General features: G+C 41.6%; 3 protein-coding genes across 3 annotated transcripts in view; all 3 read left to right on the forward strand.

The window, feature by feature from the left end:
• The first annotated feature begins 1,071 nt into the window (after positions 1-1,071).
• LANCL3 (LanC like family member 3) lies at positions 1,072-37,796 on the forward strand. Its single transcript, XM_082766758.1, has 5 exons — positions 1,072-1,607; positions 25,876-25,999; positions 27,419-27,616; positions 29,286-29,493; positions 30,530-37,796. Exons 1-5 carry the CDS (start codon positions 1,077-1,079, stop codon positions 30,687-30,689), a joined length of 1,221 nt encoding a protein of 406 aa, XP_082622884.1. The 5' UTR covers positions 1,072-1,076; the 3' UTR covers positions 30,690-37,796.
• A 1,185-nt stretch (positions 37,797-38,981) lies between these two features.
• On the forward strand, positions 38,982-58,790 carry XK (X-linked Kx blood group antigen, Kell and VPS13A binding protein). The gene is made up of 3 exons (XM_082784468.1): positions 38,982-39,258; positions 47,530-47,792; positions 54,791-58,790. The coding sequence occupies exons 1-3, from the start codon at positions 39,014-39,016 to the stop codon at positions 55,615-55,617; spliced, it is 1,335 nt and encodes a 444-aa protein (XP_082640594.1). The 5' UTR covers positions 38,982-39,013; the 3' UTR covers positions 55,618-58,790.
• Positions 58,791-66,147: 7,357 nt separating this feature from the next.
• The window catches only part of CYBB (cytochrome b-245 beta chain), a 20,494-nt gene continuing 14,939 nt past the window's right edge, over positions 66,148-71,702 (forward strand). Inside the window, exons 1-3 of the mRNA XM_082775376.1 lie at positions 66,148-66,279; positions 68,415-68,510; positions 70,080-70,190. Of these exons, the coding sequence (XP_082631502.1) occupies positions 66,235-66,279; positions 68,415-68,510; positions 70,080-70,190 (252 nt within the window). The 5' untranslated portion in view covers positions 66,148-66,234. The remainder of the gene's footprint in view (positions 66,280-68,414; positions 68,511-70,079; positions 70,191-71,702) is intronic.

Genomic DNA, 71,702 nt, shown 5'->3' on the forward strand with positions numbered 1-71,702 from the left:
ACTTACATTTCTATGCCAATGGTGTCATCTTTTGTTATGACTCAGCACACCACAGTTTCCAAAAATGGATGTAAAAGAGATGATTTTATAAGATACATTTTGATTTGTATCAACTCTTATTTGGTTTATTAAGCTTAAATGTATAGCATTTGCTGATAAGCCACTGAAATATCTCTTTGAGAAATGTAGGGAACTGTTAGGGAAATGTAGGAAAAAACTAATCTGAGGAGAAAACGTTGACCATAACACGGTGAATTCAAAGGAATCCAACAGCAACAGCATGGTGCTTGAAATATTTGCTGATGTGGTTTAGTGGAGGACTTGTTAGTGTTAGGTCAGAGGTTGGACTAGATGATCCTGGAGGTCTCTTCCAACCTAGACGATTCTGTGATTCTGCTAAGTGTCTTAACCCAAAGCCTACCAGAGGCAACGGGATTCTTTGAGCTAAGCCACGTTATTTGTTCTGCTGTTGTGTACGGGGAACTGGAAGAAAGGTGTTATGTGCAAAGGAGCTATGGAGCCACAGCTCTAGGAAAATATTCTGGCGTCTAGAGGACTGTGGTTTTGGTCTTGCTAAAAGCTGTGCCAGCCCTGGCTGGAGCCTCTGGCAAGATGCTTTTTCCAGCATCTATGGGGAGGCCCTGAATCACTGAAGCTGCACCTACCAGAAGAAGTGCCAGGGGCTGCCAGCTGACCAGAAGTCACGGATTTTTTGACGATAAATTCACTCCTGCTTGCACCAGCTCACGTACCCAGGGGAAGACGTGACAACCGTGTATTCGCCTCACACAGGAGTGGCCCTGAGCACCCGCCTCGAGCTTTTCCTTTGCTGGTGGTGGCTTTGTTCGCTTGCTTGTGTTAACCAGCAATCCACCCAGCGCCCAGTCCCCTCATCCCGGGGGGTTGTCCCCCGAAGGACCGCGGGCAGGGGCCCCGCGGGCGATGCCTCCCCAGCGCCCCTGACGGCGGCCGCGTCCCGCCCGCCCCGGCGGCCCCTCGCCGCCTCCCTCGCTCCTCCCTGCCGCGCCGCCGCCTCCCCGCCCGCCGCCTCCCCGCCCGCTGTGCAGAGCCGGGGCATGGCGAGCCAGCGCTGCTTCGCCAACCGCTTCGATGACTACCAGGGGGCGGCGGCGGGGCCGGATGCGGAGGCGGCCGTGCCGCTGGTGACCGCCACCATCGAGCGCATCCTTCGGGAGCTGCCCCCCCTCGGGAGCTGCCAGGGCGGGCTGTACGGCGGGGTGGCCGGCGTGGCCTACATGCTGTACCACGTCGCGCAGTGCCCGCTCTTCGCCCCGTCGCGGGACGCCTACCTGCGGGCGGCTCGCCGCCTGGTGGACGCCTGCCTGCGCGCCCAGGAGCGGGGCGGCGGCGAGGCCGATACCCGCGCCGCCTTCTTGCTGGGCGGCGCCGGTGTCTACGCGGTGGCCGCGCTGGTCTACCGAGCCCTGGGGCTGCCCGACTTCGCCCGGCCGCTGGGCAAGTTTCGGGAGCTGAGCGAGGTGTGCGCCCCGCTCTCCTTCCTCGAGTGCGGCTCCGACGAGCTCTTCGTCGGCCGCGCCGGGTACCTGTGCGCCGCCCTGGTGCTGAAGCAGCGGCTGGGCATGGAGGTAAGGGCCCGGGGAGCGAGCACTGGGGTTCACAGCACCGGGGCTGGGGTCGTCATTGAGAGCGGCGGGGCTGGAGGCTGCCGGGGCGGTGGTTAGCGCGGTGTCTGCGCTGTATTCGTCAGGTTTGGGTCCCTCGCCCCGCGTTAGGTCCGGTCTGTGCTCCCTCTGTCAGTCCCCGGTTGGCGAGTTCGTGTGCTGCTGGCTCTGCTTCCTCCCGGGAGAGCGAGCCGCTGCTAGGAGTAAATACATGCTGCCAGGAGAAGCAGCGCCTGCCCCATCCAGTGCCGGTCATCGCAGCCTGAGCCCGAGGAAATCCATTCAATGGAGGACCGAGGAGGCATGAAGAAAGCTCAGTTGGTTGAATTTTTTGGTTACCTTGAACAGAAATCATTACGGCACTGAGCAATTAACATAGCATGCCAAGCAGATTCTGTCCGAAGAGCCGTAAACGTAGAAATGGTTGTGTTATCCATCAACATATCCAAACTTTTCATTCCAACACCATTTTCGATGAAAGTTTTGTAGGTGTGGCAGGACTGGTCTAAGGGGATGATGGCTCCTCACAGAGCTATAAGCCACCTTTGTAGCTCAGCTTGCACTGGGGGACCGTGTCCCGGTACCTATATATCTGGTGTTACTGTGACATACCAGCTCTATGCGGTCACACCCTGGACCCCACTACTTCATTTATTTCCCCCTTTTCTTTGTTTTGCACCCTTGAGAGCAATCACTGAACAGTCCTTGCACTTGGGAGAGCAGGTGCAACCTCCTGAAGCCTTCTAGCGGGTAAAGCAAAGAAGGGGAAAAGCTCTCCCTCTTTGCTTGCTTGCTGAAAAATTATACTTTGCAGCTGGAAAGAGTTAAATTTCCCCACAGGTGTGCACATATGGTGGAATCCCTCTGGCAGGTGAGTTAAGGACAACCGTAGGGGCTCTATTTTGCCATGGTTGCAGTAAGACGTAGTCTGTGTCCCCTTGCGGATGTTTTAATCAGTTACTTAAACATCCTTCCGTAGTATTATTTATTCTGTCACCACACTGTAATTTTAAATGTTCAGTGAAAGAAATAAATCAAAATGTTTTAAACTGTTAAGTATTAATAAAAGTTTCATTTTTTACTTTTAAATAAAATACTGTGCTCCTTAAGTGAGCAAGATGATAATGATCAGTAGCCTGTGTACCCGTGCTTTAGCAAAATTTGGGTGCGCTGATAAAAATGCCCTTCCTAATACAGGGTTATTTTAATTAGTGCATTGCCAAACCGGATCCTGCATCTTTTAACAAATGAGGAGAGGGATGCCCAGAGAGAGTGCATGCTTTTTTTTTTTTTTTTTTTTTTTTTATCCAAGGTCAAACAGAAGGCCAGGTACATCCCAGAATAGAAGCGACGCCTTGTGATTCTAACTGCTGGAAAATGCTACCTCCTGTAATTTGATTGTGCACAGTCTCACATGGCTCATTGCAGCATGTTTTCTTGTGGCCCACGTTCTTCTTCTGATGCTGCTGCGCAAATATTTCTAACACAAAGTGAAATCCATTCACATTGAAATTTGGCCATTGCTGCCCATATGGGTATTTATTCCTCTGAATAAGTCAAATTGTAACCTACATATGAGAAATCGATTGCCCTTGAAGAAAGGCTTTTTGAGCAAATTTTACAATTACTGTTGTGGGTTTGGTTTTTATCTTTTCCGGGCAGGGCAGGAAGGGGACTGCTTTATTTCAGTCAATACTAATTTAGCTCAGCTGCTGTGCTGTGATGTTTTGGTCCTTGCTAAACTGTTTCAGTGTTTTAAGGCTTCACATATTCTTAAGAAAGTTGACCGACTGTCCTGAAAGGAGCTGTCAGTTGAATAACATTGCCCTCCCGTGAAGAAGGCATTTGCATTCTGCTGGTTTTCAGACTTCTAGGCTAATACAGCATTTTTCCCCAATGAATTAATTGTGAGATTCTGCATGAGTAAGGATTACTCAGGCAAGAATTAAGAGGAACTGACTTTCTTGATGCAGAAGACATCGTGCGTTAGGAAGGATGGTTGTTTTCATCCTTTCTTTAATCTCTATTATGTTGTAATCAGTACTTTGCAGAGAGAGAGAGGTGAAATGTTGTTCCTGCAGAAACAACGTATCATTTGTACAAGCTAGGCATAGATAAGGTGCATGTACTTGAGCAGTCCTTAGCCCCTGTGTTTTCACTGTTAAGGGGAAGTTTTGTTTCTGCTCTGTCTTCGCCAGGTGCCTCTTTTTCTGATGTTTCTAGTGCTGCTTCATTATGTATTCTTTGGGAAATCCGTCAGTTCTTCTTTCAATTCAGCTCACTCGGTCTCTGTTTGCTCGTGCAAACAGCAGTAAGAGACCATTAAAATGGTGGTCTTGCCCCCCTGTTCAGACAGTATTTTATCCTCTCCTCATGGTTTCTCAGCGATGTTTCTGTCCCATTTCACGGCCGATGGAGCATGGTGTGCCTCAGCAGTTGCAGTGCCTCCGGCAATGTCACTGTCAGATGACGGAGGAGAAGGTACAGAAGTTCAAGCGGCTTCTTGCATCACCATCTGCTAGGATGTTACGGCCTTTTAGCGCAGCTCAGGGTTTCTTTCAGTAACTGGCTGGACCGATGGGCCTGACTGACGTTCACTAACTGTGTTGCAGCAACAAAGGCAGTGACCAACAGCACTACATACCACTGCGGAGGCAAAACTGCATCACCGCCTGATGGTGTGGTTTCAGTCGAGAAGCAGGAGCAGCAGTTTTGAAAGACATCGTGAGCATCATAAGAGTTTACCCACCACGTGTGGGTAACCTTTCTATCTCTGTAGCAGAGAGGTGCCTCAGGTTCTTTTTCAGACAAATGAGATGCTATGACATACAGCGCCTGGGAACTGACAGGTCCAGCAAGTGTATTTCTGGGGGAGAATGAAAATTATTTTTCATTCATATCCTCATATTTTTCATTCATATCCTCAGATGTCTCTGGATGCCATTACTTGTTCCTCAGCGTCTTCCTTCTACCTAGTGTTTCAACGCTATTGTATGTTACTTCTCTATTAGAAAAAGAGAAATTATGAGAGGAAGGAGCTTCCTGAATCCTGCCTAGAACATGTTCCTTTAGGACTTTTTAAAGTGCAATGTAAGATTATTCATGCTGAACATGTTGTTTATGAAAGACACTCGATGGATTGGTCTTACACAGGGGGGATCTGCAAAATACCCACTGAAGAGGTGCACCCCCGAGTTCAAGGTACCTATGTTGGGCTTTTTATCCGACCCATGCCTGAAATGGAAGGGTTGTCCTTTGAGGTGAGATTTTATTCCCTTTCTATACCCATTAAAGTCATCTATGAAAGAATTTGCCTGTTTATCTGAAACGTGGTGTTTGTAATGTTAAACACTGTGATGCTAGCTGGAGCTCTACTGATTTCATTATGTCATTTTACACAGGCCACTACACAGCCAGGATGTCAGATTTTGCCACAGAGGATTTAAATGAGATACCAATAAAGATTTTTTTTAAAAAAGCTTTTGATCCTAGCCAGCTTCTTAAAAATGTACATTTTTCTGTCCATGCTTTCCCAAGCCTCACTGGACGGATTTTGCATTAATTTGCTTAAATTGATGAATTTCAACCGTCAGTTGAAAATGGGAGTTTTCTAAAGTAAAAAGTGAAACAAAAGGAATTATTTAAACCTGGATTTGTTTAGAAAGCATTCTGAAATGGTTTGGGTCTACATTTCAGAACCACTCTGTTTCTCTTCAGCAAGGCAACACAAATCTTTATTTTAAGCAGCCTTCAAATCCAGAGATCGGGGCACCTCGATAATGGCCACCAGAAATCAGCTCAACATGGTGGGAGACGAATATCGAATTGTAGAGGTAAAGCAGGAAATTTAGGTTTTAAAATGTTGAATTTCAAGCACGTTGTTTAACTGCCAGTAAATAGTGCTGTAGTAAAGAGGTTTTGGTGGGGATCCTGCCAGGACAGGAGATTTGATTGATGCAGGTTTGACAGTGCACATACATTTTATGTTCTGTTGCAGAAATACGGATTTCAAAAGCTTATGGCTAAAGAGTGGAAGTAATCTCCCATTGTCTGCTAAAAATAATTTTATACAAAGGCAGTGTCAGATATCTCTGCACTTTTTTGTGCTGTTGGAAAATTGCTTCCCAGTGTAGCATCATCTTTTTTGCTGAAATAGCAACCCAAGCTGTAATACTGACATTACAATATTTGTGTTTAATAAAAAAAAAAACACATATCCAGAGAAGTTTCTTATATCCAAAATAGATCCTTACTTTGCCATCTTCCTTCAAACTCCTTTAAATTTCAAAGTTAACAAAGTTTAAATTTCAAAGTTAACTTCTAAGCCTTGACAGTTCAGTCATCATGCTCATCATCGCCATGGAGTGCTTTCAGGTCACCCCTTGGAGTCTGTCAGCACCTCTCCTTGGCCTGCAGGAAGCGGAGGTATTGAGTGCACGGTGTCTTTGCCCTCTGCAGAGCTGCCTCTGATGTGCTCCTAGCGTGAGTAATGGGGTCTGAGGAGTGAAATAAAGCAATCAGAATGAGGGCGTTTTTCTAGAAAAGGTGCTGTGTCCATTCTGCTGAGTGCATGCAGTGGCTGAATCTCCCAAAGCACCCAGAGCCACCTAGGGATTTCAATCAGCAAACCAGGGCCAGCAGAGGCACAGGGCTTGGGGTGGAAGCTGGTGATCTTCAAAGTGTGTGTTATGGACAGTTTGCTAGCAGTCTGCAAGAAGTTTCTCGTGCTCGTTGCGTGATATTTTTCAAAATTTTTTTATGTTGTATTTTATGTCTATGTCATATATGCTATTATAATTGTGTTTCCACAGAGAGCTATATTTGACATTTACGTTCTCTGTGACAGAGGCTAATAGTGATTTTTTGCCTTTCTTCTGACAAAAGACCAGGAGACACAGTTAATTGCAAGGGTGAGGTATCAGGCAGCACTGAATGACACAGCAGAAGGAGTGTGTGTGGGTAACGTGTGAGGGGGGGAGTATGGAAAGGCAGAGAAACAGTAGAGGCATGGGAAAAAATGACATTTCACAGAAACTGAATGGAGAGGAGAAAAAAGAGTCAATTAAAAATATTAAAAAGCAAAGGAGATAAAATACTAGCAAAATGTAAAAACGGAAGTCTGAAGAGGAGTAGAACTCAAAGATGAATGGGGTATAAAAAAACAAGAAATAGCTTGGGCCCTGGAGCAGGGGAGATTTAAATCTGAAAGTAAAACAAAACAAAAACAAACAAACAAACAAACAAAACCAGTTTATCTGGTAAACTGTTGTGGTTTTGATGGATAATGTACTCAATTTAGAAGACAAGCATACAACGGAAGAGTATGGACAGGGAGAAAATGGATTATGGAGGGGGTCAATGACTAATCACTGCATTAGGTTGAGGAAACATACTTTTTTTGTCTGCGTGGTTTTTGCTTGTCACTCTTCTGTTACTTCATTCTCTTTGCATAAGCACACACACTTACAGAAATAGCTGTCATCTAATTCAGCACTTGCAAATTCAGAACACAACATTATGTCTTATACCATAATTTCTTTCTGTAACGAATAACTGAGATAACTACCTGATGCCTGGAAGCAAATACGGACATGTTCATGGATATTCCTCTATTTGCTTCTAACACTTAAATTCTCTTACTACATGCACATAGTATAATAAATTACTGTGTAACCTGAAGAGTAATTCTGTTAGGAAACCTTATTTACAAGACTAAAGACATAGAAAAATGAAAGACTGAGCTTCTAGTGAGAGAAGAAAGGAGCTCGAGGCTAACAACACCAATGAAGAAGTATCATCCTGTGCACTTTACAGCACTGAGATTAAGGGATAAAATTAAGCCTTGCATTTCTTGATAGTCATTTAATACACGTTTTTAAAATATTAGGTGTGTGTATAAATCACAGTACAGCTGTGCACCACAACTAGCTGGGCTCAGGTATAGAAACCATCCCTTTCTCTCCTTCCTCCACTAAGTCGATAGACCCTCTTCTTTCTGTTAATTAATTTCTCTCCGTTAATTCAGCTGGACAGTCTTAAAATGGACCCAGCACCCTATTGACAGCCTATGTAAAGATTGCAGAGCAGGTGTCCTGTGGTTGTGGATGCTCAGCCAGTAAGCCACTACCCTCAGCCTTGCCTCCAGGCAGCAGAGGAGCTCTATGTATAAAGGAGCTGGAGGCAATTAAAACATCTGAGTCCCATGGGCCTGCTCTGCTGCTGCAGGAGCATCCTAGCACAGCATCGCGTACGGCATTCGTTAAAAACTGGGGTCTTGTCAGCTAACTTCAATATCCCCTCCCCCCCCCCCCCTCTTTTCTTTTTAATCAAAATTCAATATATGCAGTCAGGTCACCATTTTTGCTCAGGCATTATGTCAAGATGCCTCTGTCTTGTGTCTGTCATGCAGTTCTTTGACTATTGACAAGAATGAGATTAAGCACTGTGTGATGTTGTGTAACCTTCTGTCCACTCCGTTATGGCAGAGCTCAGCTAAATACAGTCAAAACCAATTATTCCTTATCTACGTTGTAGGATTATTTTCAAGTGATAGTGAGCTGCTTAATTTTTTTCAAGGAGTAGGAAGGCAAAATAATTGAAATAGGTATTTCGTTCCAGGCAAACATGATCAGAAGTATCTTAATAGCAGTCCAAGCTGTTGCTGAGTCATTTCGTGTTTCTCAGATCGGTGTATTTTGATGTGTGAGAGCAGAAACATAAATCTATTTTTGCCACAGTTTGGCATTCCTGAATTCTTCATTTTAAAGGCTTAATATCTCTTGTAGAAGACCGGTGTAGCACGAGTGAGATGGAATGGATATCAGCATTGAATGACCCAGGAAAAAAGAATTATGCCAGATAGAGACACCCAGTTGTCCAAGGCATTTGGTTATTTTGTGTGGCTAATTCTTTTCTTCACAGAATACTTCTGTCCTCTCATTGGTGCATTTTTATTTATTTTTTATTTCATGTAGAATAATAAATTGTTAGTAATGTAATTGGGGATGGTGAGTTGGGAGCGTACTCATCCAATTCAGATTTCAGTGTCAGGGAAGTGGAAGCTGCTCTTCCTGACGTGTGTGCCTGGGGCTAGCAGCAGCGTAAGACAGTCTTTTAAGCAGCTCTCCACTGATGAGTCAGTGCATAACTTACTGGAATGTGGTGGGTATTGCAGATTCTGTATGGCAATTTTGCATAATTTGTCTGCTCAGTCCTGACAGTGATAACACAGAACCAAAGAACTGGTGGGGACCTTGAGGGGTGGCTTAGGCTGTCGCCTGGCCCCCAGGCAGGTTTACCTATGCCTGTGTCATTTCTGACAGCCTCTCTCTAACCTGTTCCAAATACCTGATAGTGGTGGAGGTTCTGCAGTCTGCCCTGGCTGTCAGAGGCACTATTTTGTTACCTTGCTTATTGGAAAGTCTAGCCTAAAGCTTAATCTGAGTCTTGCTGTAATTCAAGCCTGATATTCCTTGTCCTCTCCATTGAGAAATACTAAGGACAGTTTATTCTGCTCCTCTTTACAGCAGCCCTTCATATATTTCAAGAGTGCTTCAATTTCTGCCCTTAATCTTTTCTTCTCTAAACAAACCATCCTGTTCCTCCTAATCTTCCCACGTGCATCATGTTTTCTACACCTCTAGTCATTCCCATGTGCTCTGCCAGACTCCCTCCAGCCTTTCCTGAAGAGTGCCAGAAGCTGGACATGTAGTTCTGGCACAGCTCTTTCTAACCGAGCAGAGATTTAACTTTGTGTTTCTTCCAGGTCGTGCTTCTATTTATACAGCTCAGTAAGGTGTTTGCATCTTGCGCCAGCATGACACTGACTCACATCCATCTCATGACCTGCTATAATCCAGCAGACTTTTAATAGGTTGCTGCTACGTGGATGGGTATTCAGTAGGACCACTGAATAAGCGAAGCAGGTAGGAGGTCAAGTAAAGTCAGGGAATCACCAAGACACAGAAGTTGTGCTGTAATAAGCAAAGTGAGAAGTTTCTTCAACTACAGGGGGGACGTTTCATTAATATCAAATAGATAATCTCTTTTCCTTTGTTCTCTGAACAAAAATGAAAATATGTTACTCAATGCTGTAATACTAGAAGTACCATCACCTATTCAGGGGACATCAGGCAGTGATGGGGTTTCCTTCTGCAAGTATAGTTTTGACAGTATATATCAGAGACCCATATTAAGTCATTATTTAGTCCACATTAGAAATCAAGGAATAAATGAAATATGAAGAAGTGTCTGGAGTTTAAACTTACTCTGCTCTCGTGATTTGCTTTTGTTGCTAATGTAGATATAAAGTGCCATATCATCTTGCATCTTTTGTCTTTGGTGAGGACTGTTTTGTATATTCTTGGATTCACCAGCAGCATGAGTTGATGGAAATCTATCCTTTTATTTGGATAAAAGTTTCTTATAGCTTCATCCAGCATCACCAAAGGTGTTTTGGCTCACCAGAAATGTGTTCTAACAAAAGCAGAGATTGTCTTGTAGTAAAATAATACTGTAGTCGGGTTGGAAGCATCACCCTTGCTGCAGATGTTCATAGTATTTTAAGCTTGCCACTTTCTCTAGGTTCTTCATTTCTTTGGAAAGCTGACTTTGGATCTCTCGGTATTTCTATTTGCAAGCTGTGGAAAGGCTAACTTTACACTTTGTTGTTTCAGTTTTCTCAGGCTAAACCAGAGATAGATTAGTCAAAATTGCATTTATAATAGCAATGGCCCCCAAGATACACATTTCACGCGTACCTGTTTAAATGTGATCAGAAATAAGATAGTCAAATATGTACTAGGTGAAAATTCTTTGCACTAGAACAGCAAAACAAACTTCTTCAGACCCTTTAAGTAAATATTGATTTGTTTGTTCTTGGTCTTGCAGAGCTGAATCAATCATGAGCGTGCTTATGCCAGGCTGCTGTTTGCATACATACACGTTTTTGATAATGCCAGCAAAAATGTCTGGGAATAATGCTTATGTACTTCTACAAATCCAGAAGACAAAATGTAGATGGAGTCATAGTAGGAATGCATTCATATTTTGATTTTGTTCTCTGAGAACTACAGAACTGTTAGCTTATTTTGGTAAACAATATTGTGAGGTAAATGTTAACAAAAACCAACACAGGTAAGATGGTTCAAATTCAGAGTTGAATCTGAAAATCTTTGGAGGGGTAAAATCCCCACAAGTGGCTGAGCAGTGTAATGACATGTATTCACTTATATTTGGATTTGGCTCAGAGGCATAGAGTCACAGCATGGCCAGGACTGGAAGGTGCCTCTGAAGATGTTCTGGTCCAACCCCATGCTCAGAGCAGGTTGCTTAGAGCTATGTCCAGCTGGATTTTGAAGATCTCCAGAGATGGGAGACTCCACAGCGTTTCTGGGCAACCTGTTCCTGTGTTTGACCACCCTCACAGCAGAAAAGCTCTCTCTTGTATTTTGGCAGAATTTTTTGCCACTGGGTACCACTGGGAAGAGCCTGGCTCTGCCTTCCCTACTGCCTCCCCTCAGGTGTTTACACCCATTGATAAGATCTCCTTTGAGCCTTCTCTTCTTTAGGCTAAATAATCCCTGAGCTAGTATGTGGAAAGCACCTGTTGAGGGGCAGAAAAATTGAATTTTAAGTACAAATTGCAGTCATTCCTGCCTCTTTCCCCACTACCAGGTTCTCATCACTATTGCACCTACTCTGACTTCCTCTATGGACTTCGATGGGCAAAGCCTTGCAGTTTCTTCAGTCATGTCCAATCCCCTGCAGCTGTCAGCAGGGAAGATCCTGCGTGAAGTCCAAAAAGGTCAAAAAGAGCCATTCAGCACCACAAGCTGCCACGCAGCCTTTAATACCAGTTGCGTCCCTCCTTGTCAATCTCAGCTGTATCAAGGAAAGACAAACTCTTCTGCCAGCAGCTAAATATTAAGGTTGACAAAATTATTATCAGTTCTTCCAGGTAATTGAGCAGAAATAGCTGCCCAGGCCGTCCTCTCTCATGTCACACAGTTACTCTATAGAGCTGCAGAGAATAATCATGTAAAACGGCGAATCTGGTGGCAGAGAAGTGTGGCACTGAGTGCTCCCAGGGCAGCGATCACACAATGTAGCCTGTGGCATGAGTTAATAGTGATTGCCATTAGTTAACTACACAGCGCTTTGAGATCTTCAAATGCAAGGTAACAGCTAAGAGCATGGAGTGCTTGTTAATTTTTGTTGGCGGTGGGATGGTTTGCCTTACGGCTGCTGATCCTCATACTCTTTTCCTGGTGAAGTTTGAACCACATCCATGTCTTGCGGCACAGCAGAGTTGTACTCCCAGAGTGTGCAGTACGTGCAGACACAACAGAGAAGAAGTTGCACAAAGGGAAAATTCGTAGCATTTCCTAATTTTATTACAGCATCAAATGGCAACCTTTTAACAAGGAGAAAAATGCAGATGGTGGTCTCGTTACTTCCCAGCTTAGTTATGTTTTTGAAGAGCATGGTATTCCACACTTCCTCAGAGTAATCCCATGACCCTCACTCTGCCCTTCAAGCGTAGCAGTATTGAATTAGAAGCAATTAGCTGTATCTGATGTATGGCCAGAATTGCATTTGGATTTGTGGGCATATTGCCAGGAAATGCCACTGGAAGCTCTTAGGCTACTGTCTTTTATTTCAGAGCTGTCTTGTCAATGTGCCTGGGAAAATCTGGGAGCCAGCACGGAGATCACCAGGACTTTTACTACCTCAGTCAGCTCCTATGGTCTGAGAGCAGGGCAAAATTCAGATGACTCAGAGGACTTGATCACCTTCATCTGGTTTTCCTCCATTACATTGTCAGCATTCTTCTTGTAGTTTCAGCTGATACTTCTACTCAGCGGCTTACTGGCATGGCACAAATTGCAGATCATCACAGAAAGTAAAAGTGGCGTGAGGCCAGCGTGGAGTTCTCTAGAATTACCTTTGCTTGAAAGCACCGCTGATGCTGCTTTGAAGCGATCCATTTATGCTTCAATTAGCCAGTGAATTATCCTATTGTGTGATTTAACTCATTTAACTAATTTTGCAGGTAGCAGTGTTTTTCCTCAACAGCAAATATTTAGACATACTTCTAGATGTCGCATGCCTCATAAATATCTACATAACTGGACTATGCGTGTAAAGCAGCATGACTCAGAAGAATAAAGAGGTCTTGTGAGACAAACAAGATCTCTTGTTGTAAATAACAGAATTATAAAATTAGTGGCTGATGAAAGAGCAGTAGCCAATACCCTGTTTGCATTTGAATAAAGGTTTTGATACAGTGTCAAATATAATCATCCTTGAAAACTTAATATATGCTGACTTGGATGGGGACATTGAAAATTTAGAGTTGGCTGAAAGACCACAAGCAAAGCTAATCATAAATGCTAATAAAAGGCTGATGTAGGAACCAGCCTTATGTATTATCTTCATTAATGATCCAGAAGAGGCAGCTTACCGGATAAGAATTGCTTTGGCTCCTAAACTGACAGAAGTGCCAAATACTGTATGCAGGAAGAAGGAAGGTATGAAAACAGTTCAAGAGATTTAAAAAATGAGCTAAAAGAAGGTTTATTTTTAGCAGTACAAGTACATGTATCTGGGGAGAATTATCTGTAATACTTATCCTCTCTGCTAGGAAGAAGCTGAGATTGAAGTAAGCTGAACATGACAGGGCTTGAGTTACTCGTGTACTCAGTTGAAGTGGTTGTGTTGGCATACTGTCTGCACGGCTGTCGCATCTCCGTTTGTACATCTGGATGAAACTGTGTAGCACTTTTGTGTAAATCAACATCATGTTGCTTTGCATTTATTCTGCATAGGAATGAACAACTAGTACAAGTGAAAAGTCATAACCAGTCCTAACAGAGGTGAACACAGTAGGGCATCAGGAAGGCCAGTGCAATTTTGGACTGCCCACACAGATTTACCACCCTACAGAGGCATTATGGGTTTGCTCCTTGTGATTCTATGGGCCTTCCCATTGCCTAAAACCCACTCTGGATGCCAAGACCCAAAAGTTTTGTAGTCAGAACTTTCCTCTGCTGCTGACTAAGGTTGGATGTGCCTAAATGTGCAAGGCACCCAGTTTATGTGCTTAAACTCTCCTGGGCATCTTTTGATAGGCATACAAACCCCAAGTGCTGCACTGAGGGGCACTTCAGCCCTGACAGAATTTATCAGCCACTGCATCACTGACAGTCCGTGCAGCTCTAGTACAGATTTACAGTGCTGTCTTTTCTCCATGGTGTTAAAGCATGAGCTTCCAGTTGCCCTCACACAGTAGTGGCATTGTGCATTCAGTCTCACCTGCTGTAACTACATCCTCTCCTCTCCATCCTCCAAAGGAGGCTGTTGGGCTGCTGCCCTGAACAGCAGCTAGGGCACACATCCCACCTAGCTCCTGTCTCCTCATTGCAGCGTATCCCAATGTGCAAGAGGTGCTCTTCTCACAGAAACCCAGGTAGGGTCTGGCCTGGTGTGGGGTAAAAGCAAACTAAGCATCTTACCTTTTCCCACTAGCAAGGGCAGGATGCAATCATCTCTGGTCACCCTTACAGGTTTTAAGACCAAATTGGACTCGGAGGAAATCACAGTCTGAGTGGATGCTCTAGTCTCTTCCTTCCTATACAGAATGACCTTGAGATTTCATCACTAACTTCAAATTCACATCCCTTCTTTTTCTGACATGGTGCACGAATCGAAGCTGACACCTCTAAGCTGAGCGTGCTGATTGCTAGAGCAAGTATCCCTTATTGCAGCTCTGATTGAAATTACTTATCTAAAGTAGTCAGATATTCTTTAGGGCAGTGCTTGGAGGGAAATGCCCTGAACTCCAGCTTCCAAAGTCATTCTGTGTCCCAGTCTCCCAAAGTGTAAGCGCAGAGAGAATCTGTTCCTGCATGGCAGAGGCACACTAATTGCAGAAGAGCTTTGAGCAACAGTTTGCAAACTGTGTTACGTACAGCACAACATGGACATTGTCCAAGCAGTCAAATGCTTCCTCTTGCTTGCAGTGAGGAGCTGGCAACATTTTCATGGGAGTACACAAACGTTTTTTTTTCTCTTCAGGATTTTTTTCTAGTGATCCATCTGGTTTGATGTCTTGTACCAGTACTAGGTGGCTCAGAGTAGATGAACAAATCATTGTGGAAGGCAATTTTGAAATATGTTGCCTGTAACATTACTAACCTGCATTTTGTCAGAACTGGCTTTATGCTCTGAAGCACAAGGATTTACCTTTCTTTTAACATTGTTGTGTTGAGTTCAGAGAGTTGATTCCCTGAAGTAGCCCTGTAACAGCTATCAGGCCTAAATGTTCTTACAGCGTAAGATTTGATTATATGAAATGTGATAAAATGTTTATTTAAACAATATTCCAAAGAACTGTCATTTAATTCAGTCGGAGGGGTGGGGCACTCCTTGCAGGTAACCAAAAAAATCTGTTAAAAAAATTACCCCCTTAGTTACAGAGCAGTTCAGTGAGTTTGTTAAATCCACAGTACATGTGGACTCAGCTAAATTTGGCAGGAATAAATTCCCTAGCTTATTTGAATCTTAGGGGAACAGAGAAATATTTAGTCTTTTAATTTGCTGGTTATCATAAGCTATAATGTTTTTTTTTTCTTATGCTGAAAGATAAAATAACTTCTTGTGTTCTTTATCACATTAATTACATCCTGTCCAGAAAATGAACGACAGCCTTTTGAGCTTCACTTCTTAGAAGAATCTCTTATTTGTCTCTAAAATATGTTTCTGCTTGATATATATACATGTATTTTTGATAGTGAGAGAACAGACGTGGAAAAATACCAGGAGAAAGAACTGAGCAGTGGCTGATAAAGTAGCTTTTTCATAACTATTTCAGTATTTCATGCTTCTTAACAGTTTTTGTTTGCTTTTTACAGTGATGCAGTACACTTAGGAGAGATTTTAACCAAGCAGTTCACAGCACTATGGAAACTGTCACATATAGCTTCAGACCTACTCTTCCGTGACTATAAGAGTTTTTAGGTCAAGGACGCCTCTAAGGTATTAAACTGTTACCACTGTGCAGGTATTATGCAGCCACTATTATGGCGTTTCGTGCATCCATACGTAGCATCTTAATATGTAAAACCAAGCTTTCCTTTGTTGTAAATGAAAAATAAAATAAAATTGAAAGCATTGCACTTGGGAGCCTTTAACTGTGGCTGCAACCGTGTTCTCTTTCTTGAACCTTAATTTGAAACAGATGAAAAAAATAATATTATTGTGCTCTTTTGTGCTTCTGTAGATCACCTCTGTAAATTTAGCACAGTAACAAGCCATAAAGTCTTCTATGGGTAGTTTGCCAAATGCTACCTTCTGTAGCAGAATTCATTAGCAATGAGCACTATTGGTTGTGAGTCGGGAGCAAAATAATTGGTGTTTTGGTTGGGGCAGAAGAGTATGAAATGGAGTGCTCTGCTTTAGTAGCTCTGTCCTCTGAGCTACTAGCCTCTCGCATGACTCTTTTTTTTCTGGGGGGGAGGAATTCTGCCACAAGAAGTTGAGGAGGCCTATCTGTTCTCCACTCCATTCACTAAGCCTGTGCATGAAGTATGTTCACTTGTATAGAAGGAGGGCCCAAACATTTGAATTGGGAATGGATTAGGAGTTGATCCCTGGGGAAGGAAAGAGGACTATATGAAGATGAAAGGTGAGGAATTCAGTGCCTTTAACACAAAGAGAAAAAAACATTAGGCTGAATAATAATTTATAGTATGAAGTCTCCATCTTCCCGTGTTTCAAATGTACACAGCATTTTTTGTGAGTTGCAACCATGTAAACAAAGCTAAACAAAACACCGAGGAAGACAAAAAAGAAACAAGGAGGAACGAGTAATTTTTAATATCCAGCAGCATGCTTCATATTCATAAATAACTGCATGTGCAGTTGCTTACTTGTTATATTCGATTATTTGAAAAGTGATAAAATGTTTTTGACAGGTGTACTCCAGACCCAATCCTATAGTCCTACAGAAAAAAATTCCCCCTGGAAAACAGTGGAAGTTTGACCTTTGCACTATAATCATAGCTGCATCTGCAAACCAAGACCTAACATAATAGTTCAAATGGCAAATAAATTCCTGCTGTTGAACTGCATATTGAATGAGATCAGATAGGTGTAATGTCCAATATAAGTATCCATTTTGATGCTGGGTATAGAAGCTGCAATCTTTCATTTTACTGCTAGGTTTTTAGTTCCTTAAAGTATTTGCAGTAGCTTTACAGCAAGAGTGTAAGGCTCTGTCTGCCTCAGCAGAAAATACAAACTATATATTGGAATTCTAGCTGCAATGGGGTGGTGACTCATGCCTAAGCAGAAGTTATTAAGCTTCTTTCATTTAAGTAAGGGAGAAGGTATAATGTCCTGCCTGTCACAGGAAACAATGTCCTTGAGTATATTTGACACAAAGTAAAGCTTTTCCAGGAGTTCCAGCGAGAACTGCTGTTCGTACATGTATCTTTAGTCAACAGAGGCTTAGCTTGTACACAACCTTGAATTGAAGAAAAAGTGTCGAAAAGATAACTATTTTTTATTGCATATAAGCCACGCACTCTGCATTGGTGTAGAGCAGTGTACAAGAAAGCATCTGCCTAGTAACTTCCCTCCAAACTGCTGAAAAGGAGAGTAGGATCAAATCCTTGAAGCGTTGTGTGTTTGCTCAGCTATATCTGTTGGGATTCTCTATTCACCTTCTGCCAGCAAGGTCAGCGTTTTACTCTGTCAAGTAAGCCGTATTCCTGTAGTCTCAGTCTTTAAAGGCTGCCTCGGGCAAAATTATCATTCTCAACAAACTGAGAGCCTGCCCAGTAGTTTTATTGGTATGACATGGAACAACAATAGTTTAGAAGATTAATTATATGGCATAGAAACTCTAGTGTATTGACCTGGTTGCTAATTGAATTATTGGACTCCATTCCCAGAGTCATGAAATTACTCCATTTTTCAGACTGTTAGATAATAGGTGAACTGGAAAAACCTCCAGCATTTCTTGCCAAGAGCAACGCCCTCCAAGTCAAAACCCATTCAGGTCCATGAGGACTTTGATATTAAAAGCAATATGAATGATCTAATAGGTGAAATGACTTTGGCAAAATGAAAAAAAAATAAATATATATATATATGAGACTGAAAAGCCTCTTTTTCTTTTCCATTACCCTGGGTGATTAAGATGACTGTATTGCCTATGATGAATTGAACTATAAGCATCTTTAGAAAGATTGTCAAGGAACTAACTATCAATCTTTCTGTCCCCATCCTGTAGCTTTTACTTATTTCATTACATAGTTTTTCTCCAGTGTAATATTTTCTGTTTCTTTCCTCTTTTCAGCAATCTCACATGAGCAGTGAAATCACTGTTCTTGAAATTAGCGAAGCTTTAATGATGTGTACAACTGCAGCATGAAAATAGTATTTATGATAACCAGAAATTAGGTCTGAACCATACATGTTCTATACAGTAACTTGGCCACGAAGATACTTTATTGAAGGATGCAGTAGCAAAACATTAAACCATTTAAATAAGCTATATGCAAACTTCTGACCGTGGGCCAATACTGCAATGAATTTGTGTGTAGAGCACCCTCTTCAGGAACAGCTAGTTAACACGGGCTGTGGACGGCAGAGCTTTTCTTTTTCTTTTCTCTCTCTCTGCCTCTCTCTTTACCCCTTTCCCCTCTCTCCCAGAAAAAGTTATGCCAACCTTATGCAAGTCTGAGTTTTGTGGTACCTTTTGCAATGTAGCACCCAGCTGGCCCTTCCCAGCAGAGCCAGGTGTAGGAAGTGATACACAATGCCATTGTCTCTTTGTCTTTTTTAACCAAATACCAGTTTGAAGGAACTTTACACATAACTTACTATTTTCCCATAGAAAACTAGATTTCTGCATTAAATTCATCAGAGTTTAAAATTTGGTGGTGAGCTGGAAGTGTCCTCATTTCCTCTTTCCCCTTGCAAAATGTTTTCCAGTGCCTGATTTAACGTCTAGATTTAGTGGCACCTTCAAAATTAATTATGTCTTCATGTACTTGTCACTGGTCCAATGCATAATCTTAAGAGTTCCTAGCATGAACATTTCTCTTTGCACATTTATATTCCTCAGAAGTAAACAGTTTACATTTTATTAGACCAGTTACCTGCAAGATGCCGAGTGCTCTCCTTTCCAGAGAAATGAAAGAAGGAATGGAAGCCTTCTGCTCTTTCTAGAGACCTTCAGGACATCTTAAAATATGGCCTGTCAACTTTCTTTGGTTTCTGTTGTGCAGAGGTCTACGCTTAGGTCAACTTCCCAGTGAAAAGTATTAACCTTTACTGAGTATGTTGAGATGACATTCTGTCCATCTCATGTTGACATGCAGACGTGCCAACACTAACAAATTATTTTCCAATGAGAGGTCTGCCTGTAACAAATGGGAGCACCTGATTAAACTGGACTTGCATCGTTTCTGAGTGCAGACAAGAGGCACTGCCAAGGTTACTGCGGTGTCTGGGGAGGCTCTCTCATCCGTGTTACAAAGCTGTAATCTTTTGGAAAGGCTGCTCCATGAATCCTGTCTCCTGCTGCTCTGGAGCTGGAAGCGCCGGCAGTGTTCTTGTGTCTCAGCACAGGTTACATGCAGCAGCCAACTCAAGCACCAGGACAGCTCTGCTACTACACAGAGTACCTGTGGAACAGATGAAGGCACGGATTGACTTCCAATGAACTGGAAGACCCACTGCTGAGGGGAAGTAAGCTGATCCAAAATGCATGGGTAGAGCAGATGTTCCTTGCTTAGCTGTGTTAAAAATGGGAAAGGATCCTGGGGCAGCACAGCTACAACACACTGGGCAGCTTGTTCCTCAAACCTGAGTGCAAGGCGCCCAGCTTGGAAGATGTTTATACTCATAATGCATAATTGTCAGGAATACTTACCTTGAGCACAGCATAAACCCCCCTGTCAGGCTATGACAGCTTGGTGCTGTAGTTTTGGCATATGTTAATTACAGGACTCATGTATGGATGTGCTTTCTGACTGAGGCTAAACACAGCACAATTTTACCTGTGTGTTGCCAAAAGTTTGGGCAGGATTGTGTAATGTATAAAGAAGCCTTTCCGAGCAATGCGAAGATTGCTTCTCAGTTAATTTGCAAGTCTTACATTTGTACTGGTTTAAGTATTCTCTTTAATTCATGCTCTGAATTTCAGGTGCAATTCCAGGGACAGGTGCATAAAATGAAGTTGCTGTCTCTCTGTGCTCTCTGGTAACTCTAACCCCACTAGGCAGGACAGGGCATGCATCGGACATGGTGTGTAATCTCTCAGTAGATAGGCTGATACCTGCTCAGTTGCATTGGTTATCTGAACTACTCAGTAATCTTCTTCATGGCATCCTTCCTGCTTCACTTCTGCAGCAACAGAGCTGGATGTTGTGCTTCCCTGGTGCCTTCAGGTAAAGAGTGTGACGGGAACTTTCTGTTTCCTTCCCAGGATCTAGGAGAGCTGCTGTGGTAGGAGCAGCGAGCTGTATCCAGCCAGCCACCAGAGTGAGAGATGTTTGGGGCTGTCATGAATGGAGGAGGAAATAGGAAAGAGGAACAGGGCATAACCAGAGAAACTGACAAAAAAGGCTGGTTGTTCTTTTAACTTGAGTTTCTCAAGTGTTCACCTTGAGACACAATGAGTAACGATGCTCATTGAGTTTGGCCAGCTCTGTAGCAGCACCAGCTGCTCCCAGGCAGCCTGCTAGCTACAATAACAGCAGTGCTTCATCCTGTTTTGCAACACTTCATTTGCAGCCATGTCTGAATTTTTCCTTTTCTGAAGGAGAGGTTTAATTGCAAAAATTTTACAGTTTTATTGCTGTACAGCCCTGACAAGTGAGACCCGTGGAAAATTTTCTATGCTGTTAGCAATAATAAAAATGCTGTGTTGTCTTCTTTGCCAATAATATATAGTTCATCAGGAGTAAATGCACCCTTCTGTTTCTGTTGAAGTCATGATTAGTGACCCACAAAACAGGATAGGACTGACATTGCCATTTCCATGCTGCTAAGAAAAAGAACAGGGCTGAAAGAATTGAAAAATGGCATGTTAAAAATAAGCAGCAATGGGATCTATAGGGGAATCTGTTTAAGTCAAGATAGCACTGGCAGTGAACTGGCATCATAATAGTAGTTTTGCTGAGTCTACACGTACTGTCCTGCAGTTGTGTTAACATGAGAAGTTTGGGAAATTATGCTCTCTAGAAAGTACTTTCGATGATACTACAGCATGAGACATGCTGCATTAGCAACAGGATCATTAGCACATCAGGAACTAATCTCATTCATCAAAAAATGTTTTCAGGAGATTTTTTTTTTTTAAATTGTTTTGTTGTTTAGTGTACTCGACACTGTTTATAGGGAATGCAGCCAGCTGTAGAGCTGGAGCCGGGTTTCCCACATTAGTCAAACTGGAATAACACTACGGAGAGGCAGCCCCCTGTGTCTTTGTGCCCGCTACTCTTTCATGGCTTCAGGTGTTAACATCATCTGAAAGAAAAAAATGCCTGTGACACTGCATGGAAAGGTCCCTGAGCAATCCCAAGCCCTGTCTTTGGTAGAAAAAGATCAAGCTCAGGAAGTGAACTTAGACATCACACAGTGCAGTAAGGTGTCATTGAACTACCAGGATGGCTCCAGCACCTTTCTGCTCGAGTCAGCTGAAAAGAGATGTATCTTTGGACAGCATTTTTCAGTGTCATAAGTAATTCACAAGCTCCCTCTGCTGGGCTTCCAAAATATGAGACTAGTGGCAAAGCTCCTGTTAGGTTTTTTGGCTGACCCAATTCTTTCAGCTTATTTTTGACACTTTTTATGGCATCAGAAGAAGCATATGATCAAATTCACGTACATGGCTTTTTAGAAGTTTGACATAGGTCTGATGGGCTGCATACATGCTCAAAAAATTTTACATGCATAGAAGAATCTAGTGGAGGGTTTCCCTGCCCACTTGGAGGGGAGGCAGGGGAAATTAGATGATCTTTAAGGCCCCTTCCAACCCAAACCATTCTGTGATTCTTTGAATAAGGCTTTTTCCATAATAGTGTAAGGGTACAAGTTACCTTCTAAAAGTACTGGTGCATCTCTAAGCACATAATGATACTTAGTATTCAGTAATGCCTTCTATGGCATACACACAAGAAAGAGCTCAAAGGAAATAAATAGAGATACAAGAATTTAAAGTTTACAGCCATCAAATATATTCAATACCGTGTGCAGTTGTATGCAATAGTTTTTTCAAAGGGCAAATCATGAGCCAAGGGGTTTGTATCAAGCATTCAGAAGAATGATGAGGCGCTGAAAATGTTATTATAATCAGCAGCAAGGAGAAGCTAGTTCTGCTGCTTCTTTCTGCCTACTCCCCAAGGTGAAGATTTCTGTCTGCAGTTTTTGAAGCACATTTGTAGGGCCTAGCACTGTCATAATCAATATATTAATAAATCTCTCTCAGTACTTTAAATGGAGTTGTGAAATTATTTACTTCCAACTAAAGAATCTCAGGTCGAGAAAGACCTCTAACAACAAAAAAGCTTGATGCTCTGTGATTGATCTAGACATAGCCCTTCCTTGCTGACTTGTAACAAGGATTTACTGAATAAAGAACCTGGCTTAAGTAATTCACATATTTGTGGAATGCCTTAATGGAAGAAGGCATATTGTCTGGAGCAACACAGGAGAAAAGCATTTCTGGCTGTAAGTAGGGCTCCAAGGCATTGACAATATAGTGTGAATACTAAGCGTCATAGCACTGCTTAACTATTGTGCTTAAAGTAAAAAGCGTGTGGGAATGCAGCTGTCACCAGTGTGAATGGAACAGGGTTTTTAACAGCACACAGCAGCGCCATGCAATGATGTAAAACAGAAAATAAAGAACTCCACCAACCCATTGATATGGAAATTGCAGAAGAAATGTAGAATACATATGGAAATATATTTCAAATTATGATCTAGTGAGGAAACTGAAATGAGCACTTCTGATGTGACAGGACAGGTTGTGATGTCTTTAAAAATATAAAAAGCGCTGAAACATTAAAGGACTAGCAATATATCTCTTAACATCAGTAGTCTTTTGACGGAGTACTGACGTAATAAAGAATAATTTTACCTACTCCATAGCAAGCTCATATTAAACGGCATCAAAGTTTATGAAAATATAGCTTGAGGTAGCTTGATATGTGTACGGGGTTTTGTTTGTTTGTTTTCTGGGCAACAGATTCTCATATTGGCTTTATTCTTCATTAAAGCACTGTACAGGTTTCTCCAGAGGATGTGATAGCAATATGCAACTTATCCTTTAAAGACCTTGGGACGATCAGTCTATTTCTTTGCTGTCTCTAATTAAACATACTGCTTCAGTAATTCCCAGGGGCAAGTAGGCATTGTGACTACGCTGAAATGAAAATGAACTTCATGGCATCACAGTTAAATCGTCTGTGGTTATGATTAGTGTATTCTTTGATTGCTGTTTTGGTGATATGTTTTTTGCTAGTTTTTAAAGATGCTGAGATGGAGCATACAGATACTGCCCACAGTTTTTATTTCTTGGCAAGATGAAAGATCTCTTGAGGATACAAAAAATATACAAATATATACTTTTAATACAAATTTTTGGTTGAAATAAAATGTAGCATGCCAATGAGGATCTTAAGGGTGGTATCAGATCATTAAACCTTTGGAAGGCCACTAATAATTATTATGAGAGTCTCATCTCAGTGAATCATTTTCTCGAATAAGGAGCAAATACAAATGTCTCATATTTAAGTATTTTGAAAACCAGCAGCCTTATTCGAACATGTGGATTGAGGTGCTTGGCTAGAAGTATTTGGAGTCAGCACAAAATTCTTCTTATTTAGCTCTTAGTACACATCTCCCACCTACCTCATGCGTACAGGCCACTCTGAGTGGCCAAAGAGAAGAAGGTTGCTTTCAAGATATACAGGTCATTTGCTTCTCCATTTTCTCTTCAGTACCGTGGATGTGCCTCAGGATGGGTTGATTTCTAACATCCATTCTAATCATGATTTTAAATATTAAGTTTTCATCTGGCTTTTCATGTTTGTTTGTTTGTTTGTTTCCATTCTCAAGTTGTTAGCTGACATAATTTCATTAACCCAGTCAAAAGGATATACTGTTTGTACACTTAGTGCTTAAGCATTCTGCTTCTTACTCTTAATTTACATTAGAAGATGGTGATGATACACATATTAGTAGCTGATACTTCTTTACACAGTGTCATGTAAGGCTGGATTTGGGTAGAAGTTGAATTCCATTTAAAAAATAAAATCAGCATTTTGAAATTGTCATTAATTCAATTTAAAAACTAAATGTGCCAAATATGAAAATAAGTTGATCAAAACATGGTTTATATTGAAATCCAGTTCATTTATTAAGTAAAGGAACCATTGCACATAGAAAATGAACTGATCTTGAGTTTTCTAATCAGCATGCATCTGCCTTCCAGCATTACAAAGAGGAGATCTTAACCTTTACTTTTATTCTTCAAGGGTTATGTTACTGATCCTGTACAAAGTAAAGGATTTGGAGAATTAGGTCCCAAGCTACAAGACTATAAATCAGAACCCTGGAGAGAGTGCAGTGTGTCTCTCTACGTCTGTGATCTTCTCATTTGCTTAGGATTTAAGCTGTTATTAAATTCAGTGAAGCTGAAACAATTAATCTTAAAATGACTGGAAATGAGTGAAGTCTCCAGATGTTAAGAGCTTATTTACTTCTGCTGCAGTTAAATGAAAGAACACTAATCAAGAGCAGAACTGGGTTGTTCTCCAGGTTGTACAAATTCGTTGGAGTAGCAGTAATAAAAAGCCTGGTTGTCAGGGAGTAAAGTAAGATGGACAAACAAGATTCTTCAGTGAATTTCTAAGTGACATTAACTATCTGTAGCATATCTTACTTGCCAAAGTGTATAGTTTATAACAAATGTTGCCTGCAAAATTACTGCAAATGGTATTTTTTAAACTTAAGTAATTGTAAGACCTCTGGTAATACAAATTACAAGAGCAAATGTGTACAGAAACATTTTAAATACATTATCTTGTTATTCCCGTTAGTTTTAGGATTTTTATCTATCTTGTCGAGGCTATCCTACAGCCTTTTTCTTTTATGTGTCTCACTTTGCTTGTTCTCCCTTTCTTTCCCGGTTCCCTTTTCACAAGTTGAAGTGTATTTTTGCAAAACACAGGTGACATACGGGCTTTCCCCTAAAGCTAAAATGCTGCTGAGCTGAGCTGAATTATTTCAACAACCTAGGTACTTACTGGTCAGTAATGTGCACAAGTGGCTGACGTGGAGAAACCTGCAAATGATTGCAGTGAAATATGTATCATTAGAGCTGCAGTTAAAAGCTGTAAAACAGATTCCTTACTGGATACTTCAGGTCAGCAACTTGAAAAAGTTCATGTCTGGTGGAACAGGATTTGTCAATCCTATTTCCTTTCAACACACCTAAAAGTGAGGTGTTAGTCAGTTCCTAGCACTCCATTAAAACAAAGGCAGCATTGACTCGTTCTTGATGACAAAGTCCTGTAAACATAGCTAGCCTCCCTTCATAGGAATCTCCCGCACTTCATTTTTGTTAGCATTTCTGTAAAGTTACAAGGGGTGATTCTTGAGTAAGATGTTTCTGAACCCACATAGGTAGTGTTGATTTTCAATAAAGTCTAATACCCTCTTCCTTGCTTACTCTTTTTTTTTTAATCTTGTTTGAAGAAAAATCTGCCTTGCTCAGTATGTCCCAATAAAGCCTGTAACATTTACTTCTTCTCTAGGTATGTTGTCTTTTTTCTTCCCATCTTGTCTCTTCCTCCAGTCTCACAGCTGTTGTTCTGCAGCTTGCCTGATACTTGCTGTCTGCTTTCATCAGGTTCAAGTATCTCTGGGAAAGAAAGGCTCTTAGTGGGCCTCTTTTCACCTCTGTGCACCTAAGATTTGACATTCACTTTCCTGAGATGGGATCAAACTCTGTTTTTGAGAAATATTATGTACATTTACTGTATTATGTAAGTAACTCTTAACAGGAATGTACACTACAGCATGTTCATAAGATTAAAGGCAGTACGTTGTCTTGTGCACCAGGAAAATAGCACAGTCCTGAAAAATGTCTGAAATACAAAATTATTATAATAGACTTGTTTGTTTGTTTGTTTTTGATGTGTCTGTTTAGGTGCTGACCCCAGCGCAAATAAAATCAATTTGCCTGGCCATATTGGAATCAGGAAAGCAGTATGCAGTGAAGAAGAGGAAACCATTCCCACTCATGTATTCCTACTATGGAACAGAGTATCTCGGTGAGTAAAACACACCAAATACTTCAAAGCAATGCAGTGTGTAGATACTGAGCCAGTAGATGAGTCAGAAATAAAATAAGTAAAATCTGTGGGATTTCTCCTGACTGAGCTGGGACCTTTTCCTTTCCTAAAAGTAGTGTTTCTAGCTGTGAAATGCTTATTCCTGTGTGTGAAAAAAAAAAAAAAGTTTAATTTTCATTATTCTAAAATAGGATAATTGAACCTTTATACTTTTCAGTCTGGTTCCAGTTTGGGTCTAGCTGTGACTGAGATTATTTCTCTGCGGGTACATTAACTGTTTTAACAAGGCACAATCAGCTCCAGTTAGAAAAAAAAAATGTAGCAGCAGATATTTGAACAGATAGCACAATAAGAGTGTCCTCAAGCCCAGGAGGGTGTCTAGCACTCCTGACCCCCAGCTCCTGTACTCCAGCACCAAATGCAGCTTCAGCCTAGTGTCACGGCTTGTATCAAGCTTCCTAAATCGGCTGTATGGGATTGAGGAGATGGAGGGAAGGACTGATTCTAGAGCTAGAGGGTACAAAAGGTGCCTATACAGCAACAGAACAGTTTCATTCCCTCCTTTCTGCCCTGGTGCGTTTGCCCTTGGCAGGTGGAGGCAGGGAGAGGTGCTGGTCCCCATGCATATGTGGAGAAGAATTCTGGAGAGAAGTGTCAGGGGAGGTACTTTGTAAGCTGATGCTGCCAGGCAGGGACTTGGGGAGCATTTCTGGTAATTGCCATGCAACTCAAGCATATGGTCACCATCATGAGCAGCTTAGCTGGAGCACCTCTGAAGCACTGATGAAAAGTTGTTGAGCATATCACTAGTGGTGTCCTCAAGGCGCTGTGCCGTAGTGCAGAAAACGAGACTGGTTTGCAGATATTAGTGAGTTCTTTGGCAGGGGAGCAGACAGAGGTGTCACAGAACAATACTGCTCCACAGACTCTGGCAGGTACAGACAGTTCTTGCGCTGAACTTCAGGTTTTAGCTGGATGATACTCTCAGTCAGTAACTGGAAATGCCTTTTTTGGCCCAGTTTCAATTTGGGTTCAAGAGAGACTTCAGAACAATGGTTCAGACTCAGCACTGTGTCAAGAAAAATGATATCTTGAAACAGTTTTCAGTTAATGTTCAGTTTAACTTCATGCACAGAATGTCAGTCATGCCAGAGAGAGAGCAGACAAAATCCATGCATATTTTTCCTTAGCTCGGAGAACTGGAAAAGACAGAAGCAGTAACAAATCATTGTGTCATGCACCTGAAATGCTTTAATTTAAAGCACTGTTGTAACGTGCATAAAGAAGACCAAAGAGCCATGCTCTGGACAAGGAAATCAGTCATGAAAGAAAGATCCAGGGGGATGGAGGTGGCACCTAAACCTACCCTCTCCTTTTGACTGTTGCTGTTCCTTGCAGGTGCAGCACATGGGCTTTCATCAATCCTTCAGATGTTACTTTCCTACTACGAGTACTTGCAGCCAGCAGATCAGGAGCTTGTGTGGCAGAGTGTTGATTTCCTCATGGACCAAGAGCAGAACAGCAACTGGCCTCCTGAACTGGGGGAGACGATCGAGAGGGAGAATGAGCTTGTCCACTGGTGTCATGGAGCTCCAGGTTCTTTCCCCATTGATGCTATGCATAGCCAGATTCTGATCACACTGTTTTTCCACATTAGGTGATGCCATGAAGAAGATAATCTCAGGTTAAATGTCACTGATTTTGGCATTTTATGAGATGGAGGTGAACTATTTAATCTTTTTTCTTGCAGTTAATAGTGTTTTAATTATTGCCCAAGCAGCTGGAAGGGTAGGCGTGCATCCTACTTTAGTTTATAAATGTATGTGATCGTAGCTGAAAAAGTTCTAGGGATCTGGTTGTAATGCTGAGCACTGACATGCAGAAAAAGGCCTGATCCATTAAGACTTAGTTTGGGTTCGTGAGTTAAGGCTGATCAGAATCCAGTCTTATACCCTATCAAGTTTGGCAAGTAATGCTGTATGTAGAAATTGCTCTTTTAACCCCAGGCAGAATTTTGTTGCTGACCAGTCCTATTGGTTTTGTAACATGAACATAGGTTACAGAGAAGCTGACTTCTGTTCAAGAATGGCCTTAAGCATTGAGGCACTGCTTTTAAAAGTTTCTGTTTAAATTACAAAAAGTACATCATAATTAATATCCCTCAAATGTGCTTTCTGCTGATGCATTATATTTTTATTGGTATGATTAAGGAACAAGCTTCTTGCTCTTGCACTCTAATGAAAACGTTTTTTTTTTTAAGACGAAAAAAGTGACTTCTATGGTGTGGCTGGCCTAGTGATGAAATCTGAGAGGAAATGCCCTCTTTGTTTCAGTTTCTTGAGACTTTGATGTGGGTTTAACTATTAGTGGAAACGTAGTGAGACTCAGCCAAGGTGACAAAATCCCAAAGGGCATAAAGAAGTTAATTTAGAAAACATTTAGAGACATCTAAATTCATTAATTGCTATTGTTCTTTCCCAGAAATTCCTTCATCCCATCACTCTTCGTGCGTAATAAAGCTCATATAGCTTACAAGTAGCTTTTTAGCTACTTCAGTGTATTTCATATTCAGACCCCAAATGAGCTATTCAAAATATTCCTTCAGGTGCTTGATTTGGTTATATGTCATATGCATTCTTTTAGGGTTACCATGAACTAAACAGTGCAATGCTCTGTTGAAGATTATGATTAAATTATTTGAATCCCTCAAAAAATAAGCTGAACAGCATTTTTTTACAGAAGTTTGTATTCATAACTGTTCATAACCAGAGTAAAGCAACGTGTGCCCTACTGAAGAGAAGACAAGATTATTTTCTCAAGAAAAATGGTATCTGTTGCTAATGCAAGAAACTATATTGCCTGTCCTGCCCATCCTTGTTTTTCTGTCACTGTAAACCGATGAGGTGAATGGGGATTTGAAATGGGTAAAAGGCAGTGGTAAGAGTTTATTGTTTTCAAGACAGAAGTGTGACTACTGTTTTAAACTGCTGAAGGACTGGGAATATTAGAGGGAAACCTGAAATTAAGTACAGCATTGAAAAGACTGAAAGCGGTGTTTTCACACAGAGTGCGAAAGTGCATCTTACCTTGTGCTTTTTAGTGTAGCAGATACTCTCCCCTCCACATGTAGACATGTAACATTGACGTGTGTAGAGCATGAGACTGCAGGTGTATTGCATGTCAATCTACTACGTATTCATGCGTTATCTTTGTTTTATTACATGTACTATTCATAACAAGACTATTTTCATTGCTGTTTCCCTAGGCATTGCGTATCTGTTTGCCAAAGCTTATCTGGTTTCCAAGAAGCCTCAGTATCTGGACACTTGTATCCGCTGCGGAGAGCTAACCTGGCAGAAAGGCCTGCTGAAGAAGGGACCTGGCATATGCCACGGAGTGGCTGGTAGTGCTTACGTGTTCCTGCTGCTCTATAGGCTCACTGGGAACTCAAAATACATCTACAGGGCACAAAGGTTAGCATTCCTACCCGTCTGGATTTAAGGTAGCACCAGACAGCCTCAAAAACTGAATTTAAAGCTGCTCAGGGGCTGCTGTCCCAGCCTTCTGGTGTACTGGGAGCGTTGGGGTGCAGGCCAGCCTGCCTGTGGCGGCAGAGGTGACGGCATTCACTTGCCTTCCTCCCTGCCCACAGCCCTGCAGAGGGAAAAGAAGGAATGGCCCATGGCCAGGCCTCGGCCTGACCTGAGGTCAGAAACCTGCCAAGCTGCGTACACAAGGCCAGCAGCAGGGTAGGATGAGATACTGTTCATCGTATCGATTTGTTCTGGTTTTCAGAGCATTTCACGCTATCCCTGACCACTAAAAGTGGAAAAGAAGTGCAAGACCTGCTGTGCTGTGTATTTTACATTTTTTTTTATTCACCATGCCCAGTTTGACATTGTCCTATCCAGCTTACCTGGTGGAGTCAAACCCAATTTGGTTGATGCAGGAAAGTACAGCCCAATGAGAATTGTCGTAGTGCTGCAGTTATCTTTGATTTATATTTCTGTCATTTATTATACATTTAATATGATAATATTCTGTGTTTGTTACTGTTTTCTTTAATGCGAAGAAGTAGTTTGGTAATTATGGTGACTTATTTTCAGCCATGTTCTTGGAAGTTTGTTATTTCAGCTTTATATAATTTGTTGTGTCGATTCAAAACATTGCTTGAGTCTTGCTGAAAAAACAATCGATATAAAAGTTATGAAAAAGTATTTGCTTAATGATATACATTATAGAAATCAGAACAATGCGTAGCTCTTGAAGCACAGCACATGCAGAGATCACAAAGGCTTGAGTCTTCTAAATCTAATGGACCTGGCTTTAGAGTGGAAATCAAATAGTGTAAAAATTGAAGATATTGAAGATAAGGTTAAATAACGAACCTTTTACTCTTTTAATTGTTGAACATTATTAAAAAGATGCTTTCAAGCAACAAGGAAGTAGATATACAGGGACATCAAATAATAACAAATTCTTTTTTTTTTTTTTTTTTCTGTTTCTTAGGTTCGCAGAGTTCTTATTTACAGAAGAATTTAAGGCTGGTTCCCGGGCATTAGAAAGTGTATATAGTCTGTATGAAGGCTTCTCGGGAACCGTGTGTTTCCTGACTGACTTGCTGCAACCCAACCAAGCTGAGTTTCCTCTCTTCAGTGTCTTTGTCTAGAGAATAGCATTCTTCTGGGCCGCATCCCATTGGCAACGGGAGAGGGCACCTGCAGTTTCACTTATGTGTCGGGAGAGGTTATTTACAAAAAACAAGCCAGTGGTACCACTAATGCTAGCCTTAATGTAGCTGGGAGTCAGGTGAAGGAGTAAATACTCTGGGGCTTTGGGAGGGAAGCATGTGACCAAAAAAATGGGTCAGTAAAAAAGGGGGGAAGTGACTAAATCTGACAGGGGTAGATATTTATCTGTAATAAGAAGTAAAATCTAATTATTCAAGTGAGAGAGAAAGGGGCATTATCAAACTTTTAATTTGGTGGTTACACAGGAGAATAGAAAAGGCAAGGTAGAATTACAGGGACATGCAAAGAAGGAAGAAAATGATACATCCAGAATGTTTTAAAAAGAGACCTGTAAAAGCAAGTCTTCTGCAGCGATGCACTTAACGGGTAGGGTGTTGTAGATATGTCACTACACTGCACAAAGGCAAAATCTGGGATTTTCTACCTAAACCACGTTTACTAGTACTAGTACCATGTATTAGAAATACCTGTATCTTGGAGCTCTTTCATCATCATATGCATATAATGATAGTTATGTAGGTAGCTACATATTCAGCTGGCAGTTTCACAGGTTCATTTCAGTGAGTGGGGTCTCACGTATGTAAATCAGGACTGAATTTGACCATTCTTTTCAGAGCACAGTCTGTGGTAGGGAGCTGGTCTCCTTTACTGATTTATCGTAACAGTGTCACTCATCAATACCTTCCCTTTCACAGGGAAGATGAGTGGAGCCGTGGAGGAGATTTAGATGAAGAAGTTAAATAGCAAAGACACAGCAGGCAGGTGCTTTCTTCACAGTACAGCATTGCTAGATAGGTATTGTTCAGTGATACAAAAGCTTCCTTTAAAAATTAATTACCTATAGCAACACTTCTGAACTAAGACATACATAGTTCAGAGAATGGAAAAACTATTTTCCTGATGAATCGTTCATTAAAGACCCTGCAAACTGAATGCAAACCCTTGGTGGCATACTGAGCTTAAGAAAAAAATGATAACAAAACTGCTTCTTCTCCTGGTTAACAGAATAATATATATGCCCAAATTATTTCTATAGAAATAATGATTTCCTCAACACTAGTTGCACTAGCACTTAAGGTTGCAATTATATCCAGTTTTATACATATTATATATATATATTATGATAATTAAAAACTAAAGAAAATATGTAATTTGTACTAAAAATATAAAGCCAATACCTATATTTAAATATTTTTATTTATTTTTATTTATATGGGAGTAATGTAATGCAATTACCTTTTACAGATAGATTGGGAAGGCCAGTACGTCAAAGATTGCAGTTAGAGTGAAAAAAAACTGACCTCTGTGCACTGCCAAGCATTGCAGTCTCTCTTCCTGCATTCTTAACTGAGGGAGATTACAATTTCTTTATTTTTTATGCCTAATGGATTAAAGTTCCCATTTGATTTCAGTGGGCCTTGGTCAGGCTATAGCATGGAGCCAAGTCTTGCAATCCTTCCATATTTTAATATTGTAATCCTATTTTTCCTCATGCCACTCTTACTTTAACTTGATGACTTGCATTATTATGAGCTGCAGATTAGGATTTCTGCTATTTGTCTTGCACTGTGCAGCTCTAATTAATTATTTAAACATAGAAGTAACCATATTTCACTGGTGACTAAAGCAATGTAGTTCTGTATCTGCTTAGCAAGTATTTGGGAATCTTCTGATGAATGTTAAAATTCAATATACATTTGTTACAGGTTTATTTGTGGGATAAAGGGTCTTTTAAGGAAGCCATTACTGTCACTTCATCACTGTGAGCAGTGAGATGTGTACAATTTTTGTGTACAGTTGTTTCATAGAGAGGTACACATGTGAGGCTAAATCCAGAAGGGAATGGGAAGTCCATGTGCTCTGCCCAGCCATGTTTAAAAGCACCTGTTAAATCAGAGCAAAGTCCATTTTCAGCAGTGCAGATCCTGAGCCCATTGGGATTCTCCTCTAGTTGCTTACTGTAATGCATAGGGATAATCTATTTCATAACCGGAACCTTTTTACACAAAAGATGAAGGAAGGTAACATGTGGCCTATCCACTTTTTCCCCATGACCAACAACATGTCAGTCTCAATTTGTATTGCAGGGTAGTGGCACTCAGCTAAAATGTGTAAGTAACATTTGTGTCAGAGCATTTAGACAGCTATTGCAATTGCATTTTATCTTATCGTAAGACAGAGAAATAAATGGGTTCTGCCACAGTCTGGCACAGGCTGTTGCAATCCTACATTTATTGCCAATTATTTTATTTATAGATGCAAACAAAAAACAAACAAACAAAACAAAACAAAAAAAGAAGCCTAGTGTTCGGATAACTACACAGTCAAAAAAAAAAAAAAAACACAAAGAAACAAACAAAAATTAAGCCTTAACAGAATCTATGCCTATCAACAGAGTAATCATGACCTTTCGATTTTCCCAGCACGCACTTTTTAATTTTCACTATGCCAAAGCATTTAATTTCATCCATTTACTTGTTTATTTGTCAGGAGATGCTTGAAGGAGAAAACCTTTGCCAAAACCTCAGTAAGTCTAGAGCACAATAAATAAATATAGTAGTTTAGACCCTGAGCAGGTCATGAATGCTGATATTGTAACATACACCACATATATGTTAAAATTTACCACAACAGTAGTAGATAAAATCGCCCCATTTTATTATGCTTAACTTCCTACCGTCGTTTATCTTTTAATATAACTCTATAATAATCTAAATCTATCTGAAGAATTCAGTGCCAGTTTTCTGGTGCTCCCTCCACCCCACCCCACGTCTCTTTGTAGATTTCATTTCTTCTGATTTAGTTTCAGAGAAGGTTCAGATCTGCTCTGTGTTGCTTTCTGCAGCACCAGCAAAACAATCTTCTGTGTCTGCAACCCTTCTCCACATATGAAGCCATGTGTTTGGCTTCATTTGATACTAATCCTATGAGAAAGAAAATGCTCACTTGATAGGTTCAGCAATGAGAAAACCCATGCAACCACCCAGTTTTCAAAATCTAGGTCCCATCTCTCTCTCTGCAAGTTCCACAAGTTCAGCACTGAGGTCACCAAGAGCAACACACAAAGTGTATTTACTAAAACTTAAGAAATAAATCATAGTAACATAGACATCCAGTCTCATAGGATACATTGTGTAAAATCTTGGAATATAGTGACTCATCTGTCACATTGTATGTGTCAGTTTGAGCTCATTCTTACAGCTTTGTTGCTTTTCTTATCTGATGCAATTGGACTAAGGTATGCGCTGTAGTCACAGCTTCTGAACAATGTCAGTATACCCTAGGGCTCTTCTGAAAATACCACTCGTTAAATGGGCACGGTTTTCCATCTTTTTCCTACTTCTAATCTTCTAATTGCTATTTTTCCTTCTTACTATTTTACACAACCTTTATTTGCTGCATTAAATGCGTGGACAATTAAATTTGCAACCTTTATTTGCTGCATTAAATGCATGGACAGGACAGCAACCTGAGTAGAGCCATTGGCACTTTTTGGTGTGATAAAAAATAAGGTCCTTTGTGTTCCTTTTGTACTGCTCGGGGAAATCAATTGCGTGTCCTTCGCTAGATATTCTCAGCTGGATGCTGCTTCCTCCTGCTCCAAAACCAAGCCTAATAGACTGAAAAATTGTATTTCTGAACAGATTGTGCCATGGTGCTGTGACAAAAGACTGTGATACCAGAAACTTGAGAAGCCTCTTTTAAAAGTGTAAAACACAAGTTACTGAGTCACGTTTGCACATTAGTCTCTCTACTGTGTTATGTTTCTAAAGCGTAGGCAATAGGAATTTAAGTGATATAATAGTATTTCTGATTATGCAGTTAAAGCAAAAGGGATGCATTGTGCTGGTATTGGTGCTTATTTGTGATGTACCTGTGTTTGTGTGGTGCTGTTTGTGAGTAAAGCTGTAGATTACAAAGCAGTTTAAGGACCTATGTGCTATCCATGACTTTTGGTAGGTCATCCGTAGATTACTGTCATAGAATAATTTTGAGGGAAACTAGATCTGTGATGTCAAGATTTAGTGATTTTAGCATTCATAGAGCCACATGCAATCCGTTTCAGCAACAGTACGGTTCTAATGCACACATCTTATTTTTTCCCTGCCATTTACAACTTCCCAGCATGATAATGATTTTGTTTTGTGCCACTGCTTTCAATATCTGCTTTGTTTGCACCGTTGTTTCCTTCGGTTTCCCTGCCTTTCTTTCCCAGTCTATGGAAAGACTTCTAACTTTGGAAGGCTAAACAAGCAGCCTGGGTCTTTTATTCTTGAAAATAAGATCAATTGATTTTTGCCGAAGAGGAGTGTTCCACTTATTTGCATTACATTATTTTTACGCTCCCAGGTGGTCTCTTCTCACTGGCTTGGCCGTTTCCCAACTGCTAAGGAAAAAACATTATATTGTAAAATAACTGTAACCGATGATATGCATCATTAAATAAAACAAAAGGGGAAGACTTGCTAGGCAACACATTCACTTATCTAGGATCTCAATCAGAAATAAGGGAACTAACCAAACCTCCCCAAATACGCATTGAAATAGTTCTAGGAATTATGCACAAGTGAATGCAAGTGAAGTGGTCACCCTCATTGCCACTCGGTGAAATTAAGTAATGCCACTCTGGTGTTCTAATAATAATTACATGGACATTAAGTGAGCATGATAACATTGATTTTTTTTTAATCCCATGGAAAAAAAATAAATGTAGGTATCTGATATATTCAAAAATGTACAGGTGCAATGTGTACAAATGGAAACTTTCATGATCAATCAGTTTTTTGTATGTGAAGCATTACCTGCATATACAGTTATAGCATCTACCAAGATACTGCATGTTTTATGCAAACAGCAAACTATTTTAGCATATGCATGCATTTTGAGAATATAACCTTGTTATTTGTCTTGAAATTTTGTCCTATAAGATCCATGGACAGAGTGTATCTCAAAGGTCTGCCAAATAAATCTCAGGTGCAGTAATTTCCTACATACATTGAATATTCACTGACATGAGTGCATGTTCTAATCTGTAGGAAAAACTAGTATATCAGGAGTAAGAATTGCTCTGTGGATTTTAAAGAGTAATCTTCCTGTGAAAAATTACACAGATGAGCAATTGTTGTCTAACAGCACAGTTCAGATTGCTCTGAGTTTATACAGAGATGTCCTGGATTAAGTAGGAAACGGCGTAAAACTAAATTAAAAATAAATAAGAAAATGACCAAAAATCACATTACTGACAGAATGACATACTTCAAAGCCATAACCCAAAAATGCTCAGGGTCCACAAAACAATACAGCAGTTTAGGGATGTGAATAGGCATTTTCCAAGAGAATAGCACAGTTTGCTGTGGTACAGTATGCGCTGTACTTAACAGGTTATAGCTGCCTTGAACTCTTCATTGTCATTACAGCAAAGTCATCATATGCTGAGAAAAAAAATCTGCCTAAGAAGGAATTGCCTGTAGCTGAACCTACTGCCTACCCCTATCATTTAATGGAATAAAAGGGATGTACATTATCAATGCTTACAAAGTGAAAAAAAAAAAAAGCCAACATGCACAAACTTTTTGACCTGTCTTTCACCTAATAAATTTTCTGATATATTTATACTGTCAGTGATGTCACTGTTAGTCCTGTACTCTGTATATTTAAAACTTTACATCACGCTCTGGAAAAAAAAAAAAAAAACAGTTAATCCATAAACAGCAATCTGTTTGAAAATACATACAGCTGCATTTATGTTTAACATGTACAAGGAGGGTCCCTTGGCTTTGTTCAGTGCATGACCCAATAAGAAGGTGAAGGCATTTAGGTCAAGCGCAGCAATACCAACTAAAATGGCAGAAAAATCATTAAAAACTTATTTTGACAAGTGGTAAAATGATATTTGAATTAAAGATCTTTTGTAATGCAGTGATATTCATCAACAATACTGCATGATTATACATACCCAGGTTAGATGGGGCTTTGAGCAACCTGGTGTGATGGGCGGCGTCCCTGCCTGTGGCAGGGGGGTTGGAATTAGATGATCTTTGAGAGGTCCCTTCCAACCCAAACCATTCTGTGATTCTATGATTCACACATACTACCAGAAGTCCCGAAGTTAATGATAATCTGTAATGAACAGAAAACAAATCTTATTCAAATATTTATTCCTACTTCATACCGAAGAGAAAGGCTGTCTGACCTGAAACTGGGCTCTGTTTTTGTCTTCATTACCATGACCACACAAGAGAAGAAATATTTCTAACAGTCTAATTTTGCTAATGTTTTGGCCTCATGCTTTCATTTTCAAGGCAAGATATGCCACCCACTGATGTCAATGGTGAACCTCCACTTGATTTCAGGCATGCAAGGTTAGGGCCTTCCACATGTGTGAAACTGGGGCAGAACTGCATCATTCTGGGTCCCAAACCTGCAGGCTTTTCTCAACATGAATCCTTGGTATTAGCGAGACTTGTTCGTACAGTAAGAGGAAAGCACGCGTGCTTGTATATGCGGGGCCCTATCTGATAGCAGTTTTACACCCATTTTTACTCAGTATGTCTGCAATATGCATGAAAGCCAATACCAATTAGAAGTGCAGGGAACTAAATGGCATTACCAATAAAGGGTGTAATTTCACATCTAGTTTGTGTTGGCAACACTTGAATATTCAGTATATTCCAACATAGTGTTGATTTGAGTACATGCTGCACCCTAGATTCATGTCTCAGTGTAATAGCCATCCGCAGCCATACTGTGGTACAGTCCCTTTAGAATCAAGGTGATTTGATTCTTTAGAAATGCACCTTATTGTTTAAAAGCAGGACCCCTGCTCTTCTGATGTTTTAAACACTGTGATCTTTCAGAATGTGTTTATTGTATTAGTTTTGTATTGTAGATTATGATAGAAAATAGATTTTATAGCTTTTTAAAAGCAGAGATAATACTAAGCTTCATAGTGGCAGAACAAACTGTGTATATCCGTAATATTAATATTAAAGCTGTGACTATATTTTGCCTTAAATAAAAGCCCAACTTTGAACAGTATGATTTTGTGTTGCATTGGTTAATTCCTCATCTTCCGGTCAATTCCTTATCTTCTTTATCACCGGCAGCTTTCCTTTCTGGAGCAGTGACTCAGGCATCCAGGGCTTTCAGCAGTACTGTGTTATCAGAGGTAAGAATCATTTCTGTGAGAATTAGGCAAAACATCCAGGCTGCATTTAGTGATTCAGCAGAACTGTCCCATGGTCGTGTCACAGGAGGTAACAGAAGACAGGCTGCTTTCGGGCTGTGGGTTGAAGCTTGCCGCTCGGCTGTTTATTTTCACCCTGCTTCGATCCCAGTAAAAGCCCTCCATTCCCAGTACCAGAGCACCACAACGACCTAGGTGCACCCAGAGCAAGGTTTCCCCTTTGGCATCATCAGCTGAGCTCAGCTAGAGGTGAGTGATGGGACTCGTGATTTGCCAGTGCAAAGGCAGTCAAGAAACATCCCAAACAAAGTGTTATTGGCACTTTTTCTATAAATCTGGTGACAACCTAAGTAGCATTACAGCCTATTAGCTGGCATGCAGAAGTAGCTATTAGTGCTGTGCCATTAATCGGCTAAAAGGATCCCAGACTCCACATCTTCGCCTTTCCAGCGTACTCCTAATAGGTCTCTGGTTCCTAGCTGATCTGCTCGGGCAGGTCTGCAGCTACCTGGGCACCAGCCAGGAGAAAGAGGAGCTCGGAGGGGAGAGCCGGGTGGGCATGGACCAAGGGTCTGCACTGAGAGGCAGCGACTGAAGACCCCTCCTCGGCACTGTGTGCAGGCCCGAGCTGATGCCCCAGGTGTTTATAATCAGGGTGTTTCATCTCTCCAGGGGTGTTATGGAGAGCCTGCAAAGGCCAGCCTTGCCCCTTGGGCTACTCCTTTTGCCACCCGCAGGGTGCCCTGAGCCACATCCCGAGCTCCGCAGGGGAGAGGGACGGGCAGGGATCGTCTCCTGCCCCCTGAGGAGAAAGGGGAGAGGCTGTGGGATGCGCACACCGCCCTACAGCGGCTCTCGCGGTCCACCCTTTGGGTTTTGTGGCCACGGGGGCGTGCGAGGCGAGGCTGAGGGGGGAGCGGCGGCGCCGGGCGGCGGCCGCGGGCCCTGCGGCCCCCTCTGGCGGGCGGCGGCCGCGCTGCGCGGCGCCCGGTCCGTGTGTCGGTCTGTCTGTCCGTGTGTCGGTCCGTCTGTCGGGCCGGGGCTGCGGCAGCGGCGATGAAATTCCCCGGCTCCGTCCTGGTCTCCGTCGTCCTCTTCGTGGCCGAGACGGCGGCCGCGCTGTGCCTGAGCGGCGCGTACCGGGCGGCGGGGGACCGCATGTGGCAGTGGCTGACGCTGCTCTTCGCCCTGCTGCCCTGCGCGCTGGTGCAGCTCAGCCTGGTCTTCATCCACCGCGACGTGAGCCGCGACCGCCCGCTGGTGCTGCTGCTGCACCTCCTGCAGCTCGGGCCCCTCGTCAGGTCGGTGAGGGACCCCCCCGGCTCCTGCTCGGGGGGCGGAGGGGAGCCCCGGGGGGGGCGGAGGGCGGCGGTGCCTGCGAGCTGCCGGGGGGGGTGAGGCGCAGACCCTGCCCGGGGGCTGGGGGCAGGGGTGCTGTGGTCCTGCAGAGCCCATACGGTGCGTGTTTTGGTGCTTCTTTCCTTCCTTCTGGCTTTTTTTTTTTTTTTTTTTTTTTTTTTTCTCGGTGCTTTCTGCGCGTAGCTTCTGCCCGGGTGGATGTGAGATAAGCCGTGCGGCGGCTGTGTTTGTTCGCTGCCGCCTCATCCCCTGGCCGCACACCCCAAGGTTACTTCCACGAGAGAAGGGAAGGCTTGCTCGGTCTCCCCTTTAAAAGGACAGCAAAGAGTCCCAGCCTGTTGGAAATGCCGGTGACGCCCTAACCCGTCGCTTTTTTCGGGCACCGAGCTGCCCCAAATCAGCCTCGCAGAATTGTACAGCCTGAGTCCAACTGATGGAAAACATCCTTAGGGAAGAAAAAAAAATTAAAAAGGCAGGTGAAAAGTTAGAGAGTTGGTGAAAACCCACGACAAAACATTGGCTGGGGTCTTTTGTTTCCAGTTTATTTGGGAATTTATTTTCATTACAGTCAAATCTTTAAAAGGCAAGAGGAATAAATGTGGTATCTGTGGAGCGGAGGTTAGGAGAAGTGTCCCCAGCTTTCTGAAACTCCCAGACAGTGTGGAAATGGAAGGTTTGTTAAGCTCAAACTGACGAGGGTGAACAGCTTGGGTGTTTCAGAACGTCTTACACTTCACAAAAACAACAACATTGAATTCCTGTGTAACCCTGGCTCGTTTGTTTTTGTTAATACTTTAAAGAGATTACCCTGTTATGGCATAACAATTACTGTGTTACAGCATAACAGGTTCTTGAAGAGCTCTGGCTTTCTAAAAGTGAAGAACAAAATACTTGCACACTTTTTTTTTTTTTTTGGAAAACAGGAGTGGACCCAAAGAGAACTCTCAAAATAAAGAGGCTGTTCAGGATTTTTGCCCTTCTAAAACAGTTGCTTGGGGACAAACCCGAAATGACTGTCATGTCAAGCTGCAAGATGTGAAGAAGTAACAAAGGACATAAACAGCAACAACAAATTAGTAATTTTTCTTTCTAATTTTCTGGAAGAGACATAGACTTCTGCTTCAACCTTAACCAAGTGCGATTTCACTTTTCCTTTCCACCTCAACAGTAAGCTTATCTGCTTACAACACAAGCCACATGTCACATAGGAAATGTTGTCTGCTGTCAGTGAACTCCCAGGTACAGTCGTTGCTGTGAAACCAGTGGGCATCTGGGAGCCCTCTCTTGTCCATGAAGGCTGCAGTGAGTGTGTGTGCACCTCCTCCAATATCTGCTACCTCAGCATTTCCAGAGAGTTTGGAGGTGTTGTGGTGTGCCTGTGCCACAGTTCCCATGGCATCGTGTAGGCAGCATGAGGAGATGCATATCAGCCTCTCTCTAGACCCGGGATAACCAAAATTATAACTATTAATTAAAAGAGGGTGGTACACATGCCACCTGAAAAACTTGCTTCCAGCAAAAGGCTGCAGGGACTCTACAAATTAAGAGGAAGTTTCAGAGAAAATGACCTCTTTGGATTCAGAGAAATGTATCTACTCGTAGGATACATTACAGGAGGGTGGGAAGGTGAAGTGATTGGTCTGAGATGGACAGTGAGGGATTTTGTTTTACTCTGCCTTGCCTTCCTTTCTGCTGCCACTAAACACTGTTGTGTGGCCGGAGAGGAAACATGTCAATTCCCAGCAAGTGTAGATCAAAGCTGGGAATGCTGAAGTGTTTTCAGCACGTGAAATATGTCACCATTCCCCGATTTGCACAGTAGGCTTTCTGTCTTGTGTGGACTGGAATGTACACAAGTGGAGGGGGATAGCTAGAAGGCAAAACATGTTGCTGTATTATCGCTTCACTGTGGCTTTTACCACTGAGAGATGAAGAGAAACAATGTCCCTGAGGCCATTTGGTCCCATCCATTTAGGCAAACCTTGATGCTTTGAATGAGAGCGCCCTGATGCTGTTAGTCATCTGCTTCCTTGTTTTAAAAAGGGCTGCTGGTTTGTTTATCCCTGTCTCTGTCCTATGTTGTTGGTTGTTTTTTTCACTTAAATATTTTTTTTTATTCAAAACTACTTATAGTAGTTCCTAGTTCCACTAGTTCCTAGGGACTGAAGAAAAGGGGTAAAAATTGGATGATCTGTTCTGAATGATAGCCTTTTATCACTTCTATCCAAAATACACACCAGGACACACAACAGAGCCAGCTGATGTGCACAGTGAGCTCTGTTGGACCCCAAGAATTTGTATCCACAGCACAAAGCCTCATGCCATCTCCTGTTTTCAAACTTCCACACTTCCACAGCCCAGCATGTTTTTTGAGTCAAATTAGTTCAAACAGGACACAGGCAGTAGAGTTGTCACAGACTTTGTCCACTTGCAACATCAGAAGGAAATGCTAAATAGCCTGGAGCCTTAATGGCTTGGTATAATTCAATAGAGGCTGGTCTGCTTTGGCTGGCCTTAAGAAAGCCAGCATTAGCTTTTTAACCATCTCTCTTGGGTTTGTGGCACGATACAGGTTATTTAGTGTTTCTCTGGTCAGACTCGAATACTCAAACATCAGTACACTGGTTGACAGCACTTGTACATATGGGAGATGTCTACCTTTATGATCATGAAGAAATTTTTCCCCCCTTTTCTTTCCCCTAAAAATTAAGACTGAATTTTGGAGAACAGCATGGAAATATCTTGGTAGGGGAAGGAGTGTATTTAGCTTAGCAAGCCAAATGGTCTGGCCTATTTTGAATCCTGTGTGTTACAGGAGAAAAAAAAAAAACATATTCTCTTATGAAACCTTCTTACATGCTACTGCTTTCCCCAGACACCCACACTCCACCTGTTCTCGAGGCACTCACTGGCCTGCCGCTGGAAGCACTAAAATTAGGATGCTCCCCTCTTCCTGCGGAGGTCACGTGCTGTACCTGCAGAGTACTGTTTGCCTGCCCTTCTTAATTCCTTCTCCCCCTAAGAACAGTGTCTCTATAAAGTCAGAGCAGTTTGTGGAGTAAAATTCCTAATCCCCTCTGATGGCCTGACGCAGATCTCCAGGGCATAGGCTGACAGAAACAGCTTGCAGTAGTTGGCTGAACAAGTTGACTGCAGTTTTCTGGGCACTGGGGGGAGTCCTGCAGCATTTCAGGTTGGTGCCACTTCTCATGAATGCAGTAATGCATCTGGATACTTAGAAAATGTTTGGATATTTCTCTTCTTTTCTATCTTTTCTTTCTTTCTTTTTTTCTTTTTTTTTTTTTTTTTCTCAGATGAGATTATTTTACCATGCAAAATAAATTACAACACAAAAGAGGACTTAAAATGATAGCCAAGTTCAATGAGAGATTTAAGACATTTTTATTTTATTTGGAAAAGACTACAATGATGTTTTTGGCTTATTACTGGCTTCTCCTGGACCAAGGGTTGTCTCTTTGTTCTCTGTCCATTTGGACAACACCTGTAACACCAAGATAGTCTCAAGATTTCAGATACTTCAACAATTCCAATAAAACACTGGATGTGTTTTTGCTATTGTATTGCTCTGCACCTAAGGATTTGTTTGGAATGCAAATAACGCTTTGTGAAGGGTGCTACAGAAACCCCTGTTAACTTATTTACCCTTTTCTATTCTGCAAGCTATTAGTAGGTGAGGGGGGTGAAGTAAGGAACATAGATTTCCACCAGACTTGAACAGACAGGACTTGTGGTCATGAAGTTGGCTCTGTTTGCCAGATTAATTTCTCTTGTGAAAATAAAAAAAAAAATTGAAAGCAAATAAAATAGACCCATATATAGAATAGCAATGACTGTTTTCCCCAGATTTTATTGGGACAAGGACATACGGTATAGATTTTAAATGGGACCAGGCTTTGTTTCGTAAGGAGAAACAAAATGATGTGCATGTATGTACCATGCAGACAGCAGCAAAGGAGAGGTAGTGGGAAGTTTGAGTCAAACTGCCAGAGGAGCAGTTGTTATGGCTGATGTTGGATATCTGTGAGCTGTAGAAAACAATAGAAAACACTGGTAGGCTGAAATGATCAGTTATTAATATTTTGGGCACCTAATTCTACAGTTTGAAATATAATACGCATTATTTTCACCATTTTAGCTTAGTAAGCCTTGTTGTGGAGAAGCATTGTCTCCTGTGGGTGGTCTCTCTTTCCTAGCGACCTGCTTTATAGTTCAGAATAGCACAGGTCTAAAAAACTCTTTTTGTTGTAGGACTACCATTGGCAGATGTGACTTTAGGAGATTCAGCTAGCTAGCTTTACAACTGTTGGTGCATCTCCCTCTTTTCCAGATGGGATGAATATGCCTTAGACCCTCTTCAGGTTTGTTTTTGTTTTTGTTTTTGTTTTTGTTTTTTTCTTGAGCAGATGTGTTAGGTGTCCAAGATGCGATGAACAGAAAGTCAGTGCAGTTGGAAGGTAGAAAAATGAGTGAGAACAAGTCTTTGTCTGACACAGGTAAGTAGTTCTGCAGGAGTGATCAGTCTTTTTGCATGCTGCACTAAAGGAAAGGATTTTAAAAAATGGAGGCGTCAGAGAAATCCATTTGTACATTTGCAATGAACTTATCTGGGTAGGCTTCTCAAATGGATGTTTGCTCTTGGAGCACTTGTTGGATGTGGGAAGATCCATGTCTTCATTGCCTGCTCCTTCTCCATAGCACCATTATTTTGCCTGTATTTAAATCCCACGCATCCATGATTAAAAGAGGGAATGAGGTGCTTGCTCTTAACAGGCATAGGATTATTCCTCCTACAGACAGTGTGGAAGACGTATATGTTGCTGCTGAATCACTCTTTGCAAGCACCATCAGGACCCTTGAAAAAGTACAGCTCATCCCTCTGCCAAGATTCGGCAGCAGAGGAGAAAGCAGCACATCTCTTTCCCACCTCTTAACTTCCAGTGTGTAGAGTAGGTTTGATTTTTTTTCCTTTGAATTAATTTTAGTTCCTCCTTAGCCTGTACTACAGCTGGCATTGCTTTGCATCCTGTGTAACTCCCAAGCTGAAGGCCTTCTGCTTGACTCCGTATGAGGATCTGCTGAAGGGCCCTAAACGTCCCTGAACTGCAGGAAATGGTTTCTGCAGAACATGGGACGTCCCACTCCTGTTCCTCCAGAGCAGGGGTGAATGGTGATCAGTGGGGTCTTCTCCAGAATTCCCCATTCTGTAGAAGAGCTTGAAGCTGCTGCATGGGCTGTGGCACCAGGTGCAGTCTTGAATATATTTGTTGTGGGCCCCAGAAGGCATCATCTCCAGAGACACTCTTGTATGGGGTGGTTAGGACTTGAGAGAAGATGGGCATCACTACTGATGAAGGCTGAGTGCTTGCACATATCATTTGTATTGCTCTGTTGTACTGGTTAAAGTCTCCTCTGGCTGTAAGGTGTGCTGATCAGAACATTCATTTCACACTGTATTGGAAACGTTTCCCATCATAAAAGTGGAGCCAATATACCGTTACTTAATACCTACCTAATAAATACAAATCAAGTGCTTGCTCCAAAACCCATCTTTTTCTTGGTAGTAGGCCTTCTGACTGTAGCAAATACTGTGAATCTTATCACCTCTTTTATGGGATTACCTCAAATTTGTTGGATGGGTCCCTCAGCTATATCTGCTTTTAATCATGCACTGCAAGAGTTCAGAGGCTGATGCTGAGATCTCATTTTCCGTAATAGCTTCAGACTTGCCCTCAGCTCAGGATGAATAGGGGGTGGTGAATACTAAGCAAGACATAAATGTTCTGGGACCTCTCTTTTGGAATAAAATCAATTTGTTGTTTTCAAAATCTCTATTGGCTTCATAAGCTATTGTGCTTTATTAATTTTTCACACTTTATTTTTGGCAGTATGGATTCTTTCACATGGAACAAAGCTGGCAGGGACTGAAAAGTTTAACAAAGGGAAAATAGAAAGTCACCACTGTGAATGGAGCCTCCGGCGCACCAGGCCTTTCAGATATTTTTAGTGAGCATGGTAGCTGAAGCCTATTGAGTCAAGGATAGCACTACAGTATACTGAAACTGCTCTCCATCTAGACCAGATGAAACTTGCTAGTGGTCCAGTTAGGGGGGGGAAATTAACTTTTATCAGTGCTGCTTTTTAGATCAGTCTACGGACTTTCCTCTAAAAGGCCTTTAAAGGCTTTCCTCCAAAAGACTGAATTGTCAGTTCTTAGGGGGCAGTGAGGAGGAGTGGGGGAAGCTGAAAATGTAATGGAAGCTAATGGTTTCAGGCAAGCATAGGTCTATGCTTTGTAATTGTGAGATACTTTTAAATAGAAGACAAGCCTTATTTGCATATTGCAAAAGCACATTGGCCAAATTTGGCCTAGAAAAGACTCGGATTACTGCATTCCAGCAGCAGTTATCTATGGAAGCAACCGGGTAGAGATGAACCTCAGTAGGGCACTGTGGAGAGAAAGAAGACATCTGAGTCCTCATCAGAGGATGATGCCTACAAAAGAGGATGATGACATACGTGTCCAACCATGAGAAGAGCTGTGACTAGACATGGTGTCACAGGGTGCCCATGCAATTGGGGTTTCCACTCCCCTTGAAATCATCTCTCAGCTGGGAGAGAGCTTCAGTGGAAGCCATCTGTCATTAATTGTGCAGCTCACGCATCAGGTGGTTTTGGTTTTGAAGTGGCAGCGTTAGGCGTAAAAGACAAAATAGTTTTTGTCCACATTGGGTTTAGGTTTCGGAGGATTTTTTGTTTTCAGTAGCCAATACTGTTTGTCCTTTATGTTTCTACTATATATAGACTTCTCCACAGCAAGCTCTGTATCTTCAGGACCCTATGCAATGTGACAGAAATAGAGCATTTCTTTCCTCTCTCTTCCCCCTCATCTTGCAACTTCGCCTATACCTCAGCAGATAGTTGCTCATTATTACTTCTCAGACAATGCTGACTGTTCCTTTAAGTGTTTCAGTTCCTGCTTGACACCAAAGCCCACCCTTGACACTTTCATACCACAGAACTCTCTTAAAATAGTGTCTGTAAAAATTTTGCTAGTCCAAAATTGATTGTTGGAAGGAAGTTTTAGAAACTTTCCTTTCAGAAGTCTGCCTGAGGCTGTATTATCTTCTTCAGTACTCAGGGAGCCGTATTATCCTCATTGCTGTAGCACTTGCTGATGCCAACCCCTTCATCCTTTTTCCATTCCCGCTCTAGTGTGTAGGTTATTCTCTGTGCATGGGTAGAGGCGACTTGTAATAAAACATGTTAAAACAATATGTAATTTCTGAATAAAAATGTATGTACTGGCACAACTTTTTTTTCCTTGGAAGTTAATGTGTGGCAAGTTAGAGCTACATAAACAAGAAAGTTTGGATCAGCAATGTTTTAAAATGAAGAATAACTGCAGGAACTGGAAATACTGCACCTTCTAATTTAGAATAGTTTTGCAAGACTGTTTCATATTTCTTAAGTGTTTCAGTAAAGCTAAGCAAATGTAAGGAGTAAAGGTGCTGTTTCTGTATCTTTTTAAAACAAGCTAATATCATGAGTTGTGAGGTGCTAAACTGCTTGTTCTCATTGTTGCTGCTATTGCTTATTACTTGTATTTTTGGACCAAAGGTTTGCAAGGGTTTGGACAAGGATTTGAGCAAGCAAGGGTTTGAGTCCAGCTGTGTTTGAGGTGCATGCACCCACTTGTACTCTGAGCTTCTCTCCAATGTCTTGAGAAGTTTTGCTTAAGACAAAGGTAGGAGAAGTGGATTTATTGTTGTGTCCAATTGGTTAACAGGTGTATGGATAACACCAGAAGGCGAAAAAATCTAAAGAAACACTTTCAGCTTGGGTCCCGGGCTGGGAAACTTGTGGTGGATGAGTAGTTTAAGAACTTTAACAGGACAGCAGAGAATATGGGCAGCTTGTAGAAAAAGCTAAACCTCCTACTATGTCCAAGTATTCCTACAAGCAGCCCCAATGGTGCTCCCAGATTCTTGCCCTAACATCACATACAGGTCATGTTTTGCATGGCAAAATCTGTCCTATTGCAAATGTACCAAGAGGAGAATATGTGCAAGGTTTGCTCTGTAAACAAAAGACTTAGTGACTTTGTACAAAATGGCTTAAAATGCTAAGCAAGGGGAATCCCTATGCTGTGGTTTCATTTGTTCCTGTTATTCTATTTACTGATTTGCTTGTAGGTGTGTGGAAGTCTTTTACATTTACTTCCATGCCGGCAGAGTCGAAGAGCCATATGTCAGCATCACGAAGAAGAGGCAGATGCCCAAGGATGGGTACTCGGAAGAAGTTGAGAAGGAAGTGGGCCAGGCCGAAGGCAAGCTGTGTACGCACAGGTCTGCATTCAGCAGGGCCTCTGTGATCCAGGCATTCCTCGGCTCAGCTCCCCAGCTCACGCTCCAGCTCTACATCTGTGTCCTGCAGCAGGAGATAACGGCTGCCAGAAGTAGGTAGAGCTGTTGATATTGCCTCCGTAATTTGGTGGGAGGGAGAGGAGGAGGGTCAGCGGTCAGGAGTAGCAGCCTCTGACAAGAGCTGTACACATTGCAAATGGTTTCATCTGTTAGCTTTTGACAGTGGTGTTGCTGACAAAGTTTATGTCATCATGTTTTAGACTAACGTTTCCTTTAACGTACTTCTGTTGCTGTAGAAGCATTAATTTGATAAGTGGCCCTTATGGTATGAGAGGGAGGCAGCTGGAGGGACTGAGCTGTTTTCATGAAGAGAAAAAAAACCACACAACTCTCTTCCCTTTTGGCTTCTGAGCAAAATTCCTAGAAAATTCCTTGGGGTACAATGCAGAGCATATTTTGTCACAATACATTATGAAAGGTGTACTTTCAGGAATGCAGTGTGACTGAGGCCACAAACTGTTTTTACTTGTGCCAGCATCTGAATTTGGAATCAAAAGGCATAACTTAGTATGCAAATGTTACCATCTCATCTCTGGACCCAAGCTGTTAAGTCTTCACCACGCAATGCTGCACCACATGGACTTACCAGGACACATCTCTCTTACCATGGGACTCTTCACATCTTGCTCCATGATATGATCCAGCTCTGTGGAAATACAATCTTGATTTGGTGGCTGGTTGCTAATAGGAGAACCTGCACCATGTGGTGGTAGGACAACTGGTTTTTTGATGTTAGAAAGGCCTTTTACACCTGTGAGAACTTGCAGGATTTCCCCTGAAATACAAAATGGCTCTTGTAGCTACGACACCTTGAGAGGCCACAGGTCTTCTGAAGGCCTTGTTTGTTTTGAAGAAGCCTTTATAGTAATGTCAGGGTTTTCCTCACAACTCAGGGGATGGAAAAAAAAAGCATGCTGAAGGGTTAGTCAGCATAAAGAAATATTACAACAGGTGAAGGTCTTCATACAAAAGTACTTGTTTAACGTTATAGCAGTTGATACTTGAAAGACATTGCTCCTGAGTTTCTGAGTACTTCACAGATAAAGTAGGTTCTTCAAATAACCACGAAATCTGTGATTTGGGATAAGGACGAAGCAGTTGAATTCTTTGCTGAGCAGTGTAATTAGCACAGTTTCCAAGCACTTTGCTGGAGATGGCATTTGTTTAAGAAAGGTCACCTTTTTATTGTATTTCTTCTATTACTAGTGTTGACCTTATTGGTCGTGATTGCCAAGGAGAAGCCCTGAGTCCAGATCATTAGAAAAATGCATATTTAATAATGATTTGTAACTCCTTATTACTTGTGACTTTTATTTGTCACTGCCAAGGTAAATTCTTTCTCACAGACTGATGAGTGGATGAAGTGAAGGTGAAGTTAAACAACCAGAGCTAAGGTGGCTCACCAGGGAGTTCAGTGAATATGTATGAATAGAAAGAGAGGGCAATACACCACCAGCAAATGCAGTATTTACCTCGTGTCTCCCAGGAGCTACCTGTATAGCAGGTCCTGTGTTATTGTAAAATACAAAAATCAAAAAGAAAAAAATATATATATATTTTCTCAATCCATGATCTAGAACAATGGCAGTGTCCATAAGAACTCATTCACCAGAAAAATGAGTTCTGATGAAGTCTTGGGAGGAACTTGAGAGTTCTGATGGACAAAAAGCTCAAAATGAGCCAGTAGTGCATTCTTGCAGCCCAGAAGGCCAACTGCGTCCTGGGCTGCATCAACAGACGAGTGGCCAGCAGGATGAGGAAGTTGATTGTGCCCCTCTGCTCTGTCCTTGTGAGGCTCCACTTGGGGTGCTGCATCCAGGTCTGGGGCCTCCAGCACCAGAAGAATGTGGGGCTGTTAGAGCGGGTCCAGAGGAGGGCCATGAAGGTGATCAGAGGGCTGGAGCACCTCTCCTGTGAAGAAAGGCTGAGAGAGTCAGGAACATTCAGCCTGAAAAAGAAAAGGACCTCACTGCATCCTTTCAATACGTAAAAGGGGCTTATAAAAAAGATAGCAATTTTTTATTTGGTAGATAATCATAGGACAAGGGGTAATGGTTTTAAACTAAAAGAGGAGATATTTAGATTGGAGATTAGGAGTAAATTCTTCACTAAGAGAGTGGTGAGGAACTGGAACAGGTTGCCCAGAGAAGCTGTGGATGCCCCATCCCTGGAGGTGTTCAAGACCATGGGACCCTGGGCAACTTGATCTAGTGCGTGGCATCCCTGTCCATGGCAGGGGGGCTGGAATTAGATGATCTTTAAGGTTCCTTCCAACCCAAACCATTTTATGATTCAATGAAAAATTAAGTCATAACCACATCTGTTTGTATCTTAAGTCATAACCACTTCTGTTTGTATCTTACCTTCTGAAGTTTTGAGACTTTCTATGCTCTTCAGCCAGCTTATTTCAGCAGTAATATCTTTCGTCCAGCAGTGTTATTCAGCCTACACAGCAAGCAGGAATGATACATACCACAGTATCAGCTTGTTGTTTGTAATGTGTACATGGGGATTCTTATGTACAGAGACATGACTTCAGCCTTTTGGATCTCGTGGCATTATCAAAGTAATCAGCAGCCAGTCCAGCTCTTCTTCCACACTTCAGATGTCTTCAACTTCCCTGTTTTTTTGACATACTCCTTTACATCTGTCCATGTTATAACTGTTATGCTTTTCTTCTTGTCTTCTGATTTCGATATTTTTTGTCTTCTCATCAGTCTATATTTTTCTGGATCCCTGCATTACCTTGTCTGTTATTCTGTGTAGATTCTGCTTGATCAGTGGTAATAAGGACACTAACATCCATGAATCTAAAACTGTTTACCATCATGCCACCTCCCACTCCTGACAACTCAGGAGACTTGGCAGTGCTAGGTTGGACTTGATGATCTTGGAGGTTTTTTCCAACTTAAGAGATTCTATGATTCTGTAATATGGTTTGTCCCTTTTAGATCTGTTTGAAACTCATTACTACTTCCAGTATTGAAAGTTCTGAAAGCTCCTTCCAGTTCTGAAAGGAATGTGCAACCTTGACTAATCCTTTGTTAACCAGAGCTGTGCCATGTTGTGTCTTTCTTGTGTAGTTCATGGCAATAATGAATTTCCCTGTATGTTTTATTCTGGATGATCAGATTCTTGCCAGTGTCTGTCATTATCTAAAATTATCATTTCACTGTCTGCCAAGAGCATAAGATGTGGAGGAGTAAAAAGTTGCAAAAGCAGAATAGAGCCCTCCACAGGCTGCAGCACTGGCCCGGGGTCTGCTCCTGTGGGGGTTCTCCATGGGCCGCAGCCTCCTCCAGGTCACATCCACCTGCTCCACGGGTGTCCTCCACGGGCTGCAGCGTGGAGATCTGCTCCATGTGGGACCCATGGGCTGCAGGGGGACAGCCTGCTCCACCAGGGGCCTCTCCCTGCACAGGCCGCAGGGGAACTGCTGCTGCCTGCCTGGAGCACCTCCTGTCCTCCTGCTGCATTCACCTGGGGGGCTGCAGGGCTGGGTCTCACTCCTGTCTCACAGCTGCTGTGGTGCAGCAGGTTTTTTTGCTTGTTTGTTTGTTTGTTTGTTTTTCCTTTCTTAAATCTGTTCTCACAGAGGCACAGACAACATCATCTGTTGGCCTGGCTCTGGCCAGTGGTGAGTCCCTTTGGAGGCAGCTGGAGCTGGCCCTTTTCTGACATGGGGCAGCTGTTGGGCTCTTCTCACAGAGGCCACCCCTGCAGCTGCCTGATACCAAAACCTTGCCATGTAAATCCAATACAATCTCTCTTTTGCATTTTGGCTTCAGTTTGTACTAAATGCTACCACATCTGTCACTATCATGCATTGTGTTAGAGCCAACTGAAATATTGCATTTAAGGAATGGCTGACATCAGGCTAGTGACTGCTTACACAGTGCTGGACAGCCAACAGGACTGCTTTGCTTAGGTAATACCACCTGGTGAAGCTCAAAGCCAGGAGGTGCTGAAAAGACCTGAGTTATTTTAAATGACAAAAATAGCTGGCTGGAGGTGGAAGGATTGCATGACTTGGCCTACTATCCTTGAAAAAAGGCCAGTTCTCAGCATGCAGTATCAAATGTGAAAGATCTGTTTCCTTTGTAAGTTTAAAGGTGTTTGTTTTTTTTTGTTTTTTTTTTTTTTTTTTTCCTAATTTCTATTAGCAGCAGTAAAGTCGTTTACAGACATGAAATAATCCCAAAAAGGGGATTTCCTGCCATTTAAATATAAAATCATTCTGCTGAAAAAGATGCATTTTTTCCATTAAAAGCTGTAGCAGTGACAAAACCAAAAAGTAAAACAGTGCCTACCTGAATGATTCTGGGACTGTGCAACTCTGATCTGTGAGAAAAGTATAGTTTTCTATGAGTAGGAAGGAAGAACAGAAATGCCACCACCTTCATAAGAACTGCTAAAGGATTTTAAACTCTCCAAAGGAAGATACTTTCCTTTATCGTGAGCAGGCAACGAGGTGACAGTTCATAAGGGAAAGCAACAATAACATCAGCTTTCCACATTTCTGCATATGGTTGATTAAAACCATCTTTATCACAGACTTAGAAGTGATGTTTGAACTGGTAGTCTGGTGGCAGTACTGAGCTTTTGGAAAAGCGGCTGAACTGGATTACAGTACTAAACCAGAGTCAGCATGAATGTAGTTTCTATCAGTGGAGCAGTGCTACTTTTGAAGGTTTGAGTTATTAAGGCAAGGTTGAGATTCACTGACAATCCCTAAAATGGAATCAGAAGCAGAAGACAAGCTTGAGTTCCAGGATAGAAGCACTCTTTCTCCAGTGGATTTGTTTGTGTATGTGGTTTACTTGCTCTGTGTGCTTTTATTTTTTAAATTCTGAGAGCATCATTTTGCTTAATTAGCTCATTGAAGTTATCTGTTCTCTCACAGTTCTAGACTCAACACAAAAGTACAGGAAAAGGTTTTGAAAGGAACCACAGGAGTGACTTTGGAAAGAACCACATTGGTATTATTGACTCTATTCACTTGCTCTTCCTTATTTAGACAATGCTTTCTAATGTTTAAAAAAACTCAGATCAAGTGTAGGGATGTAGGAAAGATATTTAAAAATGCACAATAAAAATTTAAATGTGGAACAAGAAAATAACTATTTTCAAAGGATATATGCAACATGAAACTGGCACATACAAAATTAATGTGCCATTAAAATGGCATTTTTTTTTTCCAATTTACTGAGTATTCAAAATTCAGTATTGCAGTTTACTGAGCTATTCCAAATTTAGATATAAAGAATTATTTCTTTTCCAAAGTAATTCAGAAGTAGTTGAGGGAGAGAGTTTAGCTAAAAGGATAGAGAATAACTTGTGAGAAACTTATTAGAGATCCTAAAATACACTTGTTTCTTTCAAAGTCATGCTCCGAAATTAGCAACTTTCATTAGAAAAACATGATAGTCGTGGTTAAATAGCTATAGCAAAGTAGGCAATCCAGTTCATGTATTGGATAATGACATGAACTAATTGAAGGCTGCAACAATAACTAGCAGCTAAGCATTACAAAAGTAATTGACATAATCAAGAATTGCCATCTCTGTTTATCTGGTTCTATCTGGTGTAATATAATGCTCTGTAGCATGACCAGTTAGCTTGGTTAGTTTCATTCACACAATTTAAAATAAATAAATAAATAGATAAACAAACAAACATTTTTTTACTGTACTTAACTGACTTAAATTGGAAATGATCCTTGCATGGAAACAATGCAGATTGAAAGTCAAAGTATTGCATGGGGTTGCCTGAAATTAGTTCCCTGTATCAGCTGTTCAGCATGTTGGTAAAAATTGTGTAGAAGCTATGCACAAAAGAGTGCACTCTTGAACACTGGGATGCTTTTGTGTTTATTCTGTGACGTCCAGGGCTCTTATGCATCCATACCTTCTTAGGTCATAACTTTCTCCTACTTTGTTCCCAATCTCAGTGCACTTGTTAATTCAGTACTGTATTTTGCACATCTCCTACCTGGCAGTTAATGGAGTGCTGTAGCCCAGAGGTTGTGCATTGCTGCATCTTGGTTGTTATGGGGCAGTTCAGAATTCTGTCCTCTGCTTCTCTTCATTCTTGTTGGCAAGAATCAGCTGTTAAATGTGCCTGAGGACTCTCAAAACAGCAGGGTGAGCCTTCATGTGACAAGTTAGAAGTCCTTCCTGCAGAGCCAGAAAGCTTGGCCCTTCTGCTTCTGGAGTAGAAGCCAGGTAAAAGCCAGTCCCTGCCTCTACTTCCTACAGAACATTAATAGAGGGAAACCTTCACGTGAGGGATACTGGGTAGATGGGAGATACTGAGAGTTGATCTAAATGTTAAGACATTTTTAAAATAAATATTTTTAAATGCATGATATAGATAGCTGCATAAGGAAAATACATGTATAGGAAATCACAATATAGATACGTGAGCAAGTATTTGTCTACAAAGGCCAAAAAAAAAAAAAAAAAAAAGGTACAGATGCTTTTGGGTTTAAACTGCTTTGACTTTCAGTTTTGAGCTCTATGCCATAACCCTTCTGTGAGCTTAGACAATTTGCTTCAACATAAAACATCAAAAGCACTGTGGTGTCTGTGTGCCCAACTAACTCCAAAGTTTTCGGTTCTGTGGCTCAGTCATTCATCTGTACAGAGGGTGAGTAGGACCCCAGGGCCTTAGGGAGGACTGTGAGAGTACTGCTTGAGAGCAACTTGCATACTCTTACAACTGAGCTGTGTAATCACCAAGGACAATACATGCACAAACAGTCCTGGGCAGGTGGTGGGGAGACACCTGTGATTTTTTTTCACTGCCTTTTCTCTTTCTGTCTACTTGGAAATGTAACAAATGGGAACAAAAACAGACACAGGGTTAGAGTAAGAACCCAGAAGTGGATACAAAGAATGGATTTTTTGGTTTTATACTCTGCTGGGAATCCCTAGAAGTGCTGTGAAAACAACTAGTTGCAGCTTTGTATTACTCTGATGCAATGTCTTCTGTGAAGATGACGGTTCTGATTTGTCTTTTCTCTTTGTAGGTGTTTTTATGGTCCTTTCTCTCCTGTCAATTGTATATGGCGCCTTACGCTGCAACATCCTGGCTATTAAGATTAAGTATGATGATTATGATATCAGTGTGAAACCAGCTGCCTACCTCTGCATATTCATGTGGAGAAGCTTTGAAATTGCTACACGGGTTACAGTGCTGGTCCTTTTCAGCTCAGTCCTTCAGATCTGGACTCTCCCCGTTGTGCTAGTGAATTTCTTTGTTTTTTTCTTTTACCCGTGGATTCTCTTCTGGCAAAGCAAGTCCCCATTTCCTGAGAACATAGAGAAGGCATTGAGCAGGGTCGGCACCACCATTGTCTTGTGCCTTCTCACCTTCTTGTACGCAGGCATTAACATGTTCTGCTGGTCGGCAGTGCAGGTGAAGCTCAATGATCCTGACTTAATTAACAAGTCCCAAAACTGGTATCGTCTGACTGTGTATTATATGCTGCGATTCATTGAGAATGCATTCCTACTGCTGATGTGGTACATCTATAAAACTGATATCTACTTGTACGTCTGTGCCCCGTTGTTGGTCTTGCAGCTCCTGATAGGTTACTGCATGGCTATCCTCTTCATGTTGGTGTTCTACCAGTTCTGTCACCCGTGCAAAAAACTCTTTTCATCCAGCATTACCGAAGGTTTGCTCTCCTGTTTCAAGTTCCTCTGCTTTGTCTGCAAGCCTCCCAAGTCCACCAGAGTAACAGACAAGGCAGAGTTGAAATCATCTGAAAATGCTGATGGATCACAGAGCAGTAACAAGACAACAGATTCTCAAAATGGGAATCGTCATCAAAGTGTTTCTTCCAATGCCTAGTGTAACTGGAAACAAGTATGTGCCTTGGGAAGGTTGCAGGTCACCTGCTGGGAATGTTGGGCATCTTGGATATTGTGTCTTGTGGGTGGGTTTTCTTTCTTGCAGGTGAACACCGCATGCAGACTGACAAGCCTACCTTTATGGAAAACATTGTTTATGGGTATGTGTACCTGTGCGTGATTATGTAGAATGTAGAAAGCAGTCACTGTTTGCAGACTTCTGTTTCAGATTCTTTTTGACATGGTTTTATTATCATGTGCTCAATTTGAAATCGTTATAGAAGACATCCTTCAAAAACTAGCCTGATTCTCATCTTACTCAGGAAATCCGAGAATGGAAGGAAATGCATTTTATTTCAGATAGGATGTCATTAAGGCATGCCGCCCTAGCATGGAAACAGAGTATAGTCTTTGACTATATATTGACTGTAGCTGTGGTCTGCTTTCCTCAGATGGCAGACTTTTTTTACACTCTAATCAATGTCATAAAATAATTCTTCTCTCTGTGGCATAAGAATTTGACTTCTACATTGCACAGGAGCCTAGGTTGCCAAGAAACAGCTAATTAGACAGCACTAATACTGAAATGTGACTGTTACTGAGAATGGACAGAGGGGTTATTGGCTTACGCACTGTTTTACTCTTCATATTTGCTACTTGTTAGTAAGGGAATTAAATTTAACACATTAATTGTAATGTTCTGGAATAGCTCACTGTTCTGATATAATCATTTAAATAATACTTTATTATTTGTGTTAGGGTGGGGTTCGCTTTACATGACTTGAAATATCTAGAAGCTGGGTGGATTGTATGAACTAGTCAGGTACGTGCTCTACAGGGAGCATCTCCAGTGAGTGATTCAGCGCATCATAAATGTTGTCTTGGGTGACACGGATCATTTCTGGAGACCTATTTCTCAGTGTTAACCAGATGTCTTGACCACTAGTCTTGACCATGTCTCCATTTTAGATGGCTAGAATTAGTAGGGACAAGTGCTACTGTGTTTGTCAGCAGTTTGATAGTACACCAAACAGGCAACTCAGTAACTTGTTAAATGGAGACAGAAAAGACTGAGTCCTTTTTGAGGCTGTGATGTATTATGCCTAGGTTGATATCAGTACTGCAAAAACCTCAGGCTTCTTATACCTCAGAATTACCACAGGCTTGAAATCTGAAAGAAAATTGAAGTTGTTGACTTTTTCTTCAATGCACTATATCACCACCACAAATAAAGTGTTTCTGTATTTTGCAAATCACTGGGAAAACTTTAGCAGGTGGACAGGTAAGAAGTACAATTTAGTAAAATACACGAAAACAACTGCATTTTAAAAAAATAAGTGAAAGCTTTTTGCACTTTGATGGCTTAGCACCTTGGGTTTCTTCTGTGCATGACGTATTGTGGCTGCTAGTGGAAAAAAAAAAAAACAATTCATGATTCAAAGTACCTTCTGGTGTCCTCAGCTTAACTTCCATCCTACTTTATGGAAGATGAGAAGTTCTTCAGTAGGGATGATATTAACACTGTTTTATTAGAAATGTCTCAAGTTGGGGTCTGAGGTCATTTGTAATGAGATATCACATGCAGCAGTGCACAGAGCTAAGCTGTTTTTATTTTTTATTTTTTTCCTTTACTGCACTGTGAATGAATGTCTTCCTACTTCAGTTTTATAATGGAGTTATGTTTTTCATTTTGCTCGATGTGTGTATGTGTGTGGTATGTGTATGTAGATCTCATTAAATTATTGGTGGGTGGTAATAGGAGTTTTTGACATGAGCTTACTATGGGAATGTACTTGATATATTTGGGGAAGACACCCAAAACCAACATCTCTAACTTCTCTCTCTGAGTAGCATTAGAATAGTGAAGTGATTCCTTGAAGACAATACAGTATTTCTCTGTACTTCTGTACGTAAAGGTACAGTATATATTTCCTTGCACTTTTCTAGATATAGAAGAGTATTTCTGTTTTGTTTTGTTTTGTTTTTTAATGGTGAGTTAAAGGAGCAAGTGAGAATGTGACCCCTTGATTCCAAACCTTCATAGTTCAGCACATGGGGACAATTTTTCAGGTATTCTTAGAACTGAATATCTAACTTCATAGTCGGACAGTCATTGATGATCAGGGAATTAAAGTCATTGCCTAACTACATATGCACCCAGGTGAGAAATTTTAGTCTTTGAGAACAAAGTGACTTCATGTGTAGAAGTACTTCACAGCTAAGAATAGAGCTCTCAAGTCTTTAAATCAGACTTTGGACACTGGAAGTGATGGTCTGATTGTGATTTTGCCACTTGAAAACAGTGAAAACTTCACAAACCTCAGCTATTTAAATGCTTATGCTACAGGGAAGTCAACAGGAGGGAGCTGTAAACGACAGTCAGGAGTCCAGTATATATATGCAGTGAGTATCATTCAACTTTACATGCTAATGATGAAGACTAATGTATATGCATATTTTTAGAGAATGTACCGTATTACTTCCTATTTTTATACTAGTCTTCTCACGTGCATGCATAGGAGCCTGAATATTTAAATCACTGTTTTGAAAATAAGATTGTATGGCTTATATCACTGTCATATGGTTTTGCCTTAGGTACAGACTAGCCATATACTAGCCAAATACAGCTTAAACACAGCATAAACATGAGTGCCATTGCTCTTGCTGTCCTTCTTTTTGCTGTGCCTCATTAACTGTGAGTGCCATTGCTTTTTCTGTGCCTCGTGTCACCGCAGCATCACATGCAGATTGACTGACTAGCCACATCACTGCTCTGTGTATGTTTTGATCCTGCGGTGCTGTCATTGTTGGTAGAAAGAGGGAATGAGAGGGAGTCAGAGACAGACATGTTCTGTTGCATCAAGACCAGTGTTTTAGAGGACAAGTTTATGTTTCTGAAGTGTGCTATAATGCCAGGAGATGCAGATTTTCCCAGGATAGTGACAGTCTAGATAGTATTATCATCAATACACCTAGTGGCTGCACAGAGAGAAGGGTAGTATTATCCAGGAAGGGTGTATGTATATGAAAGAGTGATGTCTTGCTGCGAGTTTACTGTGGTTTTTCAATGTTAGAGGTGTATATGTTCAGGGTATAGGGCTAATGTTAAAAACTTAACTCACTTGAGTAGTCCTGAGTTACACAAAGGATTGCTCAATAAGGATTGTTCATGTATATGAGTATGCAAGATCTGGTACGTCTTTTATACTTGTAAAACAACATGAATTAAAATGTTGAAACACTAACTTGCATTGTTTTGGTGTCGGTTCTTAGTATACTGCACTCAGAAATCCAAGTTAAAGGTTATATAGCACACTGTCATCTGGTACCACACAGCAGAAGAAATGTTTTCAAGTAAATTGGACAGAAGAATAATCTGTGATTGATCTGAGAGTTCTTCACCTAAATCCAGTGGTGCTTTTAATGCTACTTAGCTGGTGGGGATCTCAGCTGAATTTGTTAGTGGTTTAAAAGAAGTGACATAAAAAACAATTTAGGTTATTGTTAAGATTTCGTTTTGTATTTAATTGTTTTACATTGGGAAGCAGAAAGAAATCGTCATTACGTTATAAAGGACCTTGTGACATTTTCCTGCACACTCCTTTCATGCTCATCTGGGTTTACCACATGCTCATCTCTGATCTTGGGAATAGCCAGCAAAATCCTCACTGAGAACTATGGTGGAGTCATATGATATCTATTTTATACATATATATATCAGTTTGAAATGTCTGCATGCCACCTAAATGATGAACAGAATTTTAAAGGTACTGGTGGTGATGGACACCACCATCTTCCCACCCTAAAGCATGGAAAGTAATTAATCTTTTCCTACAGATACTGGTTTTAGTTTCAGGGGATGATTTTTAAATGAATGACAACTACACTTTAAAAAAAAATAATCAAATGAGATTTAATACTAAATGAAATATTTCAGTTTCAAGCACAGTTTTGATAATTTCTGTGGTTGTTTTATTCAAAAATCTTGATAGTATCTTCCTACAGATTCAATAGAATCCCTGCTTTTGGTCTTCAGTGTGGTTTCTTAAAGAGAAGAGTCTGGGTGACCATCCTGCCTCTCTGTCAGCCCCACTCTCCCCAGTACATACCGAATTCATTTGGCAACTTTAAATTTTTCTGAAGGTAGAAATCTGAGGGGAAAAATAAAAGACTTATACACATTTGTGAAGACTATCAGTTACCAGGAGAAGATGCAGATTGACAGAATGAACCTACTGATAAGCAAGGTTTCAGCGTTAAGTTACCTACTTGACCTTCTGGCTGACCACTTAGCAAGCCCACACCAGCCAAGCAATCAGCACTCTTTTTAGATGTGATAAGGCTGTGTAACACACTCAGTGATCCATGTACCTGCTACCTCTCGCTCCTGGAGTGAAAGAGGATTAGAAGTTGTGGGGATGGAGAGATACAGAGGGAAAGAAGATGAAGACTACCATACGCGGGGCCACTGTCAGTTTTTATTTCCTTTGGGATGCCTCGCCCTGCGAAAGCAACACAGCAGTGAGCCTGGACATGGCAATTAGTTTCACACGCTGCAACTGTTGTCCAAACAGCATGACAGAAAGTATCTACCGATATGTGAACATATTTCAAGCAACCAAATTCTGGAATATGCGTTACGCTGGTCTGCCATAACTGTAAGGACCGTAGCCTTCTATGGTTTACCATTAAAGACGGGGTCGAAACATGTTGTTGACAGTCAGGGCATGTTTGGACAATCAATTTGGCGTCAGTGATCAATACAGTGAATTGTTTTGTCAAGACTTTGGCGGATTGATGGAAAAAGGCATGGGATAACCGTGCTTGTTCCAGCACCTCAGGCACCGTAACGTGTTGCTTAATGCTGGTAAATGATGGCTCGGCTTTTCCAACTTCAGGCAACTTCAGCATCGCCTGGAGGGCCAGAGACGCGGACTGCCGCAGGATGGCATCGTTGAGCCGAGCCTGCAATCTCGGATCAAGGAACGGCTCCGTCCCCATCAGCTGTGAGATCCCGGCCCCCCGGAGGGGGTCGCCAGGCTGCCACTCCATGTTACCTAGGGCAGCTAATTATCACCCCTCTTCCCATTTTTGCTCCCAGGGCAATTTTTGTTTTGGCGTTAAAATCAGTGCGGCTATCATACGGCACCAACAACTGACCAGTCATAACATATTCTAACAACGACTGAGTGAATGGTGCGCGTAATTCATGTGTGGTCACAGCCTTTCTTAATTCTTTAATTAGGTCCCATTGGAAGGAGTTATCGGGGGTAGGCAGGGCGGAAGCCGAAGGGGTCAGCAGGGATGGGCTCAGCAGTGGAGGTCCGCTGCCCTTTTCCTTGTCATCCCCCAGGTCTATCAACTTGCACTGCTCTGGGGACCTTGCAGGCTCTGATCTCGGTTCGGCTGCTGTTGCCTGGGCAGCAGCATTCTGTACTTTCTTTTCTGCCTCCACGATCTAAAAGTCTCAGTCACCAGCCACCACGTAGTCATCACCTCAGCAGCATTAGTATCCCCCCTAGACGCCGCTTCCCATATTTTTTCCCCCGCTTGGTCCCAAGTTTTTACATCAAATACTGTGGAAGATGTTGAGGGGAGCCCTTGTTTTTGCAAAAAAATCAATAATAGCTTTATCTTTACTCCCCTTTTTATTAGTAGTTGCGTTAATAGTTTCAGTATAGCCTCTTCCTCTGGCGAAAGGCTAGAAAGGCCAGCTCCCATGATTAATGCCCAGCCACTCACCTGTCCTTCAGATCCCTCTAGGATCAGATCTACAGCTGCAAAGGTCAGCCCACATGAGCCAGAGATGGAATCCTAAGGGAAACACTGAGAAAGTGACATTTTTGGTTATAGGAGAAAAAAAGCTGCTGCCTGGAGATTGTAGGCCATAGTGGGCAGTGAAATGACACTGTGTGCTGGTATTTTACCTAAATTTCACACCCGTAACTTTCATGCTTGTTTCTGATTTCTCATCTCCCAGAGTATTTCCCAGTGGAAGTGTAGATGCCTGACTGGTAAGTTCACATTTAACACAAAATGTAAACTTACATTTACTGTTAGTGGACTCATTTTCTAATATAACTTTTACAGGATAAAAGGATTAAAAAAATAAAATTTCATGGACTCCCCAGTGTCTTGAATAAAGACTGCATGTTAGCTTTATGAATGAAAATGTGCCCCAGCAGAGATTAGATCTCTCCTCAGAGCTATCCCTAACCCTAACCCTAACATCCCTAACTCTATGGGAGATTCACTGTAGGGATCAGTCCAGGGACCATGAAAAAGGCCGTACACACAGATCCAGCGAACAAAGTGGTGTGCTGGCCCGCTCCACTGACACAATTGGAGCAGTCCTCCCCCCTCAGACATTTTTAACTCCTCTGCCCAGCACAGGCTTAGCACCTCAGTTATTTCTGCACCTAAAGGTGGCAAGGCAGGCGCGCCGTGAGCAGTACAGTTCTGCCTGGAAGCACAGAGCTGGGCCAATTGATCTCTGGAGGTCCCTTCCCAACCTGTGAGCTGCTAGTTAGAAATGGGAGATGACATCCCAGGGCTGACATCTAGGAGTTGGAGAGGGATTTTTGGAAAGCAAGCATGGCTTGAAGCAGGTGTTACAGCAAAGGGCAGGGGCCTGTGGTGGCAAGGCCCAGAAGGGAAGGGGCTCGGGGCCTGGTGCCCGGCCAAGGGCTCCTGGTGCCTGCTGCCTCCCCGCTGCCTGCAGGCCCTCGGCCGGCCGGCCCTGGGTGGCTGAACCCCTCCTAGGCAGTGGGTGGTGGGAGCACGGGAGAAAATGTGAAGAGAAATAGCTGCACAGGGAGCAGCAAACATGTTTTGGCCATGTTCCAGTCCCACAGCTGGATGGGTAGATCATAAAGCCTGGGAGCCTGCCTGAAGGCTGCAAGCTGGGGTCCCTCCTTCTCAGTCCCACACAAAGCTGGGTTATTTTGGCCTCTGGCTTTATGCATGGGAGGTCATGGTATCCTAATGCTATGCTCACTACAGCCTCTACCTGGGAACTACTGCCAGCTTAATATGATAAACTTTTTTCTGTACTTAAGGTGCATCACTGATAGTTGCTCTTCCAACATAGCAGTGTGCAGGCATTTTGACTTATGCTGTTTGACTACAAGCCAGGGCTGATGTGGCCAGTATCGTATTGATCACACTCGGATGTTTTGAATACTAGAACAGGGGCCTGACATGGTCATTGCAACATGCAGCATGGTGAAGTACAGGAGCAGGGAGCAACACTGACAGTTGTGGCGTAAAGCAAATATAAGGAAGGATCTGCCAATCCTCACTGAAGTCTCACTGCCTTTTTTTTCCTGGCTCACATCTATGCACTTTTCTGTCCTGGCCTCAGCATGGAATAATTTACCTTGTAAACAAAACAGAAAGGAAGGAATTTCAGACTATGTCATTCCCTTGAGTGAAGGGAAGTCATTACAGTGATACCTTCAGACTGTGTGAAAGCAGGTCTTAAGTGTGGTGGAGCAGAGAAAGCTCCAGAAATTACGCTATTTGGGAACAAATGCAAGGTTAAGGATGGGGCTTTAGCCTTTGGGTAAGGCGTCTAGACAAGATTTTTTTTCCATTTCTACCTCTTTGGTGTAGAATCAGGGGAAGGTTGAGAGACAAGGGCTGCACAGCATTCAAAATAAAGATTTCAGCCTACAAACAGAACACTACTGCACAGATCAGCATAGAAATTGAAGTAACCTCCTAAGCAAAGGGGTAAAATAACTGCAAAGAAATGAAGAAGCCTGAGACTTACTTTTTCAAACTGTCTCACTGAGAGAGGACCACTGTTCACTGAACTTTTCACTTAAAAGAAGGATGAAAAATGATGTGAATAATCAATGACCTTGAAATAAATTTTAGAAACACAGTAAGAAAAAAAGAGTTTAAGTTTTTCATACTTCAGTTTCACACACTCCTACATAATGGTTAATACACAACTGCCAGTGGTGCTTTTTCTTGTACATGATGCTTTCTTTTCTTTTTTTTTAATTAGACCAAAGTACAAAACCAGAAAGTCTTGGTAATATTACACCAATGATATTTAACTTGTTCAGAAGGTTCAAGCATCAGAATTAAATCAAGGGTGATGAGTGGGCGGTTTTGATACCAGCTCTACTCACATCCGTTATGTACAGAAGCCAGGGAAAGCCAGCTGCATGTTGTGCTGTTGCTTTTCACATCAATGGCAAAGCTTCCAAACATCAGTGAGACACAAAACACAACATCCAGAGATCCAAGACCTCCACCTCTTCTTCTGAGTTCAGGCAGTGAGATAAACTATAAGTATTTGATAACTGCTAGTCTTGGAGCAGCTAAAATATGTTCTGTTTCATGGCTGCTAGTCAGACTGCTAAGAGGATATTAAGCTTTGTGACCACTGTGACAAATCTAAGATCAGCCCCCGCTGGGTTTATGGCCCTTGAGAAACCTCCTGAAGCAGTGAGCCCACGTTTCAGTGGCTGCGGTGTCTGAGGAGCTGCCAGGCAAGCCAGGGCTGCCAAAGCTCAGAGCATCCTGGCTGCCCACACTTGCTTGTAGAGGCCAGGAGTAACTTGGCCTGAACAGGGGAAGAAAATGGAGTGATAGCACTGCTATTTCTGTGTGGGGAGAATTGGCTAGTCTTGACAGCAAGAACAGACATCCCCCAGTCTTTCTGACTCCTTTCCTTCCCCAGTCACCCCAGCTGTTCAGCTCCCAAAGGCTTGAGGTTGCTTCTGCAGAAAAAAAAAAATAAATGAGAAAAATGAATGAAAAATTCAACAAATGAGGTTGTTTCTGCAGTGGATTTCTGTTCAAGTCCCAGTTATGTCACCTTACAGAGGCCATATTCCAGGAGAAGTTTAATAAGGGTAGTATGCTGGAAGAAGAGACAGGAATAAAACAGCAAGAGCATCAGGAATTATGCTGGGTGCCCTCATCTTCAGTTTTACATCCTGACCAAATATTGCATCACTGCCAGAATCAGGCCCCAAGAAATTTAGTTATACAAGTGTGATAAGAAGCTTGCTATTTACTCCAGTAGGAGCAGAATCAAGCCTCTGAAAATGGCCCTGTTCTCTATAACTGTTAGTATTGTGCTAGGCCCCACCAGGCTCTCCCAAAATTTCTTTCTGGGAAGCCATGAAGTTCTGCAGGATGGGAGCAAGCAGAACCACATGGCATGGCTCTGGCAGAGAGAGATCACAAGCCAAACTCTTATGTATAAGGGAAGGGAAGGGAAGGGAAGGGAAGGGAAGGGAAGGGAAGGGAAGGGAAGGGAAGGGAAGGGAAGGGAAGGGAAGGGAAGGGAAGGGAAGGGAAGGGAAGGGAAGGGAAGGGAAGGGAAGGGAAGGGAAGGGAAGGGAAGGGAAGGGAAGGGAAGGGAAGGGAAGGGAAGGGAAGGGAAGGGAAGGGAAGGGAAGGGAAGGGAAGGGAAGGGAAGGGAAGGGAAGGGAAGGGAAGGGAAGGGAAGGGAAGGGAAGGACATAGCTTTTAATGTTTAAAAAGATCTTTGTAGAATGCATTAGCATCATCCATACATGCATCTCACCTCCTTGGAAATCAGACTTCTGTCAGTCACTTTGGGAGGAGATCTGTATTTCTGTGGTGCAACAGGTGGAATTGGAGAAAAAAGTGAGCATGAGGCATGTGTAAAGGGATTTCTCCTCTCTAGGGCCTGTACCTTGCCAAAAGATGTGCTTTCTTAATCCCAAAGCCTCCTCCAGTCTATCTTTTTGCCATCTTTATTGTAGGTTTGGGAACTGTGGTACCACAGAGGCAAAACATTCAGAATCATTAATTTCCCACAAATATATATATACATTTTTAAATGAATACACTTGGGATAAATGTCCATGGGCTTGCAAGTTCTAAAATACATTTGGATGATTTTGCATTTCTTCTCTCTAATCACAGAAGCAAAATATTTACCTCACTTTTTTTTTTTCTTTTCTTTTCTTTTTTTTTTTTTTTCTTTCTTGTAGAGTGACAGGATTCCCAGGACTGGAACTGTGTGACAGTACCAAATATGAAAAACAGACTGTCAAGTGACACGTCCTCGCTTTTGACCCAAGCAAAGAGGAAGTGGCAAGGTTTGCATGTATGTCCCAGACAAGAGGAGTGTTAGACTACATTTGAAGGTTTCTGTGAACATTAAATTACTGAAAGATAAATAATTCTATTGATAATTTATCAAAGGGGACCTGCAGGAATGGCAACTCAGACCTGAGCTGATAAAAAAGACAAGACTGGGGAGGAGATGACTGTTCTGTGCTTTGTGTATTACACTTCAGCATTAAAAGTTACATAAAGTGGCAATATTTTTTTCAGCAGAAAACCTCACCAGTTACATTATTTATTTTATCCAAATTCTATATCATGAGGAAAAGTTTATTTCAATGGTTTATATATGTATGAGTTATGAAAAGTTCTATGTAAAGGGGGTAGAAACGTGTTTGAAATTGAACTATGGATATGATTCAATGGTTAACTTATTTCCTAAATGAATGAGAAAGGAAACAGGTTGCTGCAAGCTTCTGCTCTCACTTCCTTATGAGAAAAGACAGAGACACTATCCCAGAAAGAGCGGGGCTGTTGTGCACTCTCGTCTCAGGCAATCATGGGTAACTGGGTGGAGAATGAAGGACTGTCCATCTTTGTTGTTGTAAGTACAATTTTTATTGTGATTTCTATCCATTAGAAAGTTCTACAGAAAGTTTTAATAAGCAGATCTCACTGTGTCAGTGAATGATTTATCTGATTATTCTGAAACTAGGGCAGCAAGTGCAGTGACACACTTCAAGAACACGATGTTTTAGGAGCCCTGGCTGGTGTCTTGATTGCTATCAGCTTTATTGTCAATTTAGAAATGATCTTATGTTAACTGTCATTTTATTTGTTAGAAATAGATGTAAGTATTTCTTTTATTTGGATGCAACAGTGACTTAAGGGAAAAGAATAACATTACATATCACTGTTAACCATGTGCACTTCAAAAATAGAAAGCAATCACAACAACAAACCTTTCTTGCACTTTAGTAAACAAAAGTAGATGTAACTGAAAGCACTGTGGATGTGTCTTGAGGATAGAAAATTAATATTAGAGTCAGATTCCAGAATTTAGAGTAGAGATTCATGAATGCTTTGTTAGTACAACTAGCATTTGAACTGAGTTTGTATATAGCTTGCATGGAGTAGCTGTGAAAGTAGGTTAAATTCATTCCAAGCAAGATTTAAAAGTACCAGAAATCTCATTCCCATTTAAAAGAGCCAAAGAGTAAGGCAAGGCAGTTCTCCTTGGAGAAAACGTAGGCACGATAAAGTATTTCAGCATTCACTTTTTTCCACATAATTGTGATACAAGAGCTATGCATATACAACATTTAATATGTGTAGATATGATATGATATGATATGATATGATATGATATGATATGATATGATATGATACGATACGATAATATTATTTTACATAATATATACAATAAAAATGTAATGCCATTTATGGGATTTCTGCCAAGGGGGGTTAGTATATGTAAATAGTGAAAGTAATGCAAAAAAGCCATAGACAATCTATATTTGTGGTGACTGAAATGTGAATGTCTTTGTTCAAAAAATGTATTGCTGCTGCTGTGAACATTTGATACTTACGTACAACATTGTAGATGCTTATCTCTAGTTTAGGAATAAAGCATTAGCACTTCAGTACTTTGAAAAGGAGTAACTACGTTTGCTGTCACCCGCAGTGACTTGAGGAAGTTGAAACTACCAAGAGGTGAATTCGGGCATATTTTTTGCACCAGAACTGAAATATTAACAGAATTAAGTAAGAGGCCATTAGGTTGTTCAAGTAGGATTTTTATTTTTTTTTTTAATTTCCTTTTTTAGTCTCAGGGGTATACAAGGTTATCTAGTAGGGAAACAAACTAAAGGAGTCACCAATAAAGAAAGCAACTAAGTGAACAGACAGTTCACTTTCCTTACCAAAGTATTCTGCATTGTTCACTACGGCTTTATTATACACTGACTAGCTACAGGGATGTCCAGTGCTTGATAGGAACGGGACAGCCACAGTCTATATTGATTTCCCTCTATAAAACAGACACATAGCATCCTTAACCCCAGCATGCTCAATCTTCACCGGCCCTAGCTGAAAAGCATGGATGTCCCCTAACTCGACCACTCAGCACAAGTTGCCAGAGTGTTACTGTATTTTTCAGAGGGTCCATGTTCTGTATGGGTCAACACCAAGGACTGTGAGAATCTATCAAGGATCACATCAAACATCTTGGCCTCCTGGGCATGCTGTCAGGCTACTGTACATGGGACTGGCATACTGTCACTTTAAATGTGTATTCAAGAGCATTTAATCCTGAGATTAGATTAATTCTATAATGAGGATTTGGGGATTTCCCATATCCTGCCTTATGCTGATGGAAAACCCTTCACTTTCCTGGACTTGTGCAGCATGGGAAGGACATTTTCAGGCAAACTGCCATTTGAAACTTTTCATGATGTTTGGAGATTTATCTAGACTCACAGACTTAGCTAGACACCTGTAACATGACAGTCCTTACATAACTGTAAGTCTTTTAGACTATGCAAAAGTTTCAGCTACCAATATCTTGTGGTTTGGTTTATTGCCACTCCTATGCTCCTTAAAGCCCATTTCCACCTGCAGCACACCTAACTCTGCAAATAGAAGCACAATGAACTAATTGAAGATTTTTTGAACTGTGTAAATTCAGCTATGTGATCTGTAACAACAAACTGTAAAGTTTCCTCTTTGTTTCTCTTTCAGCTTGTGTGGCTGGGGTTAAATGTCTTCCTCTTTTGGTGGTTCTATCTTGCATATGACGTCCCAGAAAAATTCTTCTACACCAGAGAACTCCTTGGTGTAAGTACAAAACATACATTATCTTGTCATAGACTGAGCATAGACATAGCACTTTTCCCTATTTTTTTTTGTGACTGAAACAGGATCAAGTTGCTGGAGCAGTAGGTTCATGTAGGAGTTAAATTCACACATAAACAGATAACTTAATGCAGACAGACATCCAGTGCTTCTGAATAGAAAGCTGGTATGTAAAATAGAGACATCTCATTCTAAAGGTGTTTCCAGGTAACTAGTATTCTCCTGATAATTAAACTAAGTGTGTTGTTGCCACTTTATTTAGCAGAAGGTGAATAAAATATTGCCATTGGAACTATTGTGCAACCATTTTCCCTTTTTCATAGCCTGAATATTTTACATAGTTATCAGCTCTGAAAAGCAATCATAATTCATCAAGTGTGTGAATAGTATTCAAGCAGACACGTGATTCTGGACCCTGGGCTATTCAATGTAACCTAACTAGTTGATGCAACATTAGGTGTCTTACTGTGAAGGTGTTTCCAAAGCTACAAAGGATCATGGTAAATAGAGAAGATTCATTTGTTCATATAGTTTAAAAGCCTGATCACAGACTCAAAAATCACTCTCATCTTCAAATTACAGTACACATCCTTTTGTAGAAGCTCTGCAAATCAATGGTTTAATTCAACCAAGCAGGAAATCCTGCTCATGCAGGATTTCAGATCATGCAGGGTTCAGATCTATGGATCAAATTCTGCCTTTTGTTATCAGGGCACAGATCTGTATGTGGATAACTCTCAGTGTAATCCCAAGTCACTCTTACTGTGATCTGAAACTTGAAAGGGTCCCAGTCAATGCAAGGAGAGCACACACTATCTTTCTCTTCCCTTCAGTGTTTTTGTATTAATATGGTCACTAACCCCTCCTTCCAAACTGTCTTAGTCAAAATTTGAAATTATTGAGGATGTGAAGATCAACATCTAGGGAACACATGCCTAAAAGACGGGGCAATGAATTTTCCTAGACTCTCTTTACTGACAACAAAAGTGCACACACAAGGGACAGGTTGGAGCAGGAGCCTTAGACACTAACCTTCTGAAGATAACATGAGCTTTATGAGCAAGACAAAGCTTCTGTGATATCAATGTTAATTACAAGAAAGACTAGTCCTGATCCAGTCTTATTGTCTTTTGGAACACTCAACCACTTCCCTTTTTAGCTGTCCTTCTCTCTGTCCTAACCCTCAGCCAACTGAAACCACAGCAGGGCCTCTTTCTTTATAACGCTGGGACAGAAAACTCTCCTGATGGCTTAGACTTGCATCTGTGCTTGGCCATGAACTGTCAGATCTGAGAGGGAGCTTTTCATACAACCATAGTATTTCAAAACTGGGCATGGAAAGTGTCTGTCTGGAGGAAGGTTTTCTTTCTGCATATGTGCCCCTAACTAGGCCAGAGCATGGCTACTCTGAAATGCAAGCATTGTTAATTAACTCTAGATCTCACACTCATTAATACTTGTGATATAATACATAAATGAAATCTTTGCTTATGTGTCTCCTGGATAATGTCCTAGGTAATTCATTTAATAATAGCATCTCTCCAATTACAGCATGCCTTGGCTCTGGCAAGGGCTCCTGCAGCTTGTCTGAATTTCAACTGCATGCTGATTCTGCTGCCAGTATGTCGAAACTTGCTCTCCTTCCTCAGAGGATCAAGTGCGGTAAGATGAAGAAAGAATTTCAAAATTTATGAAAGATAATAACCCAAGTAGCCTTGCAAATACACCCAAGTGACTGTCCAAGTTCCCCAAATACACTGTTATTTGGGGATGTCCTCTATGAAGAAGTAGAGAAGGCCAAAGTTTTGCTATGAGAAAGACTGAGGTCTTTATGCCAATGGTATGCCTAGAGTTCTGTTGAGATACTTAGCCTTGACTTAGACTTCTTCCCTTTATCCTTGCCTTCTGGGCTTCATGCTGCCTTGGATGCAAGGGCCCTGTTCTGTCTGCCAGACACCACTGGTGATGCTTACACATATTTGCCTCATTTGTCAATGATACAATACCCATTTATAGTAGGAGAAATTAATCCATGTCTTCTGTCTGTGCATGTTCAGTTCTTACAGCAAACGTATCCTTTCACAGACTTAGAATGGGACTTTTCAAGTGGTTCATAAATTACATTCTTTCTTTTCTGCATTGCATTTCTATCTCAGGATGAAATAGTTCACCAGCCTTTTGACCATTTCTAGCTCCCAAATACACACGTTATGCACAGCAGCAAGGAACCACCACTAAGAAAAAGGACAACCAATTCTAGGTGATATCTGGAGTGGCTTCCTATGATAGCACTGACTGTATCACATTACTGAAATCTAGATCTCTATTACAGCAGAAATAATGCAGACAGAAAGATAAAATGATTTTATTCAGGCATACTATAAAAAGCTCCCATTCCACAGCTATGATGATTAGGCCTCCAAAAGCATCTATAAGTTGCAAACCTTATTAATACAAAATGGATGACCCTTGTCAGCTGAGGGAACACATAAGAAAATAATCAGAGACAACCCACACTGTACACTCATCCAGTACATACAGTTTGACAATCAGTGTGGATGAAAAAGTGAACTGTTTCTGCCACATTAAGCTCCGAAATTGTATTTCCAATGCTGTCCAAAGTTGGGTTGTAAACAGGTTGGGAAGAAGTCTTCTGAGCTCAAAGCAATGAAAGAGCTGAAGACATTTTCAGAAACATTACTGGAATGCTAAAAACTGATTCCAAGGGTTGAGAATTGTATTGCAACTGAGTCTTAAAGCTTCTTGTCCTGAATTGCTCATCTCTTACCCAGTTTGCAAGTCTGAACCATGTAGAGATCTGCAGCTTCATTTCTGCTGCCTGCTTGCAGGTGACAGCACCAGGCTGTGTGAGGAAGCTCAGGACTCTGAGGATGAATAAGGACATGAGGGAGGGACATAAAATAGGATTTTAAAACTGTTTGGAGTTTCTTTCACTTCTGTTGCTTGATGCAATAAATCTCAATAGCTTTTTTTTATATATTTGTTTATTTATATATTACATATACAATGTATTTATAGACATAAATCATTTTATACAATATATCTATAGCAATGTAGCAATGTGTTGTATTACCTCAGGAAGGAAGGAATTGTATACCTTAAGCAAAACATGCACAGCTTCGTGTCCCACTGGTAGGGACAGGACTGTGGTAG

The sequence above is a fragment of the Aythya marila genome, assembly GCF_965140915.1.
Source record: "Aythya marila genome assembly, chromosome: 1".
NCBI classification, from domain to species: domain Eukaryota; kingdom Metazoa; phylum Chordata; class Aves; order Anseriformes; family Anatidae; genus Aythya; species Aythya marila.

Coding starts and splice junctions, on each gene's coding strand:
- XK (XM_082784468.1), top strand. CDS start 39,014: ATGAAATTCCCCGGCTCCGTCCTGGTCTCCGTCGTCCTCTTCGTGGCC. Junction 39,259..47,529: donor CAGCTCGGGCCCCTCGTCAG/GTCGGTGAGGGA, acceptor ATTTGCTTGTAG/GTGTGTGGAAGTCTTTTACA. Junction 47,793..54,790: donor GGAGATAACGGCTGCCAGAA/GTAGGTAGAGCT, acceptor TTCTCTTTGTAG/GTGTTTTTATGGTCCTTTCT.
- LANCL3 (XM_082766758.1), top strand. CDS start 1,077: ATGGCGAGCCAGCGCTGCTTCGCCAACCGCTTCGATGACTACCAGGGG. Junction 26,000..27,418: donor CTATGGAACAGAGTATCTCG/GTGAGTAAAACA, acceptor TGTTCCTTGCAG/GTGCAGCACATGGGCTTTCA. Junction 29,494..30,529: donor TACATCTACAGGGCACAAAG/GTTAGCATTCCT, acceptor TCTGTTTCTTAG/GTTCGCAGAGTTCTTATTTA.